Consider the following 62913-nt stretch of genomic DNA (forward strand, 5'->3'; position numbering starts at 1 on the left):
TCTAAAGATAAAATACGTTATCATATATGAAAAGGACATCCTGGCATGTGCAACACCTGCAATGTGCTCGTCTGCCTCCCTGACAAAACAGGTCCCTGCTAAGCAAATTCCCATAAAATTTTTGCTTTTCTGATGCATAACATATGAGCGAATAAGCAGCACAGGGTCAGGGGTCCAAGAACTCCAGTGACTACTGTATTTCAAAGCATACTTCTGCCTACTCAACCTGTGCCAAGAAAACACTCATGCTTTGTCAGTGTCAAATAAATACACTAGCTAGTACTTCACATCACACCAGAAATTACACATTTTGTGCAGCGTTTAAGTCCTTGTCCCTTTGTTTCACATACTTTCCACTACTGAACATTACAAGCAGGAATAAAAATGTCTGGCTACGCAGGAGCTTGGTGTAAAAAAAGAGAAAAAATTGGATTTGGCCATTAAGCAAAAAGAAATCAGTGATCAGTATTGCCCTAAAAAAAAAATCTACTACTGGTAAAATTTGTTTGTACCCCTCCAAGAAAAAAGAAGAACCAACAATGGTCTCTGAAATATTTTGAAACTGACAAAAGACATTGGTACCCATCATTGTTCATTCCATATTTAACAAAAATCAGACTGACATTTGATTAAACTGAATATTTCAAATAATAAAAAATTAAAAAGGCATGGACAGAAACAATGGCACCCTTAACCTAATATTTTGTTGCACAACGTTTAGAAGCAATCACGGCAAGGAAGTAATTCTGATCTCTCTTCTGATCAAACTGCTCCATCTGTGTCAGGTTTGAAGGGGGCCTCCTCCAGATGGAATTTCTCTATTATTTCGACAAGATTCACAACAAAGCTCATAGAAGGATACCTCAGAATAGTCCAATGTTTTGTTCTTAGCCATTCTTAGGTGCTTTCAGCTGTGTGTTTTGAGTCACTATCCTGTTGGAGGATCCATGACCCAAGACTGAGACAAAGCTTTCAGACACTGGGCAGTTCATTTTACTCAAGAATGTCTTGACACCCTGGACATTTTATTGTTCCCGGCACAGATTCAAGACACCCTATGCCAGACACAGCAAAACAGTCCCAAAACATAACCGAACCTCCTCCATGTTTCACAGTAGCTATGGTGTTCTTTTCTTTGAAACCTTGATTTTATTCATCTAATGTAGAGCCTAGGTCATTTTAAAATATCTTCGTAAAATAAGTAATACTTTATCTCTTTTCAAACTTGCTTTGCTTTACTAGAGGACATATTAAAAGGCATGTAGGTATTCATATATACTGGTACACAACGTTCCCTCTAAGCTGCGCTAGCGTGCGCTGGCGCACCAACTGTTTAACCTTGGCGCACAACTTTTAATCCTAGCGCACGTGGCGGCCGATTTGTTAATTTTCGTAAAATCACGTGCCGGCGGACTGCGGCCTGGCGGGAATCCTGTTGCCTGCGTGACTCGGGAGTCTCGGGCTACATGATTCAATCGGCATAATAACGAAGTAAACTTTGGCCTTGGGCGAAGTTGGGCCTTGGCTGGTGTAATATGGCATGTGACCGGTGACCGCGTGATTGGTGCACTTTCCCACCATTCAGCTGGTCTATATTTCAATTAAAGTCCATGATGTTGTCTACTGAAAGGTCGGAAGTTCCGGTCCGGTCCAGTTCGCATTCATAACGTTCGTTAAATTACTGTTTTCGCAAATTCGCAGTAAAAAATAAAAATTTGAACTTTACAATTTCTTTTCATTATTTATGAAAATGTCGAAGCGCAAAGCTCAAGATGAACTGCTATGTAATGCGACAAAGAGAAGCCGCAATAACTTCAAGAAGGAATGGTTAACAGATTATTCGGTTGAAACCATCCTGCCAAATGGGTCCGGACATAAGAATGTGAAACTCGGAGAAATTTTTAAATATCGTGAAACGGAAGACGTTGTTTGTACGTTTTGTCTTAAAGCAGGAGTTGACGGAGAATGGAGTTCAGGAAAGAAATGGGGTGAATGGAAAATTGATTACTTGAAGCGTCACGTAAGTCACAAAATTCATCTGGATGCTGTCACGAAACTTCGAAATCAGAATCGTGGATTCATACAAAATTTTTTAAAAGAAACGCCTGAAGATAGGATTGTTAGACAAGAATTGAATGAACGTGACAGATCGAATCCCGAAGCGGTAAAGGTGTTGATTGACAATGTTTTACTTGCAGTTAAGTTGAATGCATCCATGCTGTCTGTGCAAGAAATTCATGACCATGTGGCAAAATACACAGAAATTCCTGAATGTTGGAGAAGCAAAAATTATGCTTTTGAATTCATTGAATGCATTAACAATGTTGTAAAAACAGAAGTTTTAAATGAAATTAGAGAATCTGATTTCCACACACTTATGGTGGATGAAAGTACAGATATTTCTGTTTCAAAAATGCTGATTATGTACATCAAATTTAGAAAAACTACTGATAAAATTCATAAAACTGTTTTTGCTGGAATTACCAAATTGACTGCTTGTAACAGTACAGCAATAGTTGAGGCAATAAGGAGATTTTATAATGAGAATAACTTGGACATAAATCGCATGGTCATGTTTACATCTGATGGTGCATCTGTGATGCTTGGAAAGCATAATGGTGTTGCTGCTATATTAAGACAATCAATTCCTCACTTGCTAGAGCAGCACTGTGTAGCTCACCGAGAAGACCTAGGAATTGATGATGCTTGGAAACAGTTACCATTAATGAGGGAAATTGAAACTCTCATAAGAACAGTATATACACTGTTCAGTAGATCAAGTGTAAAAAAAAATAAATTTCAGGAAATGGCCAGTGCTGCAGACTGTGATGCTGTTTCATTTAGACCTATAAATGAAGTTAGATGGCTCTCAAGACACTTTGCTGTACTTGCCTTGAATAGGAGTTATGACATTTTGTTAGAATATTGCAAAGAACAAGTAGAAGAGGACAATGATCCAGTTCACAAATATTGTATTGATAAATTAAGCAAACCTGAATATCGTGTGGCATTACATATCCTATGTGATGTACTTGGTGAACTGGCAGAACTGTGCAAAATTTTCCAGAGAAGTGCTTTAACCACTGTAGAGGCATATCAATTTGCCAAAGCTAAAATCAGGAAACTGAGGTCTCAGTATCTGGGGGAACACGTGCATTTCAGTGACACTGTAAAAGATTTAGTTGCTTCTTCCCCCATCTCCAGTAAAAACAGATAACATTCTTAAATTTATTAAGCAAAATTTGTGATCATTTGGACAGAAGATTTCCTGCTGATGAATTAAAAGACTGGTGCATATTTGATAAAGACCATTTCTGTAATCAAAGAAATCTGGATGATTTTGCTTTTTGGTCATGAAAATCTTGCACAGCTGGCTAAGCGTTACTCTGTCTTGTTCAAGAAAGATGAGAAGATTTTTGCCAAGGATGTTTGTAAAGAATTTTCGGATTTCAAATGCATCGTTTCAGAGAAAATGAAAGCTGGATTAATGAATACATTTCAGGACATACTAGCATTCACCCAGCAGGAGCAGGAGCAATTCAAAAGACTAAATCTTTTGCTTGATGTTTGTGGAACTTTTCAAGCTTCCAGTGCTGATTGTGAAAGGGGGTTCAGCTTGATGAACGCCATTAAAGTTAAGACCAGAATCGCTTGGACAGTGATCACCTGGAAAATCTTATGCGAATTAAACTGTACACAGCAGCTGGATATGATGTAAATATCAACAGTGTTTATAAGTTTTGGAAAAAAGAAAAGGGAAGAAGAGAAAGACTGTAAGACATGTACAGAAATAGACATTCATGATACATGTACAAGACTTCAAGTTTGATTTTAAGTTACCACACTGTTTCACTTGAAACTTACTGATTTGGGATTATGACTATCTATTGGTAATTTAATAAATTGGTATTAATATTTATAATGCTTAACTTTTGAATTTTCAAGTAATTTTACTTTGTAATTCTAAATAACATACTTTGTAAATGACATACTTCATCGCCACTAAAACAAAGGCCTACAGAAGCGTTGATAAAAAGCGCAATCAACCGATGTTGGTAAAATAACAAATCGAAGCCGGTAAGGAGAAAGTGGCTCACAAGTTTTGAAATTGATAAAATTTTGGCTCACAAAAAAAAAAATTTGGCTCACAACACCCAAGTCCTTAGAGGGAACGTTGCTGGTACACAACTGCTTTTCATTTAAACACTTTACAGGAGGCATATTGCACTTTTTCCAATGACTTAAGGATACCAACAAATTTGTCCAAATGTGTCAGCAACGTCTCATGTCATTTAATCAGTAATTGTTATGCACTTCATAAGAACATGAAGGTTTGGTAAAGGTGCTGCAGCACCCCCAGCCAGATCACACAGGACTCAAAGCTTGTGATCAGTAATATTACATGGACTATCTGATTTATCTTTCCACATACAGGGTACGCATAATTTATCATTTTTCACTTCATTGTTTGTTTAGTAAAAATTGCTTAACTCTTTTAGGGCTAATTTTTTTTTTTGTTTCTTTTCTCCCAGGGCTGAATATTTTTCCAAAAACTAACTTTTTTTTAAAAGAAGAACACAAAGCAATTGAAATCAACAAAAAATATTTACTTTTAACAAATGTTACTGTCTTGCATGTTGTATGAGCCTGCATACTCTATGATTTCACATACATACTGTATCACATACATTTTACACAGCAAAGTCCTGCAAAGTCTGATCTCGCTCAAAGCAGCCAATTTCAGTCATTGCCACATTGCACTGCTTACAATATGTGTTGCTTTGGTGCCTACTTTTCAATTGTGTGTTGCTGCACTCTCTCACATATATTGTTAGTGTGTACTGTAGAGAGACAAGTCACCCTTTTGCCATCGTGCCATGCCACTGCCACCAAGTTTTCTACTGGCATGAAAACCATACTGTCACCTCTTTTCCTCTTCAGCCTGTCTGACTTCAACTGCGAAGGCATGTGTATCCTGTTCACCCTCACTGTGCCACAAGCTCCAATTCCTCTGCTCTGTAGCTCCATGAACAATTCTGGGCATGTATAAAAATTGTCCAGATGTACACAACATGACCCAAATGTTCATAGCCCTGAAGCAGCTCCAGCACAACCTGACTTGTCAAGGGACAATTCTCTCTTTGAAAGAAATACTTTCCTGTATATGTAATTACTTTCTCTCAGAAACCAGTGTTTGCTTCTGCCAGTACAAAATCCTTTATGCCATACTTTGTGGGCTTGTCTGACATATATTTGCAGAAAAAAATGTGTCCCTTTTATTTTATCATAGATTCATGCACAGACAAATCACAGCCAGGCTGATAAAATTGTTTCTATGTTGGTTCCACAATGTCAAGCAGGGGCTGAACTTTATGCACGGCGTTATAGCCTGGCTCACCCCATGGGATTTGCTTCTGTTTATTACAGAAGTGAATAAAACTTTGCAGCATCACGTACCTATCATCACGCTGCATAACCTGTCCAAAGCCACCAGGGGACAAAGCACGTTTGGACCAATGCTCCCTGAAGTTATATCACCAGTTCAGTCCCATCTCTATTTGTAATGCCACAGCGCACTTCATCTCGTCTTTTGTTGTGGGTTTCCACTTTGAAAAACGAGAATGCGATGCAAGCACAGCCCGCGATTCAAACAAATTTCTCTGCCTACCTGTTTGTCTCGTCTGACAGCAGCTGAAAAGCAGCATCAGGAGAGAGCAGCCTGAAGTAGTTCAGCAGCTGGTGATCTGTCAAGTCCAACAGCAAGCCATGCCATCTTGAGAAGTCCGGTAGCCAGTTCGGCTTCTACGGATCAATGTCTGTGTATTCCTCCCACGCGAACCTTGCCGTAGATGCGTCGGCTGCACAAATTAGCTCAGCTGGCAGCGGATCAGCTGGCGCGGCATCGGCTGCTGTCCGATCAGCTGATGCCGGCTTCTCACTGTCTTGTTCGATCTCCTGATCACTGTCAATAAAATCCGATTCTGAAAAATCACAGTCTGACTCCGCGATAATGCACAAAACATTGTCTGCCGAGTGTTTTCTTTTCTGCACTCGCTACGCTCCCTTGTGACATGTCGATGCCATCTTGCCATTGTTTACATTTCTCAACTCATGCACATGCAAGGATTAGTTGCCGAGTCAACGAGTCTAGCATTCCTCCAAGCACAGAGGGAATGCCTGCGACGTGACAGTGAGTTTTGTCGCCATTAACAGCTGATTGTCGCCCTCTATCCCTGGATGTCGACTTTTGTCGACATTCGCCCTCAACCCCACCTGTCGACAAAAGTCGACTTCCGCCCTAAAAGAGTTAAAGTGAATAAGTAGTAGAAATTCAAACATTATCCTATCAGTAGCAGGTGATTTACTGAACAACAACATCATTCATTTATGACGTGCCTTCTGTAACAATATGCCTTTCAATATTGGGCCTGTCATTTACTGATGTGAGATTAATGATTGCTCCTTTCTGAGGAGTAAAATGTAATGGGCAGGTCAAATCAACATAAATATCCCTAACTTCTAATATTTTCATTTCCCAAGCTTTTCCCTCCTTCATTATTGATATTTTAATTTGAATGATTATTCCATTATTTTAGAATTCCTGTGAAAATTCCTGGTACCGTTACAAAGTTTTGGTAGTTGTAAGTTTCGTAGTAATATAATTGGTGTGCCCACCTTCATGAGTATGCGGAGGCATGTCCGCAGGATTAACAGTGTGAAGAAACTAAATGAAAAGGCAGCAGTCACCAGCAGGAAGACGTGAAGACAGACGAACAATAACAGGCTTGACGTTGTGGAGTAAAGAAGAAGGGAGCAGTGAGCACGACGAACAAGTAAGGAACCGAGTGAGGAGGCACATGAGCGTGGGATGTCATTAATGTATATAGGCAGGGAGACAATCATGTGGTAGGTGCGCGGACAGTGGCCGTGTGGAAAAAGGAAGGGGGACCGGGGACGGCCCTTGTGCATCTCTGCTGTGAAATAAATCCTCTGTTAACAGAAATAAGGAATGAAACTGCCAAAAGGACAGGTCAGTTCCAAAAATTTCTTACGGCATAATGGTGAGAACCAGCAAAAAAGATGACATTATTTTCGAAAGTTTGTTACGGGGCACAGCGCGAAATGAAACACACTTAACGTTTATAAGTACTGTGTAAAGGATGAGTATGGGAAATTTGGGGTTCCTAAGTATGTTGGAAGCCGCAGAAATAGTGAGGAGGGGTTTCCCCTATCTATATATACAGTTTAGGGGGTACACCCATTTCCCCCCCTTGGATGTTGCAATAGGACATGAAACATACCTAAGTTTTGTAAGTTCACTGCAAGGAATAAGCACGTGAAATTTCAGCTTCCCACTTATATGGAAAGTAGGAGAATTTGTGATGAGTCAGTGAGGGCTTTGTCTTACACACACACACACACACACACACACACACACACACACACACACACACACACACAGTGGAACCTCGGTTTGCGAGCACAATTCGTTCCAGAAATGTGCTCGCAGTCCAAAGGGCTCATGTATCAAAGCGAATTTCCCCATAAGAAATAATGGAAACTCAGATGATTCGTTCCACAACCCAAAACTATTCATATAAAAATGATTAATACAAAATATAAAGTAAAAATACATAAAACATATTAACCTGCACTTCACCTTTAAAAAGAATCATGGCTGGTGTGAGTGAGTTTCTAAACTTTTGTGGGATTCCACTCAACGGGACGACACGCAGAAGAGCGTCCCAAAGCAATCGCAGTCTCCCAGCGCTGTAGCAGTTCGCCATAAAAGCAAATCCGAAAAGATCGTGGACATACTATAAGCGCCTGCCATCGATGGGTGATCCAAGGAACAAGGAACATTATAAATGCGCAGGGCACAGTATTACTTGGTCACGGCCCTGTCTGACTGCCGTGTATGTGTATAGGAGAGTGGCAGATGCCGCTACAATAAATAACCGCACTGTTGCTGTTTCAAGCTGAATAAAGCTGGTGTTGCTAAAGTACTGAGACTCAGCTTTGTGTTTTGGGGTGCAAGACGGGGACTCGAACATCACAGCGCAAACACACACACGAGAGGGTGAGAGAGCGAGACGGCGCGCAAGCGCGTCAGAGAGAGAGAGAGAGAGCGAGAGGGCGCGCGAGCGCGTCAGAGAGAGAGAGAGAGAGAGAGAGCGAGAGGGCGCGCGAGCGCGTCAGAGAGAGAGAGAGAGAGAGAGAGAGCGAGAGGGCGCGCGAGCGCGTCAGAGAGAGAGAGAGAGAGAGAGAGAGCGAGAGGGCGCGCGAGCGCGTCAGAGAGAGAGAGAGAGAGAGAGAGAGAGCGAGAGGGCGCGCGAGCGCGTCAGAGAGAGAGAGAGAGAGAGAGAGAGAGAGCGGAGGGGGGCGCGCGAGCGCGTCAGAGAGAGAGAGAGGGCGCGCGAGCGCGTCAGAGAGAGAGAGAGAGAGAGAGAGCGGAGCGAGAGGGAGAGAGAGAGAGAGCGCGAGAGGGCGCGCGAGCGCGTCAGAGAGAGAGAGAGAGAGAGAGAGCGCGAGAGGGCGCGCGAGCGCGTCAGAGAGAGAGAGAGAGAGAGAGAGCGCGAGAGAGCGCGCGCGCGCGTCAGAGAGAGAGAGCGCGCGCGAGCGTCAGAGAGAGAGAGAGCGCGCGCGAGCGTCAGAGAGAGAGAGCGCGCGCGAGCGTCAGAGAGAGAGAGCGCGCGCGAGCGTCAGAGAGAGAGAGCGCGCGCGAGCGTCAGAGAGAGAGCGCGCGCGCGAGCGTCAGAGAGAGAGAGAGCGCGCGCGAGCGTCAGAGAGAGAGAGAGCGCGCGCGGAGCGTCAGAGAGAGAGAGAGCGCGCGAGCGTCAGAGAGAGAGAGAGCGCGCGCGAGCGTCAGAGAGAGAGAGAGCGCGCGCGAGCGTCAGAGAGAGAGAGAGAGAGAGCGTGCGCGAGCGTCAGAGAGAGAGAGAGAGCGCGCGCGCGAGCGTCAGAGAGAGAGAGAGCGCGCGGCGAGCGTCAGAGAGAGAGAGAGCGCGCGCGAGCGTCAGAGAGAGAGAGAGCGCGCGCGAGCGTCAGAGAGAGAGAGAGAGAGAGAGAGAGCGCGCGCGAGCGTCAGAGAGAGAGAGAGAGAGAGAGCGCGCGCGAGCGTCAGAGAGAGAGAGAGCGCGCGCGAGCGTCAGAGAGAGAGAGAGCGCGCGCGAGCGTCAGAGAGAGAGAGAGCGCGCGCGAGCGTGAGAGAGAGAGAGAGCGCGCGCGAGCGTGAGAGAGAGAGAGAGAGCGCGCGCGAGCGTCAGAGAGAGAGAGAGCGCGCGCGAGCGTCAGAGAGAGAGAGAGCGCGCGCGAGCGACAGAGAGAGAGAGAGTGCGCGAGCGAGCGACAGAGAGAGAGAGAGTGCGCGAGCGACAGAGAGAGAGAGAGCTTTTTCCCCCGTGCTTAAAACTCATAAAAAAAAAAAATGTGTTTTTAGCGAGTGGTTCATAGCGCTATAGCGCAAACTCATGCAATGTTAGTTTTCTCTGTTATTCAAGGTTTTTACATTTAGTTTACTATTACGCTGTGCATTCTATGGTATAATTAACTGTATTTGTGCTTAAAAATCTTTAAAAAAATATATTTACATACAGTTCGTACGGTCTGGAACGGATTAATTGTATTTACATACAATCCTATAGGGGAAATTACTTCAGAGTTTTGGAATGAATTATGGTCGTGACCCGAGGTTCCACTGTATATTATATATATTATACATACATACACATATATACTAGGGGGCTTCGCTCGCCCACCCCCATGTTTGGTTTGCCAGATATACAATTTAAAGAGATTGTTATTTTCCTGGGAATTGTTACATATGCATTATTTTCACTTTTACTTTAAAAACTTTTGTAAAAACAATACTTGTGCTTTATTTCCAGCCCGTGCGTGGTTACATCTCTCTGGCATGACGTAGAACACTGCTCTAATTGTGAAGGGGGGGGGACGGCTGAACGCACACTAAGGATATGCCGTCAGATTGCCTGCTGTCTTTATGCTGCTGGCAAGCTGCCTGTTCTGCTTGTTGCATGTCATTGTTTTAAGAGCTGGGAGCATATGATGCGTGTCTGCCAAAAGCAATCCAACAACTGCTAGGTTAGATGTCTGTGGACTTGTTTGAAATGATGGCTCACTGCCTTGTCTCGCGTGCCGTTGTAAAAACAATAATTGTCCTTTACATCTGGTGGTTAAATCTCTTTCTTGCAGGACGTATAACGCTGCTCGCGTTATGAAGAGGGGGCTGCCCATCAACCATTTTAAAGCCTGTACAGCCGCTGTCCTTTTTGCCACTTCGTGTCTCTGCTGCTCACGTTGTGATAGCTTCTCCGTGATCATAAATATGCACCTGACCGAATTGTGTTTTCTTTGAAATTAAACTTGTCGTTGCTTTAACTGTTGCGGGACCACGGATTCTCATAGTGTACGGTCCATTATTGTGTAAATCTACGTTTTGTGCATTGAATGATGCGAAGGCGAAAAGACTTTGTTTTCTGCTCTTTGCCTTTTATTTCTGACCTTGCTTTGTCCTGCTATTTTTTCCAATTACACCTGATCCTGATGATTAATTTCCTTTTGTTTGTGCTAATGCAATCTTTTAGTCATCGACGTTTCATTTATAACGTATTATCCTTTATACGCTTTATATGCACTGAGACCCCTGGATCTGTGTGTGCTGCATGCCTTTACACTACTGATTTTTTTTTTGCTGGCCATGCTCTGATATTGCTTGTAAGTAGGGCGTGTCTTGCAAGAATCTCATGTTCTATATCCCCGCGAGACACTCCGTGGCCATTCTCTTTCGTCTCACGGGTCTTTTATTTGTCTTCCATCTTAACGTGATGATCTCGTATCGCCTCCAAGTCATTCCCTCCCACAGGATTTTTTTTTTTTTTTATAATAGAGAGATATTTCTATATATCTATCTATCTATCTATATATATATATATATATATATATATATATATATATATATGATAAAAAGAAAAGTCTTTGTACAACAGATCAGCAGTTCTTTCAGTTACATGTGATCCTCTTTTATTATGGTTGTGCAATGTCCTGTTACATTGTAATAATGTTATATTGGGGAAGAACTTAAGTTACCTAACATTTTAACCTCTTTTCACCCCCACCAGTACAAGGTCATTTATAGTCACAGTCTATGCCAATATATCAGGGTAAATAAAAGGAATTAACCCAAATTAGGACGTTAGTTCATTGACAGTGACAGTCCTGTACGCACTTACAATAATTAATTTAAAAACACTTTTTAGTGCAGCAATAACCAAGACATAGATAAAACATTCAAATGTCATGCAGATAGTAGCTGAGTGTGAAACTGAAGAGAAGTCTGTGTAGCAGTGAGGTAAAAGTGCTAACCACTGTAGCACCAGCATGCCCACAATGGCCTAATCACAGATTTAGCAAGCTAAAACCCACTCAGCAATTATTCTCTGCTCTATGAAAGTACCACAGCATGGATTTGTCACCCCTTCACCTCTGCTCCTTGTGTGTTCCTGGCACTTCCTGCTGATATACTCGGCCTGCCCTAAGGCCTCTGCTTTGTGCACTGCACTCCTTACATTAACTTCCAGCTCACCCAGGTGCTACATGACTTCTTCCTCAATACTTTCTTCTTGCTAACAACTCATCCAATTCTAAATAAGGGACTTTTTGTTGGATTCTGTATCTGCCAAAGTAATTTTAGCCTCAAGACGGTTCAAAATGGTTCAACATTGGCGCCTGTTTTGATTTAATTTAATCCATTTGGCGCTATGTAATGCCAAAATTAATGCTCTAGTTTTGTAGTTGCTAAATCCCAAGATGATAACTTGTAATCATACGTGCAAAAGTTTTTTCCTCTGTTTCTGCTAAACAGGGGATGGAGGAGGCCAGCTGCTGCTCGGGGTCTCATTCCTGATATTGTTTTTTATTCCTGATAATCCATACACTCTAAACACTTTTCACAAACACCACACCCATTGCAGCTCAACGGTTAAAGAAACAGGCACAGAAAAACTGTACCCATTTTTAAATTCATATAAAAGCATTAGATGTTACTGAAAATCACATTTAATAAGAGCGGAGTAAAACATTTCAGTATTAACTAGGAAAACTAAAACATTCAATGTGTCAAGCTTCCACATAAATTAGCTTCTAGCACCACATATTCTACCTGATATTTTACTGTTTTATGTTGTAATATTTCCAATACAAGACTGCACAGAGCAAGTCCCTTTGTTGGCACTGCCAAAAGAAAAGAAACCACCGGGCTCAGCTGGCTACCAGCCCACAATGACCAGTACCAGCTCAGTTTAAAGTTAGGGATTTAACTAATTTGTATAATCTTTGGGATTTGATAGGAAACCAAAACATCAGTGGAAAAAGCACAAAGACGCAGAGAGAACACTAACAAACTTCACAAAACATTTATAAACAAAAAACATTAATGTGCCTTTTGCAAACAATAAGCTAACGCAATTTAAATTGAGAAAAAAAAAAAAGCTAAATGAGTGCCCGAGGCTATTAAGTCGCCTATATCAGTATACTACAAGGCTGGCAACAAGAAAATGTCAAACACTGTTCAAGAGCACTTTACATGAAGGAGACAAAATACTACAGCACGTATTTTCAGAAAATTCCAATTACAGTGGAACCTCGAGATACGATCACCTCTGTATACGAGAAATTCAAAATACGAGGAAAGTATGAGCGAAAAATTCAGATCTAAATGCGAGCATTGGCTCGCGTAACGAGCCATGAGCCAGGCTGTGGGTATAGCTCGCGGCTTAGCGAGGGGGCGTGGTAGCAGTAGCGAGCCGAAGGGCGATCTGCGGTGTCTGCATTTCTCACCTAAGTGCACAGGTGGGAAACTGCCCACATCCATGATTGTTCCTGTGGCTGATGGGCTGCAGCTGCCATGTCCTCCCCGCATATATAGAGAAGCGCGAGCCGGTTAAGGGGGAGAAGAAGTAAAATAAAAGAAAGAGAGAGAGAGGAAAAAAAAAAAAAAAGCAGGCAGGCTGGCTCGCGTGTAACTGAACAGTGAGCTGAACAGGCGAGCCAAACAGCTGAAGCAGGGCGGTGTAGAGAAGGTCAGCTGCATTAAGAGTGTCTCGCCTGTTGCAGAGCCCGCAGGTGAGACGCTAAAAGAGAAGAAGCACCGGGGATTGTCATCTGTTTTTTAAAGACTGCATCCTTTTGACGTTTTAACCTCATGTTAAAGGATTGTTATTCTTGTGTATTTTAAACCTCCACTTCACAACTGTTTTAAGGATTATTTATTTAAAGATTTATTGAATGCTCTACTGCATTTTGGACACCTGTTTTGATTCTTTTAATAATCAGTTATATTATTTACCAGTGTTATTTATTAAAGGTAGACTACAGTATATATAATTTATCAGTGTTATTTGTTAGGAAAATTGATTTTTATGTTAATATATTTGGGGTGCGGAACGGATTAACTGGATTTCCATTATTTTCAAAGCGGGAAGTTTGTTCTAGATACGAGAAATTCGCTATACAAGCTCAGTGCTGGAACGAATTAAACTCGTATCTAGAGGTTCCACTGTATCAGTTACGACCCTGTCAAGTCGACAGTAATAACATGACAAACATTCTCACACCCACTTAATCCAAATCAGGGACACCTCCATTATAAACACCCACTCACACTATGCCAATTTGTACAAAAATTATCAGTGCTCTTCAAACTAATCAGATGTTTCACTGTGTTTCAGAAAAGTAAGTTATTTCCCGCAATACATCAAAATTTATAATGATGTAAAAACGTTGATCTGTACAACGTAAAATAGAAAGGTAAAGGGCATGCAGTATAAAAGACACACGGATTCTTTTTCTTTTGCAACCTTAATTACAACGATCTCTGGGTGTAACCAGGCACTTCTAGGCCACTGAATTGGCTGTCACAAACCGGCCAACTTAATGGAGGCCTGTAAAAGAAAGTTGCTCAATGGCATTACATGCCAGTTCTAGGTATGGAAAAAATAATTTCAGTATTGATCAGACACTATATTCAAATCATACAAAAGACTGGTATGTTGTAAAAGCTACTGCTTATAAATAAAAGACATCATATTGAAATTGTCACAGTTTGAGTGATGTTTTCAGTTTTGGCCCCTATATTACAAACAAGTTTAAAAAATGGACAAACTACATAACATTTAGGTGTCTTTGGGAGCGAGTTAACCAATTTGAAAGTCAAAGAATTGAATATTTTTCAGTAACCTCAAAGAGTCAATTATCAAAATTAAAAGCATGCTTTAACATTATTTAGTTATAAATGAAGCCCAGACAGGGTTGCGGTGGCTCAGTATCCTTCCTAGATAGCAGACTCCAATTCACATAAAATAAAAATGGTATCAATTGATGTCCTGTTGTTAGCTGCTAGTTCAGGGGCGCTCTACAACTAGTAACTGTTTAAATTTCTTAAACATAATATTTTTGAAAGATGTACCTGAAGAGTTGAAACCTGTTTAAAGTCTCAAGGTAAAATTGTTGACAGCTTTGGTCCATAATTAAGAGTAGATCTGTTGTGTCAGAGATTTACTGAATTATTATATTCTAAAGACAGTTTGTTAACTCTGTGTTTACAGAGTTCATCGTCTTTAATAAAATCCCTGTGTGCGTCCAGGTGTCCGTGTGTGTGTGTCTTCTGGTGAAGTGCACATGCGCGGGGCACGGTGTGATGCACGATATTACTGTCAGACAAAGTTACAGGCGTTTTACAGAAATACAAACTAGTATTACTGGGAGAGGAAATTAAAGGTACACAATACAGTGACGCATATTACAGCCACATACAAGCCAGTATTACTGTCAGAGGAGATTAAAGGCATATTACCGACGTGCACGCCTGTATTACCGCCAGAGAAAATTAAAGGTATATTACAGGCGTACAAGCCAGCGGACATACAAGACAGTATTACTGTCACAGAAAATTAAAGACACACAATACACGGCAGCAGCCCACGAAGAACGGTCAGCTCAGCAAGTAAACATCAACAAAAGAAAGGCTGAAAGAAAGAAAAATACGACCAACAAACAGAATGAGGTCAAAGTCCCTTGCTATTTAATATAGACTGTTCCTACTAATGTTTATGCACTACTGTTCTAGCGCCTGTTATTGTAACGGGCTAAATGACTAGTTTTTAAATAAGCGAGTAAAAGAAGAAAACATAGGAGATATTTATAACCACAAACTAAACTGTAACTGAAGTAACACAGAGTTTGCAAGTTAACCGATGCTTTTTCATTGGTAGATTTTTTAATTACAAAAGTTAGTACAGTGTACTGTATTCAAGATATTATAATGAAAACTGAAATTCTTAAAAGAAATGTTAGAAAATAAGTCTGACAAATTTCAACAAAAATCAGGATGGATGGATAGACAGACAGACAGGCAGGCACCTGCAGTAGGTGTTTGTTACATTATATGTGAACAACCCTGAAAAAACAAAGAAGCTCCAGAAGCTGTGCATGGAACCGCAAACAAGAGCCTCCCCTGACTTAAAGGTCATGTATAACTTCAACAGGTTAATAGATGTAATCCCCTCTAGTATTTAGCTGAAGAAATCTGAAAGGCACTGTCTAAAATTACCCAGCAGAATACTTTAAATAAAAGAGCTACTTGAAACCAACAGTAGAAATTAAGGGGAAGTGCAATGAAGACAGAAACCAGGACCCACAAGGTGTCACTGATATTTGTGGGGGAGGGGTTACTGCCAAATAGCAGTTTAATAAAAAAAGTATCTATAAAGTATTAGGAGGGCTCAGAAATGAGTTGGCCAAATATGACTGCCAGACTGAATCATCTGCTCTCATTTGTAAGCTTCCAAAACATGAGCATAGCATTACAGTAGAATGAAGGAAGATTAACTTCCCCCAAAATATTAAGTCCATCATTATGCAACTTTAATACATATATATTATACTATACCATGCAATATACCACTTTCCAAACTGGCATCATTATAGAATTATATGAACTAATTAACAAGAAAACATTGTTACTTATAACAATCAAACCATTCTCACAAATGGGCCATCTTCAAGCTATCCTAAAAGCTTCTTTAACATCGCTGGAAAAGTAAACACAACTTTTAAGTATCTTATCTATATGCTCAAAATTACATGTTCTATTTCATGCCTTTTTTGTAATGGCATACAGCATTTTCTAGAAAACCTGCTTAGACTTGCACAGCACTTCCATGATATTATTATGTCAGTGGTTTGAAAAACTGTTAAGCTCTTTTTCACAGCCATTGCAAATGTAACAAGAACTGGTATCTAATAAGGGAAAGGCGCTATATGAATAAAATGTACAGTTAGGTCCATAAATATTTGGACAGACACAACTTTTTTCTAATTTTGGTTCTGTACATTACCACAATTAATCTTAAATGAAACAACTCAGATGCAGTTGAAGTGCAGACTTTCAGCTTTAATTCAGTGGGGTGAACAAAACGATTGCATAAAAATGTGAGGCAACTAAAGCATTTTTTTAACACAATCCCTTCATTTCAGGGGCTCAAAAGTAATTGGACAAATTAAATAACTGGAAATAAAATGTTCATTTCTAATACTTGGTTGAAAACTCTTTGCTGGCAATGACAGCCTGAAGTCTTGAACTCCTGGACATCACCAGATGCTGGGTTTCCTCCTTTTCAATGCTCTGCCAGGTCTTTACTGCAGCGGCTTTCAGTTGCTGTTTGTTTGTGGGCCTTTCTGTCCAAAGTTTAGTCTTCAACAAGTGAAATGCATGCTCAATTGGGTTAATATCAGGTGACTGACTTGGCCATTCAAGAATTTTCCACTTCTTTGCTTTAATAAACTCCTGGGTTGCTTTGGCTGTATGTTTTGGGTCATTGTCCATCTGTATCATGAAACGCCACCCAATCAATTTGACTGCATTTAGCTGGATTTGAGCAGACCGTATGTCTCTGAACATCTCAGAATTCATTCGGTTGCTTCTGTCCTGTGTCACATCATCAATAAACACTAGTGTCCCAGTGCCACTGGCAGCCATGCACGACCAAGCCATCACACTGCCTCCACCGTGTTTTACAGATGATGTGGTATGCTTTGGATAATGAGCTGTTCCACGCCTTCTCCATACTTTTTTCTTGCCATCATTCTGGTAGAGGTTGATCTTGGTTTCATCTGTCCAAAGAATGTTTTTCCAGAACTGTGATGGCTTTTCTTAGATGTTCTTTAGCAATGTCCAATCTAGCCTTTCTATTCTTGAGGCTTATGAGTGGCTTGCACCTTGCAGTGCACCCTCTGTATTTACTTTCATGCAGTCTTCTCTTTATGGTAGACTTGGATATCGATACGCCTACCCCCTGGAGAGTGTTGTTCATTTGGTTGGCTGTTGTGAAGGGGTTTCTCTTCACCATGGAAATAATTCTGTGATCATCCACCACTGTTGTCTTCTGTGGACATCCAGGTCTTTTTGTGTTGCTGAGTTCACCAGTGCTTAATTTCCTTCTCAGGATGTACCAAACTGTAGATTTTGCCACTCGTAATATTGTAGCAATTTCTCAGATGGGTTTTTTCTGTTTTCGCAGCTTAAGGATGGCTTCTTTCACCTGCATGGAGAGCTCCTTTGACTGCATGTTGTCTATTCACAGCAAAATCTTCCACATGCAAGCACCACACCTCAAATCAACTCCAGGCCCTTTATCTGCTTAATTGATGATGACATAACGACTGACTTGCCCACACCTGCCCATGAAATAGCCTTTGAATCAATTGTCCAATTACTTTTTGAGCCCCTGAAATGAAGGGATTGTGTTAAAAAATGCTTTAGTTGCCTCACATTTTTATGCAATCGTTTTGTTCACCCCACTGAATTAAAGCTAAACGTCTGCACTTCAACTGCATCTGAGTTGTTTCATTTAAAATTCATTGTGGTAATGTACAGAAACAAAATTAGAAAAAAGTTGTCTCTGTCTAAATATTTATGGACCTAACTGTATTTAGTACTTTTTTTACAGCCATAATATGACAAGAACTGGTATTTACATTGAATGGATGACTAATCAGAATAACGATTGACCCTACAAAAAAATTCCAACCACACTGCAGCAAATATATGGGTCTACAAAGCCTATAAAAATTACTCGATTACAAGGAGATCACCACTCTTTAGTCAAGTGGTTTCAATTGGAGGCTTTTGGAGCATAAATACACCTCATCTGGAAGGTCCAGTTTGTGACAAGCGAGTATAATGAACTAACCCAGGGGTGGGCAAATTCATTCCTGGAGGGCCGCAGTGGCTGCATGTTTTTGTTCCAACCCAATTGCTTAATAAGAAGCACTTATTGCTCGAGAAACACTTCTGCTTCATTTTAGTTATCTCCCTCGTTAAGATTATGAACCCTTATTGCTTATTTAAGTCTTAAAGAGCTGCATTCTTGGTTTTTAAATTCTCCTTATTAGCAATAAGATGCAAATGACAAAAGAAACCAGCAGTTATCCATTTTGCTTGTTACCCTTTACACCTGTGTGTATTTATCGTGCACTATTTGGTTTAAATAAATACTTGGAAGGAAAGAGAAGAGAAAAAAGTGAAGGATTGAGAATTACCCATCCGTTTTACACTTCAAAGTATTTGGATGATATCCTTAGAATGGAAAAAAAAATCTAGGATATGAGAATGACTTGACATAGCAGAGTTAAAGCACTAACAAGCCATAAAATGTAATTATTGGCAAGGATTGTTTTCTAATTAAGCAACTGGGTTGGAACAAAAACCCGCAGCCACTGCGGTCCTCCAGGAATGAATTTGCCCACCCCTGAACTAACCTAAACACTAAAGACAAAAGAACAGTCCAGGTAACTCCTTGAAAAGTTGACTGAAAACAAGTCAAGGGATGGAGACAAGAAAATATCCAAGTAACCGAATGTCCGTTGAAGTCCAGTTAAGTCTATCATTAAGAAATGGAAAGAGAATTGCACAGCTGGAAATCTGCCTAAAGCAGGCCATGCACAAAAGCTGAGTGATCATGCAAGAAGTAGACAAGGGAGGCCACCAAGAGACCAAACAGAAGACTGAAGGAGTTACAAGCTCCAGTGACGGAGACTGGTGAGACTGTGCAGACAGCAAGTGTTCTCCAGGTGCCTCACCAACTGCAGCTTAACGAGAGAGCGGCAAAGAGAAAAACTGCGTGTGACACCTTGGCTAGAGTTTGATAGAAGGCACGTGGGAAACTCTGAAGGCAGCAGGAAGAAAGTGTGACAGGACCAAAACTGAGCTTTTCCACCAAGAGGATAAACACCATGAATGGCATAAGCACATTACAAAAACACACCATCAGCACCACAGAGCAATTCACTTGATTCAATTTAGAGTAACAATAAAATGTGAAAACATCTCCATGAATATATTTTATAGACCATATAATATTTAAATAAATAAATAAATACCACAATCCAGCAGTAAGCAGATAATACTAAAAACTATAACATGTAATTCCAAGTTTCAAAGGCTTGGTAATTTATTTGTTTAACTAGTTAACTGAAAATCTTGCAGTAAAGCAGCATGTCAAGAATAACCAAAAACAAATCTGAATGATAGACTAACTGCTATGATACACTGAGCATTAGTGTTGTATTTTGCATTCAACATTACAAAGAACATTGTATGTTTTGCAATGCTTAAACTAGTGCTGGGCGGTATGACCAAAATTCTATATCATGGTATTTTTCAAAATTATACCGGTTTCACAGTATTCAACTGTATTTTTTTCCCATGCATGAGTGGATGTTAACCACATTTTTCACTGCAATTACTGCAGTAGACTGGCTGAAAATAACCTATTCCACTGTCATGAGAATTGTACAAAAAAAACATTTTAATGTGCACACAAGTATTAATACAGGTTTGCATGGCCCCATAAAGTGATAGTTTTCAAGGCGGTGGAACTAATGAAGAGAAGGAATCACACTGCATGACAGTTGCAGTCAAAATGTAAAACCTTTTTATTGAACAAATTTTGCAAACAACTTAAACTAAAATTTTGACAACATATTTTCAACCATCCAAAGAGTCATTTAGACTTAGTAAACTATCCAGAGGTGCTTGTCAAAAGTTGTATTACGCTGAACATGTCTTAGAAAAGGAATAAATAGTAAATATTTTTTGTAAACCAACTACACTTTCTGTTAATGTTAACAATTTCTGTCCACTGACACATTAAAGTGACTTTTTAAACAACTTTACCATCATTAAACTGCATAATATTTAAACTAATAAATAATAATCCATATTACTAACTGAGAATGCTAAACCGGATGGACGCAGGGACATCCGGCCATGGGCCGTGGCCACAAAAGACGTACTGCGCAGGCGCCCCACAAATCCCACCCCAGCCCAAGCAACGGAAACCGGCCGGATGGAATGCAACGTAAACGCACGAAACCATTGCACACGAAACGGGACACACACAAAGAAGAGGATTGACACCCACGACACCCAAAGCCCCCCTCCAGTAACTGAAATAAGAAATGAGGCCACGCGCCCCTAGGACACCAAAAACAAAGGAGTCACACGCAGGCACACATAGCACACGAAACGGTTCGCACACAAAAAGGACGATTCAGCCCCACGACACACACAAACACCCCCTCCACTAACAGAAATAAAAACTCAGGCAACAAGCCACCAGCACACAAAAAAAAAAACAAGCCGCGAGCACCACACAAAGCCCATTGGACACGAAACGGGACAGACTACGGACATAGCACGCGAAACGTACACAAAAAGGACGATTCAGACCCACGACCACACTAACGATTGCGCCAGTTAGCTGACAGCGCGTTCAATAATAAGTCCACTTTCATGAAAATTCATTGGGATTAATGAATGTCATTTGCAATCATTGTCATTCACTTAACTTCCCTGAAGAAACAAATGGCAATACAAGTAATGAATTTACACGTTGTTGTCAAAAAAGTCAAATTACACTGCCTCCTTTACATTCATATCCTGCATATCTACAGAAGCTTCTAACTAACGAAGTACCTGAAAGTAAAAACTTTATGAACTGCATTACATCCTATAATAGTTCATTTGATTTTGCATCTACCGGAGTAAATATCAGGTCACCAAAAGGCAATGACCCATACTGCTTTCGCGTATGTGGACAAATATTACATCGCATTGGAACAGTGCGCCCTGAAACAAATCAAGAACGCAAATATGCACAAATCACGTCGGCACCTACAAAGCGCTTCTGAAACCGCGGAAGAAAAAATGTCTCGGCTCCAAAAACACATGTCACTCCTTATTCCAAATACCGGTCCCAATCACAGAAACATCGGTATCCACTATGACAATGCACAGTAACAATGCACGTGACATCCGTCTTGCCACACTATTAATTATAGATGAATGTACAATGGCATCCAGTCACTTACTCAACACCATTGATAAACTTCTACAAACGTTGATGAATAATAATATTCCCTTTGTGGGAAAGGTACTTTTATTAGGAGGAGATTTTAGACAGTGCTTAACTATTACTCCACTTACAATGCGCTCAGCTATTGTTCAGTCCACCTTAAAATACGCGGACAATTGGCATTGCGTTGATGAATAATAATATTCCCTTTGGAGGAAAGGTACTTTTATTAGGAGTACATTTTAGACAGTGCTTACCTATTGCTCCACATGCCATGTGCTCAGCTATTATTCAGTCCACCTTAAAATACGCGACGACGTCATATAAACAACACGAGACCGAACTACAATACATATACAGGCGCGAGACCTGATTGGTGATAATACGAAGAAACGAACAGTCCGCATATTAACAGTGAGTTCGATCCTACTTATTACTTATCCATATTCCTAACGATAAAGATCAAACAAGTCATCAATTCACGATCACGGATACAAAACTAGACGGCTCGAGTAACGGGACCACAAACACGAACCCGCATCAAAAAAAAAAATTCACCTCGGCAAGCTTCTAAAACCGCGGAACAAAAAATGTTATGCGAACAATTGGCATTGCTTTCTAAAGATACACTTGGTACAAAACATGCGATTTCCAGATCCCGAATATAACAATTGGTTATTACAACTAGAACATTGTACACTCACCAATACAGATGGACTTCACCCAGATATTATTACAATTCCTCAACCCTTCATCTGCGACGACTTACTTACAGAGATATTTGGAACAGCGGTCTCATTAGACCAAATGCCCCTTTTAACACAACGAAGTATATTATGTCCAAAAAATATTACTGTTGATCACATTAATAACCAGGTCATTTCATTACTTCCTGGAGAGTCACACCTCTTTCTAAGCTCTGACAAAGTTGACTCTGATGACGACAATGACCAACTTAATTTCCCCTTAGCATATTTGAACACTATTAACCCAGCCGGATTACCACAACACAGTCTTAACCTTAAAAAACGGAACAATAATCATGCTATTAAGAAACCTTAACACTAAACAGAGTTTATGCAATGGTACACGTTTAGTCGTCTACACCATAACACACAATGTTATTCAAGCAACAGTTCTTACAGGATCACATGCTAACAATACTGTTCTAATTCCTAAAATTGACCTTACAAGTTCTGACCTGGAATTACCTTTTAAACTTAAACGGAAACAATTCCCCATTAAACCTGCCTTTGCCATGACCATCAACAAATCACAAGGACAAACCATGCACAAGGTTGGCATCTACCTATCTGAGCCCGTTTTTGGACATGGACAACTTTATGTGGCCTTCTCACAACTTCGACGTTCATCTGACGTTAAAGTTAAGGTCATTGCATCCGGCGCCGCCGTGAGTGGCAGCCTTTTCAGCAGCTCCGTGTATTGTATCAGTATGCTGCTGCTGAAGAATGTGAATTTCCCATTGGGATTAATAAAGTATCTATCTATCTATCTATCTATCTATCTATCTATAAATGCTCCATGCCAAAGAAAACTCATTCAAGGACAAGACACCATCTTTACTACTAATGTTGTTTACAAAGAAATTTTCCAATAAACCTTTACACTGTGCCAAACATCACACTATGCTATATCTCATTCATACATCACGCTCTTTGTAATTTCCCAACACCAGGGGTTGGCGAGCGAAGCGAGCAGGGGGCGGAGCCCCCTAGTAAATAATAGTGCAACTTCAGTAATAATACCATTACTTCAAGACTTCAAGCCCAGGTGCATTACACAGTATTCACCAAATTAAAATAAAATAAAACAAGTGCAACTTGGTGATGACATCTTTACCAACTGAACCATCATTTAGGCAAATTGCATTAATATGGACCTTGCTTCAAGCTAAGCTATATACATAAATAATACAACTGCAACTTGCATTTATAATGCTATTTGTGGTATAGCCCCACAAAATCGTATTAGGGCCACAGTGAAGAAAAAAAATACGGACACGGAAGAAAAAAAAAAAAAAAAAAAACTATATGTCGAGAAAAAAGTTGACATGTTGACTTTATTCTCGATATTTCCACTTTAATCTTGACGCTTATGTCAAGATTAAAGTCGACATTTCCACTTTATTCTCGCCATTTATGTCGAGATTAAAGTTGACATTTCCACTTTATTCTCGCCATTTATGTCGAGATTAAAGTTGACATTTCCACTTTATTCTCGCCGTTTATGTCGAGATTAAAGTCGACATTTCCGCTTTATTCTCATAGTTTATTTTATAATTAAAGTAAAATGTCGTAAATTAAACTTCATCCTAATATCAATGTTTAATTTACTAGATTTTCTCAAACCCCATCATAAGTTAATGTAGCACATTAAATGCTTTGTGTTGTGTTCCCCAACCCAGTTGTTAATCACTGCACGCTTCTTAAACTGACTTCCTCCGCACTAACAGGAGGCGCTGGCAGCGATCACCGTACAGAATACATTCACTTCATGATATCCCTGCTCTCTGAAAATGTAGAATGCTAAAGATATATACTTGATATTTTCAGGATGAAATGTATTAAAGCAGGTATTAAACATGGACGGTGGTGTCGCGGTAGTGCTGCTCCCTTGATAAACGTCTTTGTGAAATTAAAACTAGTAATAAACTTAGACCCCGGAGTGTTCAGAACTTTAAAAAAATCTTCGGCATACATGTTTAATTATGCCATCCATTCAGGGTTGCGTCCATCCCAACAAGCATTGTGTGCGAGGCAGGAGCAAATCCTGAACGCCAGCACATCACAGGGTGAATACGAGCAAAACATACACTGGCAGGGTCAATATAGCATAACAAAACCCCACATCCTAAATGACTTTGAAAGGAAACTGAAACACGCCGAGTGAACACACCAGAAAAACATGCAAATTCAAGGCAGGGTACACCCGAGACCCCCTTGCTGCAAGGCAGCAGTGCAACCTCCACGCCACCGTGCCCCCACATGATTAATACATGCTTTAGTGCATTTCATCATGAAAATTATATCAAGTATTTATCTTAGCATTCTAAATGTTCAGGGAGCAGGAATATCATGAAGTGAATGTATTCTGTGCGACGATCGCTGCCGGCGCCTCCTCAGTACAAGAAGTCAGTTTAAGAAGCATGTACCGATTTAACATGGCTAGGGGAATACTTAACACAAAGCATTTAATGTGCTACATAACTTATGACAGGGTTTGAGAAAATCTAGTAAATAAAAGATTCATTTTACGATGAAGTTTAGCTTATGATGTTCTACTTTAATGACAAATTACGAGAATAAAGTCAACATGTCGACTTTAATCTTGACATAAATGGTGAGAATCAAGTAGAAATGTCGAGAATAAAGTCAACATGTCGTCACACTATTACACAGCACCCAGGTACATTACACCGTATTGATAAAAAAAAAAAAACAAGTACAACTTGGCTTGCAGTATTATCCAGTAGTATAGAAACAGTATTCAGATTTGAACATAATGGTCCACATCCGACCTTTTAAAACCAAAGTATCTCCAGGCAACGGACGTGACTCCTTTTTTTCGGCAAAAGATCTTCTATGTCATCATGTTCAACTTTATCATCTGCTACAGCTTCAGTTTCAGAATGTTCTCTGTCCATTTTTACCGCACATGTACTACCGCAAGTACTCCGTTGCATGCCTATTTAGCGGTGTAGCAGTGAAAAAGAGCCCCCGCGCAACACTTCCACTAACGCATATACTCCATTGTATCTGTTTAGCGATGTAGCAGTGGAAAAAGGTCCCCCCCTTAAACTGTTTCCAGCTGCGCCACGTTCCAAACGTTGTTTAGGCAATTTAAACCGGTGTTACAGAATAAGAAAAATCCATATCATAACAAAAATAAAAAACGGTTTTCGGTATGAACCAGTATACCGCCCAGTACTAGCTTAAACATAGACATCTGGTTGGTTTTTTTTAAACTCAATTTTTTTTAACACATCTGTCCCTGACCAACCATTTATTCATTACAAAGGCATACATTGAAAAAAATTGTTTTGATTATTTATGATTTTTATATATTTTCAGGGCTCGATTAAAAAATGAAGACTATTTTACTCCATCACATAACATTTCTTCACAAAACATTCTTTCAGCTGTCAATTATAAGCTTTACACCATAATTAAATATAAATATTTTATTTTAATGATATTATTATAAAATATTAAAGCCAAACCAATTAAAATCCACGCTTAATGGAAAAGTTATTTTATTCAATAATAAGGTCATAGCATGGGTGTCCCAGATAAAGTGCTGCTACCATCGCTTTATACTAAACTTGGCTTGATGAAGCAGTCTGTCAAAGCCCTATAAAAAGATTAAGCCCGTTTTATGTATATCTGCAGAATATTTCCAAGATTGTCTGAGGGTAAACTGAAAGAGGGCATTTTTGCCAAACCTGATATTAGAAAACTGCTTTTGATGCAAAATCTGATGGTGCAATGAACAACCTGGAACAAGATGTTTGGGTATCATTCATAGAAGTCATTTGTTTTAGCTAACAAGACTCAAATTATAAAGAAACTCATAAAAATGTGTTAATTATGTGAAGGAACTGGGTTGCAACACAAGTCTGAGTGAAGGGGGGAAGATACCTTCAAGACTTGGAAAGAAGGTACGAGGGACATTGGGATGTCAGTATGATAGCAGACTACTGCTGGATGAATCATAGGTATGCACCAGAAAAGGTGTACAAACAACAGGCCACCAAATGAAGATTTGGATCAAGAAAACTAAAAAGTGACAAAACACTAAAGAAGCTGTATGTAATTCAATGAATATGCATTATTGTTTTCTTTACAATTATGTTTAAAAATATTAGATTGCCTAAATATTTTCATGTTAAATACATTTAGAACAGCAATGTATGCATGAATAAATCATGTAATTTGTTATATATTTACTTTTTTCCAATTTTGTACCTAAATTTGATGTGATGAAAACATTTTAATGATATATTTTCATTGTGTTATTGAATACAATAAAAATAACTTCAAAATTAAAACAATTTTTTTGTGTTTAAAATTTCAGACCTGTGCTGTCAGAGTCACATGAGCTGAAGCCTATCCTGGCAGGACTTTGCACAAGGCAAAAACCAACCCTGGGAGCACCCATTCAGTTTTGAGCCACCAGCCAGCCTAGGATAGACCTCTGGCATGTGGGAGGAGACCACAGTACCTGGAGAAAAACTCAGACACAGAAACAACATGTGTACTTCATTAAGACCGTACATGAGTAAGGACTCCAACCCAGGGCTGCTGCTCCTGGAACCAGCCACTGTAATGCCAGGAGACAATCTAGTAAGTGTAAATATGAGCTCCAACATATTTGATGAAAATGGCAATCTCATGTTGAACATGAACATTTTTGTTAATGTTTTTTGCATCTCCAAATACTTAAATAATAATGCTGTGCTAGCTATAAATGTAAACAACTACCCAACTAGTGGCAGTCTGAGGAAGAAGGGGTGGCCAAATCAGCAGCCTGGCCACCTCGAACTACCAATTTTTAATTCTGGACAACCAAATGATCAACTCACAAATTCCAACAGGCTACCATATATTTCAAATCTCTAATCCATGAAGTATGTTCACAATCAAAAACAATGATAAAAACAAAAGACCCAGTTCTTCAAGTACAATCTTAACTGGGTAACTCTTGTAAAGGCAGCTTAGAGTGCACCAGGCACCTGTAAATTCCATCACACATGCACAAACCCACTACCAACCAATATAGCGAAATTGGGCATCATGTCTATATCTTGATCACCACTAAGTAAATAAGGCAAGAATGAACACACAATATGTTATGGATAAAAAAAAAAAAAAAAAAAGATCAAAAGGACTCAGCAAACCGTTCCACTATTGTGTCAATATCAGATACAAGTGAAAAGAACCGTATTTAAATGAAGCATTATTACAAATATAATCAGAAAATGCATCTTCAAACATGCTGGATGAACTTTTTCAGGATATAAAATACAGAGACGATGCTCTACAATGTAGCAATGACTGCAGGAATGGCACAGCATCACAACCGAGTCAGATAATGCAGTGTGTTGTATGCAAAAAGTATCTGGAAACAACATATAACCATGGTCCTTTGTTTTCAGGCAAAACTCATTTCAGGACTGAAAAGTAAAATATTGCAGTGACATCAGACTGTTTGCTACAGCAGTCAGATGCTAATGCAGTGTGGAGTCATTTAGTGAAATAAGCAACATGGAAACAAAAATGTCCACCAATGCAGCAGGTAAGTCTTTTCAACGGACAGGCGTTACTAGAGCTGAGAAAATGGCCTAAAATATTCAGTAGCTTGTTGATCACACATATCATGGTTTCAATATTGCAACAATGCTCCCGTCACAAACCTTGAAGTGTTCTGCCTTAGGAAATGGCCATTAACCTTGTGAAATCACAGAGCTATATTCCATTACAAAGAGATCTGTTCCTATGCAGTTACAGAAAGGGCAAAATGTACTCTGGGGGTTTCTAACAAAAAAAAAATAATAATAATAACACCTCCCTCTGTGGTATACTATTAGCCCATACTTCAATGCAGATATATGCATAAGTAAATTACTGGCTGTGCTAAACTAAAGGTTTATGATACGGTTAAAGGCATATTGCTCCACATAATAATACTGAAGGTCCAAGTGGTGCTGATTTTGACACAGAAATCAATTTGTGGGGTCTAATTTAGATTTGAAAACACAATTTGACAATAGAATATTAATGTAGTGGTCTGGTCATTTTTGATAAAATACTTTTTTATACATTGGAAAACAAAAGTACACAAATCAACAATTCATAATCCTTTAAAAATTATCTATTAACTAAAATATTCTCTTCCAGGATGGCGATTGTGTTCATACCGCAATAGAAGATTGAGTGCTATGCACTTGTGTGCCGCAATACTTTACAAGTAAACTACACTTGTTTGCGAAGCTAGTATCCCGGCAGACCACCATATTCATTTACAATGTGTCCATCTCCGAGTAGGTATTACTCCATTGACCAGTTCCAACAGTACGTGCTCCACACCAACAACAACAGAAAGTGATTAAAAGGCATATACTAAGACTAAGGAATGCAGAGTATTTTTCATGTATTCGCTAAAACAAGGCAGTCTGTTTACATTTTAGCTTGGTGGAAGATCTCTAAGTTCTACAGACAACTCGTTCTCCAGCTCCAGGATCTTAAGGTCCCTTGACAAAACATCCTGCTCACCCGGTAATCACTTTCACAACTGTGCAGCTAAACCTGTAGCAGGAAGTGGAACGGCGACTCTTTCATTAGCGTGCAAAAGAATAAGTGAACAAAAATTACATAAAGCCATTGCCATCAAACAGATTCAAGTGTTCCCAAGGAGAAAACGTAAAGGTAAATCGATGGAGTTATTCCCACATGTATGCATTTTATTGCAATATGGAGGATGTAACACCTTCCATTAATTAATCGCCCTGTCTGCCTCGTACAGCTTGGACTTCTCCGATTACTTACTACAAACTGACGCAGCTTTAATAGCAGCATGGTGTATGGAAAACAGGGGGGGAAGGCTCACTGAAAACAACCGATCTGTGCAGGTTAAGTAAAGCTGACTGTAAATTTAAGGTTGTCGGGAAACTGAAAAACAGCTGTTCGTCGAAAAGAAGCAATTAACTAATAACAAGCCCCGCGTGTTTTTAATCTCACCGACTAACGTTACTAATATAGTGTTAATTCTGCAGCTATGTAGTCAACTGGACGTTAAAATTGATGCCTTCACCCATCAAGGCCGTAGACGTTATGCCTTCTATCTCAAACAACATCACGATTCTCTGGGCACCACTAAGTAATAAACTAGAATCCCACAAAAAAAAAAAATCCCATGCGTAGGTGGAGAGCCCCTGGAGTCTGCGAGTGAGCATCAAGTCGCAGGCCACGGATGTTTACACATTTCCCCGCACGCAAAAAAGTGGGGGTGGGGGGCAACTTATGGATACGTTCACGTTACCTTCTCATCTTCACTGTCTTCCGAACATAGCAAGCACATGCAACTGAGGAAATGTCAAGGAGAATCCCAAATATTTAGCGCTAATAAACAACTTTTCTCCACCAAACTTCTCCGTCTCAACCCGTCTCTCCCACGCTTCCTTCCAGTCTCGCACTGGCTGTTGGTGAAAATTACAGTTGATCCCAGCTGGGCCGCGGGAGGCGTGGAAAGCAGCCCAGCTGAAATATGACTGACGTATCATACACTCAATCAGAAATCTTCCAGCCGCTGAACCCCGCCTACAGAAACATAAACGTATGTCACCATGATTGATTGTTGAAACTGGCCAATCGGACGCCAGAAACTGCATTCAAGTACTGTACTGTAGCTATAAGACTTCAACGAAATTGAGAAGGCGGGAGCAAAACAAACCGACAAGTAAATCGAAACCGTTTTGTACCAATGAAAACTAAGGAAATGAAGAACTTCATCCGGGTACTTTTCGGGCTGTAGTTGCCATAGAGACAATGGAAGCGTTGAAAAGTAGAGATCCGTGAAAAGGTTTGGGAAACACAAACTTACTACTCTGATGTTAGTATTTTTTCATATATTATGCGGACAATGGAAAAATTAACTTTAAATATATGTGTACTATGTCGTTAAATGTTTCGTTGTACGATTTTTTATATGTCGGCCATAGTAAAACAGTAAATGCACGTTTGAAATTAAGCTTAACAGTTACATTAAAGTTAGTTTAATTGTAAAACAGCATGAACTAAACATATGTGAGAAAGAGCAGCTCAATAATAAAGTGCGGCAGAATTTCATCTTCATTTAATACGTGATATGCACAAATTTGTGTAATGCCTCTTAGATGGTAAATGGATATACTGTATATATTTTTTTTAACTTCAGGTCCAGTCAATGTGCACACTGAGTTTTGAAAGACAAGAAAATAAACAGAGCATTCAAAGGTAAGTCTTTATTAATGGCATTTTTTATATGTACTTACTGTGATAAATATCACTGTAAAGTGCTCACAAAAAATTGCCTAGAATATTACAGAAGAATTACATCTAATTGTATTTAATTTATGGTGAATAAAAATTAAGCAGAGTACATTTTGGATATCCACACACAGGAGTACCACGTAAAGGTTAGACATTAGTAGAGAACCACATGCAGAAGACAACTGTTTACTCATGTTATTTTATTCAGCTTCTTGTTATTGACAGAATATACCAAACTGAACTGCAATATACTATATATTATTTTCACATTTTTAATGAAAATATTTGTAAGATATTTGAGAAGTAAAAAAATTACTTCCTGTTAATACCTGTAATGTTAGATGATATCCATCTATGGTACACCGAAAAAGTCATTGAAGTAAAAATGTACCAGTTGTTTAAACAGGTAACACAATGCAGCACTGGCCCAAACAAACATTTACACACAGCTTGATATACATAATAACATCTCATCACTACATTATCAATATATATCCATCTCCTGTTTTATTCTAATTAATCGTATAAAACTAAGCAGAGCAAAGGCATGACATTCCCAGTACTCTGCACTCTGTGTTGTACACTTGTTAGCAGTTTTATGTTATTAACTGAAATGTGTTGAGCAGATGAAATGCTCTAGTTCCTTATTTGGAGTCCAGATTGAACCATGTTTGAGTATCTTGTGGGATACGGCTAAATTGTTTTATTAAAGATAACTCATTGCAGGCCGTGAGCTGAAATCTATTTGCATATGCATACACAAAATAATCCTCATCATAATGGAGCAGTCCCAGAATTCTACAAAAATAACCAGCTTCTCTACATCCAACATCAGTCCTCGTGTGGGTGAGCAGAGAGCAGATAAATCACTTCTATCTGATGTGAATTTTGGATTTTTGCTGTGAGGCTTATTTGTTGTAGAATATTTAATTTGCATTATTGCTAGTGATGAAATTAAATAAAATCTCATTATGCTGTAGCCTTAGTCTATCTATCTATCTATCTATCTATCTTAAAGACATTACTGAGACAAATATATAACTCCATAGTCTTGACACCAGAACCTGACTAAATGTACATTTCTACAAGTCTATGAAGGCTATTTGACATATAATAAAACAAATAAAAACTATGGCTAGTTTAATTGCTGTAAAAATATGACAATCCCTGGTAGCTGATTCGGGCTAAAGAGAATAGGGCTTAAGGACTCCCCATTTGATTTTTTGTGTATTTCGTTTGTGCTCTTTGCTGTGTTAACATGCAGTGATTTTATTTTTCTTGTCTTGGTGTTGTTGTAGAATAATATAACCAGTACTTGAAGAACAAGGAACCTTGTATATGATAGAGCGAAAGGTGCCGTGAAGAAATCATTAGATGATTTGATATGAAATACAATATATTATGGACAGCTCAGGGATAAAGTGCTTTGCGTTGGTAAATACAGATCTGTCATCTGGGAGATTATGTACAACAATTTTGTGTATACAGCTTGTTAGTTTTAGCATACTTTTTGTATAGTCCTCATGTAGAGTATCTAATACATACATTTATTATGTGTTTAACATGTGTAAGATCTTTCCAATTTAAATATTCATGAATGTATTTCCTGCATTTGCTTTTCCAATTTAGTAGAAGTGTGTATTTGGGGTTAAATTTACAATCCTTCTCTAAATATTAATATTTTGTTGCAACTGCCCTCTAATCTCCCTCTCTCATGTATTATTCATTTTTGTAGGTATGCTGAATTAACAACTTAGTTCTCTATTTTAAACTAATACAATCCTGGGCATGTTGCTTTATATTGTAAAAGTAATGTTTTACACTTTTCTTTTTTTAATCAATCGCAATTATTACAGTGTTCAGACAATAATACCACTAACAACCCAAAGACCTGTGTAACTGGTTGGCTGGTAATTCCAATCTGGGCTTATGTGAATGTGTGAGTGAACCCTGTATGGCTTAGTGTCTTATGTCTAATGTTCCTGGGACAGACAACAGACCACACAGCCCTGATTTAGATTAAACAGTTTTATAAATGTTGTGTATTTTTGCTTGGGTAAATAAAACAAAAAAAATTCACAATATCAAATCCTACATATGTATAGGTTCAATATGTGTTTTGTTTTCAGCAGAAGACAACATGCAGCCTCATGAGGAAAAACTGGAACAGAAGGCCTCAGAAACTGAACCAGCAATGGCACTTCCAGTACTAATAAAAGGCAGTACAGATGGACCAGAAGACTGTGTACATTTACAAAAAGAAGAACTACCAAAGGCCTCTGTAACAAAAGGTACTCTTAGGTAGACTCAGAGAAAGCAGGTATCTGCTTATATCACTGTATGACCAAAGAATTCATTGCTAACTTATCTTGTCATGTGTTGTTTGGTTCTTAAGCAGACAACGTTTCCTATCTGATAATTTGAGAACAGGGGCTTTGGATTGGAGGAATAATATTATTGTGTTACTGGCTATTTGCTCTTGTAACGAAAAATATAGACAAGCATACAGACATAGAAATCCCGTTTAACTGAAAATAAATGCAAGTTATAAACATATTGAAAAAGGGCAAGTCTCAAAGTGACTGCTACAAGAAGGTGATACTTCCAACTAAATTGGCATGGAGAAAGTTCCAGCGATGAAGGACTTTAAACCTGTATGGCTGGAAGTCAAAAAAAACCCTGGTAATACACAGATTCGACTCCTTATGCAAAGCCAACCAACTGGAGGGGTGCATGGTCTGTAACCAAAGTGAACTCACAGCAAAGCAGGTAGTCCCTCAGTTGTCTAATAGCCTATTTGATCGTCAAGGCTTCATGTTCCACCACTGCGGACCTGGTCTCTCGGTCTAATAATTACCATACCTCTACCCACCAAGTAGCCCAGATATATGGTACATGTTCCTCCCAGGTGCTGGAATAGATAATGACGCCATCCAGGTAGGTGGCACTGTAGGAAGTGTGGGGGCATAGCACTCTATTCACGAGATACTGGAAAGTTGCTGGGTCCCTGTGCAATCCAAAGGGGAGGACACAATACTACCAGTGACCACTAGTGTTCTAAAAGCGATGTATTCCTTATCAGATTTCATTAAAGGAATTTGCCAGTACCCTTTCATCATGTCAAGTGTGGTCAAGAATTACCAAGCTGTTCAAGGAGTTTGTCCCTCCGCAGCATTGGATAAGCTTGGGAATTGGAAAACCTGGTTAAGTTCATGAAAGAACGTTAGGGCTAGACCAGGAACTAAAACTTTCCTTAATCACACTAAGGTTTAGCGTTCGTTTGATCTCAAGTTCCATTTCTGAACATTTTGGTCCCTAGAGGCGGTATGGGCATTCAAGGATAACCACCTCTGTTTCTGTAATGACATAATGAGCAATCAGAGAGTTCTGGGACTTCTGGGAGAGACAAGGTGGCTGTTCGAGCGCATTGTTTTGGTGTCAAAATGTTTCCGTAATTAAGGTCATTTTCATGGGCAAAGAAAGAACAAGCTTGTCCAGAGTAGGGATCAGTTTCCCTTTCCTTCCATGGTTTCAACAGATTGATATAATATACTCATTCAGGAAGTCGGCCATTCAGTCATCTCACCAAATAATCCACCAGTCCCTTTTCTTAATTTCATAGGGGCTCTGCCGATAGGCCAATAATTTAGAATGGGAAGTGGGAATGAGAACCATAACATGGTCTGGGGGATGGAGCTCACGGGGAGCTTTGTACCACTATCATAAAAACAGGCCTGTGCTGTTTGCATATGTTCCATTAAAATTGATCGAATTTTTACAAATCTATTGTATAATTCTTTGACATACTCAAAAATATTTATGGAAGGGAGTGCCTAATCCTCCCAACCTTCTTTTAGAATATCTAATAGTCCCTTGGGTTGTTGTCCGTATAACAACACTAAAGGGGAGAAGCCCATAAAGGCTTGTGGGACCTCCTGAAGCAAATAGAATAAGGGACAGTAACTGCAGCCAGTTCCTCCCATCATCGCTGACCCCCTTCTGCAGCATCTGTTTGAGTATTTGATGGAATCGCTCTACTAGACCATCAGTTTGAGGATGATATACTGAATTCTTCAGGTGCTTAATTTTGAGTAATTTAGCAACCTTCCTGAATGTCTCTGAGGTGGAGGGCGATCCCTGGTCTGTTAAGACTTCCTTAAGGATGCTGGCATATGCAAAGACCCCCACCATTTCTCTTGCGATATTAAAGCAATTGGCAGTTTTCAAGAGGATAGCCTCTGAGTATCGTGTAGCGTAATCCACCATTACTAATACATATTTATGGCAAGGGCGGAGGGCTCAAGAGGTTCTACTATGTTTACTCCAATATGCTCAAAGGGAATATCAATGAATGGCACAAGAATCAGAGGAGCACATTCCTTCCGGGGAATCTGCCGTAATTAACATTCAGGACATGATGCACAGAATAGGCGGACCTCCTCATTTATTCCTGGCCAAAAGAATCAGTTTAATCTGCTGTAGTGTTTTCTCAGGTCCCAAATGAGCACCTAGGAGGTGGGCATGAACTTGTTCGTAGACCTGCTGCCGGTAGATTTGAGGAACTAGCAACAATGTTCTTACCTTACCCTCATGTTCTGCTTCATGATATAACAAGTCATTATTTAATACAAAGTGCAGACCAGGTGGCATTGGTAGAGACATGCTTTGTCCATCAACCACAATAACTGCATTCTTGGCAAAATTTAAGGAATCATCGTTCCAATGCTCTCTTTTAAAGGAAGTCGGAGTTAGCTTAAATTGGAAATGTAAATTTGGTAGAGGATCAGTGGGGATCTCAATAGGCATGGTGGTAAGCTGCAGCAACTCGGCTGTCATCTCCGTTGAGGAGTCAGAACAAGCTGATGCTATGCCTCTGACGTCATACTGAGTAGCCGCATCTCCTTAGGTATCTGGTTGAGAACAAAGCATGAAGACAGGTTGAGATTGACTTTTCACTATCTGTGATAAGGCCCAGTATTTTATCTGGAGTGGTTTCTGCTTCCCTAGTTTTACTTTGTGACCAGTCTCGGACCTATACCATCGAGTTTCCCCACGAAAGGCCAGACTGGTCATAATTGTTTCCCACTGTTGTGGGACCACGACACGGCCAGTAACAATAGGAATGTTAATGTAAGAATCAATTATTGTTGTGACTTTGTGCCCATTAGCAACAACCACCCCAGTGTAGGACAAGGGATTGGCTGTGAAACAATACCTATGTCCTCACACCCAGATACAATTCAGTAGCTCGCCGAAGCAAGGGCAGGATGGTATGGCCAACCTCCTTACATTTGCAACAGCAGAGGAGGGTTGTGGGCTTCTCCTTGGCTCCACCTGATGGTCCCATCTTGCAGTGGATAGGCTTAGGTATGATGACATGTCCAATCTGGAGCTTATGGCGATCAGCAGACCATTCAGAGCACTCAACTTACGACGCTGCTCGGTGTTGCACAAAGGATGCAGGAAGTCTTTCCATGGTTGTGATTTCCAGTCATTGGACTGGCCTGGCAAGGAAACTGGGGAGGGTGTAGGGTGCTGAGGAGGAAGTTGCAAGCTATGACCTTGACAACCTTCATTGTATCGTTCACCCTCAGCTTTAGCCAACATTCAACTATGCCCAATAAATCAAATGCCTGGGAGCAGGTTGGCTGCTCTGGGTCAAATTTCCACTCCCTTGTCTGATGGGCCAAACTTTAAGTTGATCATAATCCACAGCCTGCTGAGCTGGTCTCGTCAGGAACAACGCCAGTATGTGTGCCCATTCTGCTTACTCCCAGTGATGATGGGTAGCAGTAGGCTCAAATATAAGGAAATAAGTCTCGGCATCGTCATCAGGCTCTAAAAGCAACAATGCCTGGGATGTTCCATCAGCTGTTCCTGCTGGATGGTCCCATGTGCCCAATTATGCACCTTTGCCTCTGCAAGCTGAGTTAATTGTTCTCCTACCTGGATTCTGAGTGCCTGTATCTTTTCTGTCATGGCCTGCTTAACGGTTGTGACATCTTGGGACTTGCTCATCATGCAAATCTTTCTAAATCATGTAAACTATGCCACTGTAATGAAAATCATAAAGATTTGGGGACCCTGCGGCAAACCCAGTATTATTGAAAATAAACATGAGTTATACTCCTATTGAAAAAGGGCAAAAAGACCTCCTTATAGATACAAGTCTTGCTGCTCCAGGAAGATAACACTTGCAGTTAAGTACAGCCCAGACTGAAAGAGGCAGGTCCAGGGGGGGCGGACACTGGAAGTAACGACAGAGGTGGTAGGACTGTCAGTCATGTGGTCTGTAAAGGGATGAAGAGAAGATGTGTTAGTAAACAGCACTGTCTTATGGACAATATAAATTACCACTATGAGAGTCTTTAAACTATGTTCCCAAGGCACGCGTGTGCAACACTCTATAAGCCCTTACCCACCTATGTATCCATCCACCCACCCCCTAACACATATCCAGTTGGCGTCTGTCCCAGTAGCACTGGGTACAAGGCTGGAACAAACACTGGACAGAGCATCAGTATAAACGTTTACACCAACTTAATGTGGACAAACTAAACCATATGCTGTCACACGATTACAAGGTTTGCAGTCAAGAATTATCAGGGTTATCTTATACATAAGTTAAATAATGGAATGCTACCTATTATCATGAATTGTCAAATTACTAACACTGTGTAAAAGTCTTACCTGCCCAAGAAAATAATTTTTAAAGGGTCACAGAGAGCTGGTACCTATCCCAACAGCACAGGTTGCAAGCCATCTTACAAATCATGAATAATGTTTTGAACAACACAAGAAATTCTTGTAACTGTTAATTATATCAATGGTTATTTGTATTTATTCTAAAGTTATACAGTGCTTTCATGAGCAAATGAGAATAAACTGCCCAGACAACTGGCTTTAAATATAATTTCCTTGAGTGGTCCAAGACTATAAAAAAGTACTGTAAAATTATTGACTGATTTCTATTTTAAATGAAATGGTCGACACATGTATGCATAAATACATTGGACAGTTGCATTTCTGTGTATTGGATATAATATGATATTGCCAACCCAGTCTCTGTCCCATTTGCAAGCAAGTTTTTTTGGTGCACTAGCTTCCTTCCACATCCCAAAGTCAACATGTTAGTTTATGTGGCATCTCTATATTTGCATTCCATGAATAAATGTATCTTGGTTTGGCATCCAGTCTAGGTTTGCTTTCCAATGTGCTCAGTGCTACGTTGTGGGCCCAATGGTGGCAGGATAGTATTCATTTCTTCATAACCAAAAGGAAAAAAAAGTGTGTAGAAAATGATAGTGAGAGAAAAAGCCCTTTGTAAATCATACTATAACCTTTGAAATGTTGATACAATAGACTTGTGCTGAAAGTTTCTGTTGAGGAGCACTGTAAAATAAATAGAAAAAAATATGATTGTAACCTTGGTTTCTTTTCTCTTTTCCTTGAAGGCAATGATGTGTCTTTGTCTGCTGAAGACTCAAAAGAAAATATAAATTATATTCAACAAATTAACACAACTGTGACACAGCAGAAACAGTCTAAACAAAAAGACAGTGGACCAAGGTACCAATTTAATTTTGATTGTTGATCTGACAACTGGAGTAAATCGAAACATGCCATGTCTTAGTTGTGGCATCAAAAGCCTTGTTCCTCTTTCTAAAATTAGCATAGTGCTTAGTCTTGTGTTTATGCACCAAGAACACCATCATTATCCAGTGCAGAAAAAATTTTAAAAAGGCTAGTTCTGACCATAACTACAGCTCCCAGAATGCCTGAGAATGTCAATAGTTTCCAGCATGATTCACTGGAACCAATAATTAGAGGTCAAGATGGTAAGCTCAAAATAGGCTAAAATTGCGTAAGCTGATATTTGTATACTAAGGTCAACTTAAAGATATAACAAGTCACAAGAAGAATTCCAATTTTAATACTGGTAGGTTGTTGATTTTTATATAATTTACAGTATGATGTTTTCAATTCATTCAACATAGTGACTATCCATGGAGACTGATGCAGGGTGTCCCTTGTTCATCTAATGGTTATGTGTATATACTAACTGTACTATATCTGGAACATTTTAAAAAAATAAGTTCAGATTGTTGTTTTTTTAATTTTATTTCATTTCTTTAAGAAGATTCAATATATTCTCATTATCTAGTATCCTTTTTTTGTAGAATGACCAAAAGATTCCTGAAGGATCACTGCAAACAGCAAAAGCTCTATCTGACTCCTTATCTGAATGACACACTGTATCTTCACTATAAAGGTTATTGTCAATTTATCTCTTCTATACAGAAACCATATCTGCTTATTTGTTGATATATACGTAAATACTGGGTTGCTGCTTATCTAATCATTTTCTGTAAAACAGTAAAACAGTTTAGTAAACTGTAAGTCAAAATTTATTACTAGAATCCAAAAGTGAGCTGATCTTTTTGTGTCTTCACTGCCACTGCTTCTAAAGAGATGAACCTCTTTTCTTCCACTCTTCAACAACAGGCAATGCGCACTGTAACTTAGAATAAGACAAAGCAGTTCAGAAATGTCACACGTGCGGATTGTGAAAGATCTTGTTTAAAATTCTCATTTGTGATTACTAGGCTTCATTGCTATTGAAAACCTGGAGGAATATACTGGACTGAAGTGTCTGTGGTTGGAATGCAATGGTCTTCAGAAAATTGAGAACCTTGAGAACCAGTCCAAAATGCGATGTCTGTTTCTACATCAAAATTTGATTCAGAAGCTGGAAAACCTTGAGCCGCTTAAAGATCTGGATACTCTTAATGTCTGTAATAATTACATACAGACAATTGAAAATCTATGTGAGTAGAAGCCTCCTAGCCAGCCCAGACTAATGAACCTACCTGTTGATTTGTATCTGGTAATATGTACATGTAACTTTTTCTTCTGTAATAGTAGTTTAAACTAATTTCTAAACTTATTTCCTGTATATTATGAAAGGCGTGATATTAAAATTGACTGTAGGCACTGGCACCTTGTAACTCTGAATTGCATAAGTGAGTTAAGAAATGAATGGATGAACAAATTGTGCATATGCTGAGCTCTCCTAATCCAAGATTAGTGTTTCCTGAAGTCAGAGCCTACTCAGAAAGCATTAGGTAGGAACCAACTAACAATTGAAATTAGAATCTGCATTTAACTTAACATTCAATGTCTTTACAGCAACAAGAAAATCTTACTTAAGTTAGCACTGCAGGAGATGAGTTGTATAGACTGCCTAATTTGCAAATAGTCAACTGTAGTACTAGGGTGTTGTACCGTGTTAGCCATTATGAATGTAGAGAAAAGCCAAGCAAAATGACACATTTTATTGGCTAACTAAAAAGATTACAATATGCAAGCTTTCGAGGCAACTCAGGCCCCTTCTTCAGGCATGCTTGCATATTGTAATCTTTTTAGTTAGCCAATAAAAGGTGTCATTTTGCTTGAATTCTCACTACCATTAGTCAACTGAAATTTCAGATGGCCTTTCAACATTATCCCTAAGTAGACAATCTTCTAAGCCAAAGTATTTGCCACTTTCTCACTGAGCAGATATTTAATAGAACAAAGGTTATGAAACCTGCTTAAGAGGAGTAAAATAAAAGAGAAGTAGTTTTCATTTTTTACAGATATTTGCAATAGAAAGCACTTTAGTACAGAGCTCATTTAATATTTGGCTGAAATGTTTTTAACTATTCAGAAGAACACTATTTTTCTTTTTAACAGCCTGTTTAACAATCCTAAGCAGTCTCCAAATGGCCCATAACCAATTGCAAACAATAGAGGATATTTCACATTTGAAGGAGTGCCCAAGCATCAGCATTCTTGATCTTTCATACAACAAACTGAACGATCCCAAAATATTTGAAGTCCTTGAAGCTATGCCAAATCTGGTGAGCCTGGTTTTCAAGTTAAATGCATTTAAATGTTCAGGTAATTAAAACAAAAAGGATTTGATGGCCTGTTCATGGACATATTTCTGAAGCATGGAAGGAAAAGTAGTAGATTTTAAGCAGCAGTAAATGTATTTGCAAATGTTTATACTTATGGAAGAAAAATATTATTGAAAAAAGCTTGTGTACAAAATACACCATATTTTATCTGAAACAGGCCCTTTAAAACTGTGAGTTAATATTGGCTTGTAAGTCAGGCTTTGAAAGCACTTAGGGTGGAGACGTGTTCCTCGTATCTGCCCAGTGGTTGTAAACATCAGTTCATTCAGGCAGTGCTTCACATTAAATGCCTCTCCCCATCCAAAGTCATTTTTTACAGTAGTAAATCTTTCAAAAGAGCTGATAAAATCAAGTTTCTAAAGAGATCGTTTCCATCTAACATTTTCAAAATCCTTGAGAGTTACACTTTTTCAGATGTAAATTGTTACAGTAACTCTTATTTTCATAAAAATAGACTTTGCTAGAAACTATTTTGAAAACAATCATAATCCTAATGAACATTTTTCTAAATTCTAAAAGTCTATGCGAGTTTACCATTTTTTCAGAGATGTGAAACATGAATGCGTCTATAAGTTACAGAAGTCTCCATTTATACTGCACCATAACAGCTATCTGTTAAATATTCTGTACAAATGTTTTTTTTTATTTTTCTGTTTTTTTTTCCATGCTATTTATAAATAATTTTTATGAGCCAACTGAGACAATGAGATAACTACTTGCATATTAATACCAATACCAGACAATGGAAATGTTTCAGTTGCTATTTTAAAATCCATCCATCCATTTTCCAACCCGCTGAATCCGAACACAGGGTCACGGGGGTCTGCTGGAGCCAATCCCAGCCAACACAGGGCACAAGGCAGGAAACAATCCTGGGCAGGGTGCCAACCCACCACAGGACACACACAAACACACCCACACACCAAGCACACACTAGGGCCAATTTAGAATCGCCAATCCACCTAACCTGCATGTCTTTGGAATGTGGGAGGAAACCGGAGCGCCCGGAGGAAACCCACGCCGACACGGGGAGAACATGCAAACTCCACGCAGGGAGGACCCGGGAATCGAACCCAGGTCCCCAGATCTCCCAACTGCGAGGCAGCAGCGCTACCCACTGCGCCACCGTGCCGCCCCCTATTTTAAAATATGCATTTTATTTTTATTGACTTTTTAATCGTTCAGAGAAGCAGGACAGAACTTTAGAACTCGTGAAGCCTTTTTTTTTGTCAGTTATGCATATGTAAATCTATGGGCAGATGCAAGCATAAATGTAATCACCAGTCGTAACAATGTGATTTAATCGGCTCACTCATTACATTTTATAGCAGGACACATTTCATTTGTTCCATGGGACTGTCTTGACCTATAAGGGGTATTTTCTGTTGACAGAGAGTCTTAAATTTGATGGGCAATGAAGTAACGAAAAAGATTGCAAATTACAGGAGGACTGTGACAGTACGACTGAAGCACCTCACATTTTTGGATGACAGGCCAATATTTCCTAAGGACAGGTATGTAACTCTAACAATGGTGCATAGCAAGAAAAAAAAACGTAATCAGAATCTTCACAAGTGAACCATTAAATCTGACACTGCATGTCTAAATCAAGTTATATCTCATAACGGTGAAAACCACACTACTTTGTGCAGGGCCTGTGCCGAAGCCTGGGCCTCAGGGGGATGGGAAGCCGAGAAAGAAGAGAGACAAAAATGGGAGACAAGGGAGAGGAAAAAGATTCAAGACAGCATCGATGCCCTGGCTGCTATTCGGAAGAAAGCTGAGGAGAAAAGACAGCTTGAAGGAAATCAGGAGGGTAGGTCTGACTGAAATGTCAGTGAGCTGCCGTTTTTCTGTTTTAAGACAACAAAACCCAAATAGTAAAGCACAGTTCAGATGATATAAGCAAAGCATTGACACAGACATCATGTTTCAAAAAATTTCATCAAAAAGAACCTTGTTCCTCTACCTTTTTCTGAGAGCTATAGGACAAGGCATCATAGTCTAACATAACATAATCCATTACGTATATTAAGACAACAGAAAAGGTTTAGCAGAGGCCCAGCATGCTTTTTTTCTTAACACAGTTAACTACTAGATAGACAGTAGATGATTTGGTGGGCCTTAAATTGATGAATCCAGATTTAAATCACTGTTACATTTTGCCTTCTGCTAGACTTTGCACACCTCAGAATATTTTATCAAAGACAACTGCACAAAAAGTGTACATTCTTTAACAAGCAACATCTTAAAGCTGTCCCGCACCCGCATTGGAATTATTTCATTTGTTCTCAGCAGATGATAGCTTTCTTACTTGACTATCGCCGAACTGAAACCAAAGCACTTTCCAATTTTCGGGTTCCAGCCAGAGCATCCAAAGTCCTTGGACTGGAATTGTCTTGTGTGGGCCTAATGGTTTAATATATGACAAAGCACAAGGAATTATAATAAAGTGCTAGAAGCCTCCATTTAGTGCAGCCACGTGTAATTGCAATAATGTCTACCAACTTACTTACTTAAAAGGTGAACACAACCATAGTTTCATTAGGATATGAAAGGGGGAAATGGGACTAAGACTGAGGCCTATGCCAGTCCATTAAGGGCACTTGCCTTTATTTGTGCCTTTGCCATCACTATGGTGGATATTGTAAGATAGGATGAACTGCCATATTTTATTTTATTTAGGAGAACAAAACACATATGGTAAAATCAAAGAAACACTCATGTGAGCAAAAGAGTTGTATTGCTGTGGTAGAAATCAAACATTTTAATTAAAGAAAGAAACGTATCCTCTACCAGAGCAAGGTTGCAGTAATCAAGCTGAAGAAAGCTTCTCTATCTGCGTCATTTATTTACCCTTGTAGCACCATGGTGAAGAGAGAGCATTCATCACAGCAGTATGTTACAGAATGATCACAGAATAAAAGCAGAAACTCATAATTAATATCTGAATTAACATAACAGTGCCGAATTAATGCATACACAGCACTTGACATTTACTCTGATAGGTTCGTTGGCTTACATCCATATGACTTATTGAAATAAAAATCTTCTTTATTCACTCTTGTTCTTTTCATGCCTCATAGGTTTAGCCATCACCCCTGAAATCTCTGTATATGTAACAAATGTCCAGTCTTGTTGTTTACAGGACATCTGCTGATCTCTTCATCATACATTTGGTGTATGACATTAACCTTCTCCTGGTACATTCTTGTCTTTGTTGTTCACTCGTTCACTGATATGCCTGATATTTATTAACCCTAAGATGGATGCTATATTTTAATATGGAAAGTACAGCAACTATTTTACCCCTAAATGACTATGACATCTAAGTCTAATTTTTCTTATATGCATCCATTGTGTTCCAAAAAAAAAAAAAACAGCACACACAAAAAAGTCCATAAAACTATAAAGAAAACACATAGTCACTGAGCTGCCATCTCAATGAAAGCATTCATTCAGGTAGTATGGCCTACTGGCTAGAGAGCTCAGCTGTACAGTGATTCATTTGTGTAATTTTGATTAAATCATTTAACATGCCAGTGCTTCAAGAAACGTGCAAGTAGTTATTTTACCTTTTAAAACCTACGGGGTCTTGTTAACTACTGAAAGATAATAATATATGAAAGTGTGTTGCAGTGCCATTGTCTTTGAAAGCCCCGTTTCTCTTTACAGCTTCCAGAATGGATTTACTTTCATGGGTGTTACACACTCTCAGATGATGTGCTTCATGGTTCTTTGTTTACCTTTCCTCCCCAGGCATCGTGCAGGGCATCTAGACAGCACCTTACAGTATTATTACTTTAGATTCATATATCCTTGAGTATTCAAAAAAATGTTTGGTAACAGCAATGCAGAAGATAAATGTTGTCTGACTGCTTCATATTTTGAGAAAGTTCGGCCATCATGTGGCTTAGCTGCGTTAAACCATCTGCCAAGTGTCAATAGCTCTGCTTTGTAACTTCAAAAGTACATTAAACTTACAGCTCATCATTAACCCACATAGCACCTCTCTATTTGTCTGGACATTACAAGCTGTGGCAAGTTTTACATTTTACTCTCCATGATGTCCACTCTCATTTTCCAGTTGTTGATGTACACATAGTGTTGTCTAGTGGCAAATACACTGGAATTCAAACCTTAGAACTGCCAGTTTAGTCCATGCCTCTAACTCACTGTGTGACACTGAGTCATTCACCTCACATGTCTTTCTTGTCATTCTTGCACCATTTATCATCATCATCATCTTTCCATTTCTCCTGGTGAGGGTTATGGTAGCAAAATCCTGAGCTGGGCTGTCCAGGCCTCCATATGCCTAGCAAATTTCTTTAGGCCTCTCTGGGGACCACCCAGGCACTCCAAGGACAACTGAAAGATCTAATCCCTGTAGTATGCCTCACAATCTACTCCTACTATACACCTCCCTTACTGTACTGTGCCTTTGTCCTTGTAAAGCCCCTTGAAGTGCTATCTACCATAGACAGGTGCTATACATAAAATAAATGTTGTGGCTTATTCATTTCACATGATGATGTTGCAGTTGCTTTTCATTTTAATATTCCCTGCCACAATGATAACTTTGTATTTGGGTTACAGAGATTCAGATCTCTTCATTAATAAACATATTTTATTTGTTCTTTATTGTGTTTAAAATACCCACTACAGTCATTCCTTATATCTATGAACAACTTCTGATAACAGTAAGGGATAAAAATGTTAAACAACTGTCATAGCATTAACAGCCCGTGTAATGATGTACTATACACAACACAGGCGGCATCACAGCGAGAGTTTAAGGTTCAACCCTGACATTAAAGCAGCCTCTCTGATCTCCATACCAGGGAGTGGTCTGCTTTAAGTACTGTAATGGGCTTTACACCATGTAATTATCTCTGTGCTCTTAAGCAGCACATACAGTAAAACACTACAAGTGTTTCCATATGTTACCACATGGCAGAAAGTTACTTTATGCACATGGGTGCACAAACTCTGGTTAACCAAATACTACCATTGTTGTAAACCAGTTAATATTATTTCTCTTTTGTATTCATATTCCTGGATTTTCAGTTGATTAGTAAATGGCTTGGCTTTTTCATTTTTGCTTTGTTAAGCACCTTGTGGAGGTTGAGTATTTATAAAGAAATATTTGAAGTTTTTGAATCCTTAACTATATGGCAGTGCACAAAAAATATTAAAAAAAAACAATTCATTTGCTACCCTATTATGTTAAAATACACCTGTTCTCTTACCAGGAGCAAAGGGCGTTCTAGTCACGTTAACGCACTGCTGATAACAAGGGGGGGGGGAGGGGGAATGGGTGGGTTATCTTGGAGTAAATAATAGTCATTTATCTCAAGTATTTCAGTTGTCAAACTGTAATTTGGTTTAATATGTAAGCACATTTGGCACACTCCCATTTTCTATAGTGTCTTCAACTACCAATACTGCAATTCACAATTGTTGCTTTTTAACTGAGCAGTTCTTATAAAATAAATACTAACATTTCAGCAACAAGTAGCCATGTTCAATTTTCACATTAATTTACATGATTTACAAAAATATAAGACCAGCAAATTGCCTTCATGTTATACCGTGACCTTTAAGTTGAGCACCATGCTAAATCAATTTTAATGTGCTATATAAAATAGTGTAATCTGTACAATGAAACATTTTCTAAAATTGGCAGCTAATCAGACACCTGAACCTTAGGCCCCATATTTTACACATTTTTTAACATTTCAGAAAATCTTTGTCTCACCTTATAGATGCACATCCAGTGGTCAGCAACCATTGTGATGAAGACATAAATGATGTCCCAGAGAGCCCTGCTGATGCTACGTCCCAAAACAAAATTGCACGTTTTGTGAATGAGACCATGGAGGCCCATGAGGAGTTTCTTGCACAAATAGCAGAAGAGAAAAATGTAAAAGCCCCTAATAAAGAGGAGAAAGCTTCCAAAGAGTCTGACTCTATTGTTATCTTGGATGATCTTAGAAGAGAACCAACAGGTAAGCCTATGAGGACAATACACTATCTTCATATACTTTTATGTGTCCAGATGAATGATGGGGGACTGCATCAGTAACCTCCTGAGCTTAAGACCAAACTCTGATTCAGACGAGGGTGATGGGTAACTGGGCTGGCCCCATGACTGTCCGTTCATCCCATCCTCTTCAGGACTACACTAGTATTACTGACTGCTATGTGGACTGTTGACATATTCTGTAAGTGCATAAGCAAAGCCATCTATTAAGCAAGGGCTGAGTAATCTTATACTTCACTGAAAAACTTGTAATAAGAAATTGCACATAACTTATTATTTGACTTTATATGTATTAAATGTATCTTAATAGCTTAATTTGAATGCACTGTATATGTATATACTTTATTTCCACAGGCATACAATCTGCAATTTATTTTTCTTGTCAGTATATTACTGCTAACATGAGGAAAACAAGAATTTAAAAATTATGATTTAAGCTGTATAAAATTCTGGTGCATCAACAGCCATTTTCTGTCCACTCATTTTCTGTAACCACTTGATCCAATTCAAAGCTGCAGGGGCCAAATGTTATCCCAGCAACACAGGGCACAGTTTAAGTATTGAGTGTGTGGTGTTTACTAAATGGTGTACTGCAGGTGGCACAGTGGTTAGTGCTGGAGCCTCCACAACTTCTGGGTTCAGTTCCTCTCTCTGTTTGGGGTTTGCATATTCTCCCTTTAGATTTCTCTTTTTCTTTTCCATATTCACACAAATATGCAAACTGTGTTATTTAGAATGCATAAATTATCCAAGTATGAATGAGTGTGTGTGTGCGCATTAGTGTGCCCTGTGATGGATTGATGCCCCATCCTGCACTGCACCTGATGCTTTTAAAATGGCTCCAACTCTCCCTAAATCTGCATTGGAATAAACAAATCAGAAAACAGATAGATGTCTATAGTTTAAGGGCGATAATGATGTTTAATGATATTAGGATGTCCCACTTGCTGGTTTTATACTAACGCAGGAGTAGAAAAGGCAAACCAGTAAAGAACCCTCTCAAAAAAAAAGAAAAAAAACTACCAAGCAAATCCATTTAACATTCACCGCCAACACAGGGCACCTAGGAAATGGTGACAAGCAGCATTCATAGGTGACAAATGCAAATGGAAAGTATTCGTGAAACAAAATTAAATGGTGTGAATAACAAATAGCAAGTGCATGTGCTTCATTATTGACTCCAGATTAGTTCTCAGCATAAACAGTCTAATGACTTGTTACAACACTCCCATGTCACGTCCTGTGGACCAAAGATTTATCCCATGAAATCAATTACCGGCACTTTTTGCCAAGCTGGGGACATCTGCTATGGGGGGGGGGGGGGGGGGGGGTTGGGGGGGGGAACTAACTGTATACTGTCCTGATTTATTTGTCAAAAGCTTTCACCATTTATTAGCAGACCAATCTGAGCTTTTTGAAGCTGAAAAGAAAATACTCCTGGCAGTTCACAACTGCAGATATGCACACTAAACTGCAAAATATTTTATCTTTCAATAGTTCAAAGTCATTGTTAAAAAAAATCAGTTATGTAACAAACAAAATCAATTACAGTGTAACTAATGAAATGCTTTTTTTATATCATTACAGAAAATAATTCTGTATTTGCTACTTCTGGTGCTTTGGTCACAGAACTTGACAAAACCGAAGCACTGGAGACCATCAGGCTGGATCCGCAGCCAACGATTTGCCTTGATGTAAGTACCTTAATATACGACTCACTTCCACACCTCATCCCTCGAGTGCTTTCTCATCATTGCTGCTTTGTGCCTCTGCCAGTTTCTGTAGGAGATCAAGGCACAGTACTTGTAAATCTCATTTCCCATATTTTTATGACAAAGTTACACCTTTGTCTTTGTAATGTATGTGCTGTTACAAGTAGAACAGCATTTGCCAAAATAAAAAAAAAATTTATAGATAATCCTGTTGAACAGGAAAATGCAATTACAATTATATGTGTCAGTGTTTAAAGGAGACGTTAGAAAACACCTTGAAAAATACCTATCAGTTTAAAGAATATCTTGCCCACACTGGCACTTTACATTGGGGGTGTTGGAGCATGGAGGGAAATGTTGAGTATCAATCTGTGTCTTGCAATTACACTTGCATTGTAAAATAGTTTATAGATGTGATTTTTGAATAAAAGAACGCCAATATTACAAGATTTTAGCCATTTTAAAAGAAGATCAGCATTGCACAGAGGGCACAGATCAACACTTGACTGTCATTGCATGAAAAATGGACATATTTGGTAGGTTTTAAAGCTTTTCTTTCATACCCAGTACCCTCCATTATAAAGCACCAGTATGGGCAAGCTATTTTTTAGAAAGTGCTTAACTTCAGAACACAATTTGTGGCAGATGCACACATACCATGTTTATGAACGAATAACTTTGACTTGAAAAATACCAAACTTATCCTTTAATGCCTTTTTGTATTGTAAAATATACATAATGGTGAAATTTCTTTTTCTTGGTAGGATCTGCCAGATTTGGAAGAGGTTGATGAGAATGAATTTTTTGCTGAAGAGTTCTTCTCTTCAAAGGTCTGCATATTTATAAATTGCTTATTATTAGGGGGGGGATTGGGTCCTGTCATGATCTTGATGCTGCCAGAAAAGCCTTAGCACCCTCCTCACCACAACCCTGAACTGCATGAATTGGTTTTAAGACCACTGTGTTTTAGAATTAAGAAGAAATTTTAAAATGTCACTTTTTTTTTTATTAGTGTATATTGCTTTAAAAAAGCAAGCAAAACAGCATAAGGCATATTAAGGAAAGAAACACAAAATGATCCATGGGAAACAGCAAAAGGTTAAAATGTCCTGTCGGCCATTCAGAATTCAAAATCAATAAACTGAATGCACCTGTGAGTTCAACACCAGTGAAGTGTACAGCACAGCCATAGGCCAGTTGAAGCGAGTGAGTTTGTTCAGCTTGTGGAGCTCTTAATCCTTAGTGGCTGGATGTTGAGGTATGGCAGTTCTGAGTGAAGGTCCACAAAGCACAGGGAGGGTGAGCAGCTGTCAGTGCAGCATAGGGTGACCTTCTCCCCAGAAGATATTACATATATAAAGTGTGTGCATGGACCATAAACCTTGTTGAGTCATATCAACGTACACACCCAAAACAGACGGAGAAAGCACAATAAAGGTAAACTGACAGGCACAGTAAATAACTTCAACTCAGGGATTAAACTCCATCTTGGAAGTGAATTACCACAATGTTACCCAATCACTGGGCCATGAACCACAGCATGTTGCTGTTGTGCATTGCAACACTACAATAGCTGTAATCAGTAAATAAAACATTAACTATCTGTGACTGTGATCTTCGTGAGGGTGATGTCATTACTAATGGTAAACGGACGAGCACACAGCAGGGTGGAGTTAACTTGGAAGGAAGGCAGGCCGAACGTGAACGTTAAATGCTCTGTCTTTGAAAAATCAAATGAAAACGTTTCATTCTCTCACACCTGTGGCAGGCAAGTGCAGGTTTAAGGCAGCTTTCTCTTGGTGGATATGCTATCATCAGGTTTCTGCTCTTCCTCAAATCACAAATTGTTGTCCCATGGCAGTTATTTATCTTAAGCCAATCAGGTTTAAAATAAGCCTCGAATTGCACAAAAATGCATGTAGAATTCCACATTTGAGAAAACAACAAAGGTCCTTCCTTAAGCATTCCTGAAAAATATGCAGCGTACCAGAACAGTGCTGTGGAATTGTGAAAAGGCCAGCATCAAAAGGACTCGAGCAGTGGGGCCAGCAGTGGTGACGATCTGGAAGGTTGGGAGTGTGCAGCCAGAGATCAGGAGAAGTTTTCTCGAGAGGTTTGGGTATTGTGTTGTCGAGCTCATTCAGTGCTGATGTAGGAAGATCAGTAAATGTGTAATTTATACATACTCTACATTGTATTTTAAAATCAAAAGTGAGGCCTGCATCTAAATTGTTGATGGTTGTTATAATGATAGAAATAATCTACACATATTGAGCTGTGTAATACGGGCTCCAATGGGAGGCTGACCGTTTCCTTGGAATTGAGCTGTGAGAAGTCTGACGCTCAGGAGGTCAGATGTGCTGTGGCTCTTGAGGCTTTGGGAGTTATGTGACCAAGCAGTTGGGTGCACTTAAAATGGACTGTGCAGGAAGGCAAGTGAAAAACAAATTGTAGTAATCCACTTGATAAGCGATGAAGCCATGATTGAGTTGGCAAAGAAGCAGTAGGGCCTGACTCATTGTGTCGTAGCAGCAGCAGAGGTGTACTGCCTAAGGCGGAAGGCTTTGTTGGCCTTCTATTTCACATCAAGGCAGCATGCTGCCATGAAGCACGGCCCGACCTAAAGGCTGGTCACATCTGCAGACAATGATGCGACTGAAATGTTGAGGTTTATTTTTCACTTTTAGAGACCGTACTGATTCCCACAAGTCATTGTTGAACATTTTACAGTTACCTTTTTTACATTATAAACCCAAATAAAAATAAGCTTGTATTTTATCTCATTTATAGAATAGAGAAAATGAGATCACCGCATTTAGAAATGAAGAACTTCAAAGTGCTTGGACAAAGACTGAAAAGGAGTCGGGAAAGAGGCTGATTGAAGAGATACCATCACCACAAGAGGAGCCAAATCAGGTCTTGGACTCAGAAATACCAGCCTTTAAAACAGAACTGGCTATGATGGATACCCTAGAAAAAAGTGAAATTACAAGTAACGCAGAGGCCCTCATGGCAAAACCTTCATCTCACATCCAGTTGTGCGACGTTGCCGATCTCTTGGAAACCCCAGGAGGAAGAGGAGAGCATAAGGCGCAAGGCAGATGTCTAATAGAAGAGCTGGATTAAAGGCCTTTCCTTTGTCATCCAATTTATTATAAACCAGATGTTTAAATTTGGTTTCTGACAATTTATTGGCATACTTCTTAAGAAAAATTACCATTGATGTCTATTTCCTGCCTTTGAATAAGTGCTATTAATAAAACCGAACCAAAACAGTATAGAGTGCAGTCGTTTGGCTGAAATAAAGAGGTGTAGGGGCAGCGTGGTGGTGCAGCTGGCAGTGTTGTACCCTCGCAGCCTCAGAGTCCGAGTCTGAGTCAGTGGGGTAAAGACACGCCTGTCGCTGCTCACTGGCCACTTCTAAGTGTCGGAGTGCACGGTGACTCCTACACAAAGATTCCTGCCTTGTAACCACTACTGCTGGTTAGGCTCCTGTTCCTCACAACCCATACCAAACTAGGACCTCAAGAGAATTTGGGGATAAAGGTAATGGCTGCCTTTAATAGGCTAAAAGGACGTAGTCTGTTCAGGCCATTTGTTTACATCCTCAAAGTCACTGATAAATTGAAATTCAGTTCTTTCAACTCTCACAGGCCCGGCTAGAAGGTCCGTGTATTGTGTGTGGAACGCAGTGGGTCATGGGAGTGTGGCAAACAAAACTCGGTGACAAAATAAAAAGAGAAATGCATGCGTGGAGGAAGTCCTACCTGAAAATAGAAACACGCACAGAGTGGCCTCTTCTTACTTGGAACATTTTATGTTCCAAAATGAATGGAAAGCCATGATTTGGTTAAGCATTCTTTTCAAGTGCTTTATTTCCTTAATCAATACTGAATTGTTTTGTACTCTCAACTAGCAAAATGGGAACTATTACAGAAAACACATTGGAACAATCTAGACGAGAACAGGCCATTCAGCCCAATAAAGCCTGCCAGTTCTATCCACTTAATTCTTCTAAATTAAAAACGTCAAGTTGAGTTTTGAAAGTGAGTGCTACTGTATTTCAGCCCATCTAATAGAACACTGCAAATCCCTCCAGAGATATTTGTGGAGTTCAAGTCATCTCTGCATCTGTTTTTTGGTCAACTATATCCCTGTAAGAGGATTACACCAGCATGTGGTGTTACAGGAGGCGTACTGAACAAAAAATGGAACTTGACAAAGCATTTTTTTTTTTTTTTTTTTTTTTTTTAATTTTAAAGAACGAATTGTTGAAGTTCTGCTGCCATCTAGTGAAAACAATGAACAAATCCTCCTGTACTTCTATTAGCTGAATTAAAACTGGGCATTTAAACAATCAAATTGAAAATCACCAGCCACAGGGAGTCAGCGTTATTTGAAGGCACACGGACATTACCCAAAGCTCTCAAGCTTTTCTTGCACAATACCAATGGCTACTAAACAGGGCTAACCTGATGGTACCCTGGCTGTTTTCACGTTATTGCTGCTTCATTTTACAATATCCTGACAGCAAAAGGCTCCGTCCCGGTCAGGTTATGGGCATCACACAGAGCAGACTCGCTCTCACACTCTTCGAGACCATTAACACACTGAAAAGAATATGACACAATATGTCCACCTGTTGGAAAAAATGCGTATCCTTACATGAACCTGAATTGTAAACTCAAATTAAAACGCAAGCTAAATTCTTGCAGTCTGACTAATAGACGTGGACACTAAAAGTAACCAGACTGTAATGTAGGATGTCCAATTTTAGACATTATAATGTCTCTCTTGTTCAGTTGTCAAGTATCAACACTCCCATATTCCCACCATCCACCTATACATTCATCAAACACCAGACCTGCTGATCCAGCCCAGGGTCACAGGGAGCCCGGAGCCCATCCCAGCAACAAGAGGCACAAGCAGGAACTGACACTGAATAGGCCGGCCCATGCTAAGCCAGCTTGGAGTCATTAGTGAAACTCACAGGCATATCTTTAGGAAATGGGAAGAAAATTGGAGTAATTGGGGGGGGGGGGGGGGGGGGGGGGGTAAAACAATCACACACAAAAAGGAAAGGGGAGAAAATGTAAACTCCAGACAGACTTCCACCAGTCTGGAAATGTAACTCTGAAGCTGTTAGACAGCAGTGCTAAGCACGGTGCCGTCTTGTGTCAAATTTAAATGGAAGTCATATTCCATTAGCCACAGTTAAAATATGATTTATATTACTATAAGGTTTATTTTTATTTTTTTCTTTTATTGAATTTATTAAAAGCATGTAACATTCCATACAATCAATTCAAACTTAATAAAACTAAATTCAATTCAACCCTCTAACCAATGAAAAAGAGAGGAAGGCCAACAGCCAAGAGTAAATCGTTTGAGAGGAGTACGGTTTAATAAAGAAAATTCATAGCTGATTATTTTAACTGGATATCCATAACATGTATTCAGCTGTTCATTCAAAAGGAGGTGTCCGATATGCCTATTTAAACTACATCACGCAAGTATAAATTAATAAAGATGTTTTCATTTACTCAACCTCCTTAGCATTAGTCTCGAGCGTCACTCGGGCAACTGTATAGACGTGTCTTGCGTACGACCCGAGGTTTACTCGGGCTGTAAAAGTGCCAAAAGCATTAGTGCCGAGTGTTACACGGTCAATGGTGTAGACACGTCTCCTCCTAGCCTCATAACGGCATCTCATAAGAAACGCCTCTCATCAGCAGTGATGATGAAATGAAGCTGAAAGGGATTCTGGGAATCCAAAAATGACACTCACGTCACTCACACATGTGCAGCATGCTGTTCGTATTATTGCTATTATTATTCATCATTATACTTTCTACACTTCTGACTTTGTACTTTTAGTGTTTTGCACGTTTTACAGTAGAAGGAGAAAGTTTAATAAAAATGTAATTTTTCAAGCCATTAATTGCAACATTTTTTACATGTTTTTTTGAGAAAAAATGTAACATTAAGGAGAGTCTACTATGCAATCTCATTTCAGTTCTGCAATAAACATCATTACAAATATGATTTGTATTTTTAACTTTAAACTGTATTTTTTATATCTTTATAAATAATACGTTACCGTGGCTGCCCGTTTGTCTGTACAGTATTTTAAATCACCTGTAGCTCGCAAACCGTTTGATATACTGACCTGAAATTTGGTACAGGTATACTACATGACGTCTACTTTCCGCTTTCAGGGTGATGATTGACCTCCAAGGTTATTACTCTTTTTATTTTTATTTTATTTTTATTGTAGAATCAACTCTCGGTAGCGGGCAGCAGGATGGCCATGAGGCGCGTGTGTACAGGCGCCGTTCTCATCCCTACCACCTTCGCCATCACTTCCCCTACCTCCTTTAAATCATTCTTGAGGCTGACTGAAGACTTAAGTGAAAAATTAAGGAAAACGTACTAAGTAATTGCAACACAAAAACTGACTTAATCAGTTTTAACGCAAAAAGATGCTGACGAAAGAAGAGAAGAAGCGGCCCGCTAGGGTGGAGAAAAGAAGAGCTTCTCAGGAAGCAGCAAGCGCATCAACCTCTCAGCAAACGAACAGAGAAAGAGTCTGAAAACTAGGAATGCTCAAGTCAAATGTATTCACTGCACGTTATCATGCAGTGCGCTGTTACTGGTAGAGAAATATTTTGGACCAAATTAAATAAATATGCAGTGTGGTGGACGGCCAGGTCCCATGCCCGGCCAGGACACCCCTTTGATGTATGTTCCGGGGGAGCAACCATGTGCTGCTCAATACCTCCCCCGGGACGCCTGGTGGCAGACTCCCTGGCTGACGGTGGTGCCTCAGCTTCCCAGAGGGCTCCATGGGAGATGGAGTTCTCCACAGCCCTGTTGGGATCTGGGGTGGCCGCCAGGGGGTGCTGCATGGGTCCCTGAACCCAGCTGGACTAATCTTCAGCTCCACCCAGGAGTGCAACCAGAAACAGGTGATCAAGCACCTGGAGCACTTCCGGGTGGGCCATAAAAGGAGCCAGCAACCACCACTCAGCAGCCAGAGTCAGGAGGAGGAGGACGAAGCTTGACAGGAGGAGTGGTGGTGCAAGAAGGGAGTATTGTGCTGGAATGTTGTGCTTGTTTTGGACTGTGTTGTGCCTGTGGGGATTACGGGGAAGACATGCCCCACAGGTGAAGAAAAATAAAAGCCTTTTGTGTTTTTACACGTGCCTCCGTGTAGTCTGTGCTGGGTCGGGCGCAACAGAGCACCTTTGTTACAGCAGATAAATAAATATACTGTGAAATGTGACAAAAATAAATACAAATACAACAATATGTGAGCATGAAAAGTCAAATGTATCATGAAACACACTTTTTTTGTTGCAGGCTTCTTTATGTATTTATTTCAGTGGCACCACACACAACATGAAATACACAACCGCCACTTTCACCCATCTAAGTTGACAGGCGGGCTCTGGCAAGTCCTGTGTTTTCAATGGTGAATAGTCAGTGACTCACAAGCTCTAAGTAGTGACTGTGCGAGTCTGCGACAGAGACGAAGGCAAGAAAAGCTGACCAAAATTACTGTGAGAAGTGGTGACTTTAATTCAGGAAGCTCCCAGCTCCCCATTATGAGTCTGCAGCTGAAGTGTCTGCTGTACAGTAAAAGAAGCCCTCAGCTGCTGAAGATTTATGTGCACTGTAATGAGAAGGGTCTAACTGCAGCCTGCAATACCTGTGACAAAGGGTCAGGTAATGCCAACATTGTCAGTTACGAAGCACCCATTGAGTCAGATGACCCTCCCATAACCCTAATCTTAAGCAGAGTTAACAGAGCCCCAATCTTAACCACAGTCTAATGCGATGGGTGTTTCGTGACTGACGTTGGGAGCGTTTCGTGATGATGGAGCGTTACATGACTCACCTCATAGGTACTGTGGTCTGCAATTACACTCAGATGACTGTAACGCTGATTCACCAAGCAAAACGCAGGACTCGCCAGAGGGTTTTCATTTCATTGCATACTTCATGCAGTGTTTGGTACCACTGAAACGAATAAATGAAGAAATAATTAAATACATAAAGAAATAAGCATCAAAAATATTTAATGACACATTTAATTATTTATGCTCAAGTATCTCACAATACATCAATTTATTTATTTTACTTGAAATATCCCTCCATAGTTCTAAAGTCATTTGTTTTACTTTACATTCACTCCATGGCTGGGGGGGTAAAGTGGGATTATGCTAATGTCTGGTCTTTGTTTATGCTGTTTATTTCTTTTTAGTTAGCATTAAAAAAAAGAAGAAAAACTAAAGAAAAAACGAGTCCATCATTTTTAAAGCCCTTTCTTTTTCACTGGAGCAGGCAAACATTAAACACAGCAGCCTAAAGATCTCCACAGAGCTCAGCAGAGGTTCACATCGTTCTTTTTCAGTAGCACTTCAATTCAGATTTGGAATAATCCATAAATCAAAGAGAAGTGACACATAAAAACCCTTGAAAATGAGTATGATGTTAGACCTGAATCCTAATGAAATGTACCAAGTGAGGAAGCATGCCCTGTAGGTAAAGCTCTCAGTGATTTACAAGACTGTCTGGCAGTACATTATAAAAAAAGTACATGCTACAAACGTTCACATAAATCAGTGCACTTGGGTAAATGAGTAAGAGCTCACTAATCAAATCATCACATTGAAAAAAACTGAGTGTCGCAGTCAGGGCAAAGACATCAGACCCTGAGCAAGGGTCCACAACTAGCGATATTTGGGGGACGATATGGCCTGGCTTACCACAAACAAACGGCAATAGAAAGCAGAGGCTGAACACTAAGCACAGAAGCCTTTCACAACTACCTCTTATATAGAAAACAAAATTCTCTAACCTGCTGATGCTCACTAGAGCCGTGGTCTATCCTGGCAGCCATGGCACAAGGCTCAAGGAAACAGCCGAGGGCGCAGCACCAGGTTCCACTCAGGCAAACATTAACACCAAAATGTCGCAAACAGGGCCTGTTCTACAATAAAATAACTTACCATTCTCATAACCACGAAGTCCAATTCAGGGCAGTGAGGGCCTGAACCTTTCCTGGCAGCAGTAGGCACAAGGCAGGAAACAGCCTTGGATATGTTGCCAGCCCATCAGAGGTTCCACTCCGGCACACAGCCACACTCACATGATGCCAGTTTAGAATCACAAATTTACGTAACCTGCATGTCTTTTGAGGATGCAGGAGGAAACTGGAAGAACCCGAAGAAACCCCACATGAACACGAGGTGAGCGTACGTAACTCCCACAGAATGTCCAGGTATAGGATTTGAACTCAGGATGCTACATCTGTGAAGCAGCAGCACTTACCACTGGGCCACCATTCCTCATGTTAACCATATAGTGGGCTAAAAAAGTCCAAATTCCACTTTGAATAACCTCCCTTTTTTTGCTACTTCACACTAGGATTTCTATCAATTGTTATCAGAGGGATGTTGTTGGGGACTCCACAACTACTAAGAAACTAAGACAATCCCAGTTACTTCAGATAGCGCAACCCCCCCCCGTTTCTTTTCTTTTCATTTGGGCCATCTATTGAGGAGGAAATGAGACAGCTATGGAAATATTATAAACAATTGTTAAAAATGTGGCTAGAGCTGAAGTTAAGGGCCTCCACTTTAAAATCTAAGTCATCCTTCCTTTGAGAATGAAAGAGTATAAAACTAAAACAATACAAACCAGGCTTCATGTGCTGCTTACTGCACAGTAACATAACAGGATTCTGAAAACCACAAAGCTTAGTTTAGGGTGGTATGGGCCTCAGTCTGTCTTGGCAGCATTTGGCATACGGCAGGAAATATCCCTGGACAGGGCACCAGTCCACTGCAGGACAGACTTGGGCACACAGCCGCACTTGTGCCATCCATAAGTAGCATATCAAAGGAGATGTAGTTAAAAAACCAAAGCACACTAGAAGAAGCTCCACAAAGACTAGAGAAGAATGTTTTAACTCCTCAAGTGTTAGGGTTTGTGCACAAGGACAACAATCAGCTTTGGGATTTGAACCATGATACTAGATCCAGAAAATGGCAGCTCTAAGTACTACACTGTCATGCTACCCCAAGAATACTCTTAAAAATGTCAAATCTCCACCGATATACCCTGGAAGACATTTTGAAAAGAAGTACTAGGTGCTCTACTGTGGCTCATTCTGGTTCTCCCCTCACTGGCGTATTAACGTTAGTGGCACAAATTAGCATCTCTCTAGCATGCTGGGCACATTTTTGGCAACTATCTACAATATTTATAACATTTCCTCAGCTGTCAATGGAGAGAATGTAGTTTAAGAATACGGTAAAATACAGTTGTAAGTACTGTCATTGATGTGTTTAGTTTGCACTTAGGATAACACATACGGTATTACTTTTTTCCCCCCTCAAAGCATGTGTTTAATCCCATGCTTTGTAATTCTGTAATAGGACATTTGAACTATTTCACATGAAAATATCAAGTGTATGACAGATACCACACAGCTAAAGGTCATCTCGTGGGGAGAACCCACACAAAAAGGGTTGCCAAGTGAAGTGAGCAGTCTGTGAATCGTGTAATAGCTAGCACACACACAGCAGAAAGAAACAAACCTGAGAACTCAAATTTTCAACACTTTGATGATGACTAACAACTCTAAATAACTGATTAAAATATCCAGCTGCATTCCCTGTTTCAGAGTACTTGGTCAAAGTGTCTTCCCCATCATAAATGGAGTATCTGTTTTTATCCTGACTTATCGTACAGCTCACACACACTTAGTCACATTATACGTTTTTTTTTATTGACCCCATATGAAAACTACACAAATACTTTTGTATTCGTTCAAGCCTTTGCTAGTTGCTACTTATTTTCAATTAAGCCTGCAAGACCAGGTAACAGTGCAATGTCCCACTCATCATGCAGTTACTTAATGCCCGGAAATGCAAAGGTACACTGAGGTTCGACTATAATCAAACATTAAGCAGCATTGACTTCTTTTTCCCCAAACAGTTGTTATCCATGAACTGTAGTTAAGTTCTTATGGAATATTAATATTTTATATGAAATCTAGACAATTTGTGCCCATTTCAGAAAAAAGATGGCTCATGCAGATTAAGTGTGTGCAGCTTTTAACCAGGGCATCTCCATTAAATTGATTGAAAAATGAAGGGCAATGTTAGAGAAGCGACAAAAGACATTTGCTTTGTATATTTGCACTGGAACCAGGCGTTAAAAGCTTTTGCATTATGATGAAAGTTTTTATCTTTCTATAAGCTAGGCCCCAGGACAATGAGCTTAATGCTTTTAATATTGGTTTTAAAAGTATGTAGTTTTTAGTGCCCCCCACCCATCTCTTCAAAGTAGGTAGAGCTTACATATTATAAGACCATGACTCATTAGCCGGGGTGAAACTGGAAGATCACGTTTATCCACCATGGCATTAGGATTATGTCCATATGCAACAAGGCAACATGACCTCATGGTGCAGTACAGTCTGAAAAGACAAAAGGGTCCTATCACTTGTACCACTTGGATGAGCCTCACACCACACCACCTCACACACCTTCTTAAGAAAAGAAAAAAAAATTACACGTTTTCATTAACACCAAAAAAAAAAAAAAAAAAAATCATGTCAGGCCAAGTCTAGATCCTTCATTTACATTTAAATGTATTCACTTAACAGGCACTTTTTTATGAAGGGACACCCAAAAGAATTCAAGATAATGGAGTGAACTTCAGTCTGGGGTATCCTACATTGTTTCCACTGTTTTGTTTCCCCGGCAAATTCTTGGAACCAATTGTACAATTTCTCTTTGAAATGAATTTCTAGAAAACTTGTGAATGGCACTATATAGTTTAAACACACTGAATCAAAAGCAAAGGTATGCAGATTATGATACACTGAAAAAGACTCTTTCACAAGAGGGTTGTGTTCAAACTCCATTCTCTATTCTAGGGGATGACAGGTAAACAATGCACAGTTCTAATAAAAGAAAAAGCTGGATTTTTGCATCCAGAGGCAGAATAGACTTGTAAGTGTGGAGAATGTAAACAGCACTACAAAACCCCCAAAGTGTAATACCAGATCTCACAGTCTGCAGGCTATACTATAATAAAAATGTTAGAAAGTACCGTGTGCCTGTAGACAATCTTCACAGTGTATTTATTCCATTCATCTGTCTATGTTTAAAGCTCCCATCTTCTTTTATTATTCCCACATGAAACTCTTACACTTTCAAAGGAATTTTTATGACATTTTTCAAAAAGCACAGCTCTGTAATATAACAAGTAACATGCTAGTCTAAAAAAAGAAAAAAATTAACACACAAGCACATATTAATATTCACAGTATTATGTATTTTCTTAATTTTACAAAGTTATACAGTTATTTTGAAATCTGTAGGCACATTGTGGACAGATCTAAACTACTTCATTGTTTAAAACAGTACATAAAAAATCTATTAACAACCTTCATTTTAAAAATATCATTAAAAATACATCATTGATACATACAAATAAACTTTAAAAAAATCACCTTTTCTTAAGAACACAGTGCTGCTTTCATTTTTTTATGTGTTTAGTTTTTGTAATCAATTCCAATTATTCAGGATTTGTTTATTGTTCTCTTTGTGCCTTGATCTATACAAGTATCCATGCTATGTATATGGAATGTCAAAAGAGAACAAAAACTGAGATGGATCTAATCTGTTTTACTCAAAAAAGAACAAAAATAAAAAATAAAATAAACCTCTTGTATCTGACTTTGCTATATAAAATGTGATATAAACTCACTGTTTTAATTAAAATGTTTGTCTAGACATTTATATGTATTTCCTTCTTTCTGTGAATACTCTAGAACAGGGTTTCTTAAACTTTGGGTCACGAGTTACTGTTGTATTCAACAGTAAAGGGTTGATGATGGTTTGTGACCACAGACTGACTGGCCTAGCTCCAACCATCATCCTCGATTACCAAACCCTAACCTCCAAACCCAGCACCCCCTCTACAATGATCGTCAACGATTCTCCAAAGATGAAAACTCTGATGATCTTTCACGATTTTCCAAAGTGGACTAAAAACTGACTTTCATCCAGGCGTTCAACACGGAATGATCTTGGAGACACTAAAAAGTGCGAGAATGGGTTGCAACAAAAAAAATAAAAATAAATAAAACTAAGAAACCTTCATCTAGATGCTTTTCAAAGAGTATTTCAACTTAATGGTAAAGATAATTATGTTATCCATTCTGTTCTAAATTTAAAAATATATTTTTTAGGCTCAGTTGATTGCTTTTGGCTTGAAATTGGCACACAATTTATATTCGTAAAGTCAACCATTCAATGCAAATGCCTAGAAAGTTCATCCTAATTAAACATGTGCTATGAGGATCACCCCCACATTAAATATAAATAAAAGCAAATGTTATTGAATTTGCCATTAGCCTCAACATGGTGAGACAAAACCGTAGGTCCCAAGTAGGTTTCACTGTACAGTATGCCCTCAAACACATAGCACTAGGCTTTTACATCAAATGCGTCTTACAAAGGTTTACTATTTAAATAACATATCTCTTAATTAAATGATTTCACAATTTATATACACTGTAAGATTAAAAAAATTCTAAAATACATAAAAATATAGGTATTTGTATATACATAACTCTACAAACCTGTAGCTCCCAATGCCTCTCCATTGCTTTTGTGATCTCACAATTTTACTGGTATGGCAATCAATACTTTTTCTACATATGCCAACACCCAGGTCAGCAGCAAAACTAAAGTCTGACATGCATATATACATCACAGTCTGGTGGCTGCAATCAAGACTCAGATTTATGTGTTTCTCCCGAGACCACTCTAAAAGTGCTTGTGTCTAATGGATGTCTTTTGCTAATCAGCTAAATGAGGCATGTATTGAGTCCTTTTTAAAATTGAAACACCAATATTAACAGGAGCAAAGAGGTAAAAGGTCACATTGATCTGACAGCATGAGTGCACAGGAATATGGACAGTAATAACAAAAATGGTAACTCCGTTTTTCTTAAACTTGCATAACAGCTCATCCTTATTTAGAAAATAAAACAGATATATACTAGTTTTACTGGAATACGAATCTAACTTACTTTATAAAAACTTTTCTGTGATAAAACAAGTAAACTGGTTTCTTTCAGTGTGTTATGGCTCATCTTCTGAATGGGGTCACTACTTTTAAATTCTGGACAAAGCTTTGGTTTGATTGTCAACGTTTGGTCTGTACTGTGTGAACTTATCATTTAATGAATTTTAGTTAAAAAAATATATATTAACTGCTAATTCATTTCAAACCATGATATCACACAGGTATTAAATATTTATGCCTTTTCAAAGTATTTATTATGCCTAATAACTGAATCTACAGTGCTTAGTTGGTAAGTATAATGTAAGGATACTTTTCCCATCAATCTTCAATCAAGTTTCCTGACTTCAAAGGTCTTTCAGGACATTTTAAAATGGCCTTAAGGGACTTCTTATCTTGTATATGAGAGGCATGGGTGTAATTCTATTGACAGGAGTATAATTACAATTGTCAATAGAATTGCACCATTTTACCCAGTAACTCTGAAAATACAAACGGAAAGGAATGTATGTCTACTCAAAGAAATAACTGAAAAAAATTAAATATATTTAAGTGCATGATTAAGTGATGCAAAACATCAATATGAATATCTTACTATCAAATAAG

At 39.2% G+C, this 62913-nt stretch overlaps 2 protein-coding genes across 3 annotated transcripts in view; one reads left to right on the forward strand and one right to left on the reverse strand.

Annotated features, from left to right (window-relative positions):
• mbtps1 (membrane-bound transcription factor peptidase, site 1) overlaps positions 1–29700 on the reverse strand; it is a 119036-nt gene extending 89336 nt beyond the window's left edge. Inside the window, exon 1 of one of the 2 annotated variants that reach the window (XM_051932364.1) lies at positions 29490–29700. The gene's annotated coding sequence lies outside the window, so the exon portion shown is untranslated. Of the gene's footprint in view, positions 1–29478 lie in introns of both variants that reach the window. The other variant, XM_051932365.1, reaches the window with a different exon arrangement.
• Positions 29701–32611: 2911 nt separating this feature from the next.
• LOC114657733 (dynein axonemal assembly factor 1-like) lies at positions 32612–51787 on the forward strand. Its single transcript, XM_028809615.2, has 11 exons — positions 32612–32769; positions 37933–38047; positions 38659–38750; positions 39085–39306; positions 40214–40380; positions 41833–41954; positions 42093–42256; positions 46206–46448; positions 48071–48177; positions 48960–49025; positions 50986–51787. The coding sequence occupies exons 1-11, from the start codon at positions 32619–32621 to the stop codon at positions 51319–51321; spliced, it is 1785 nt and encodes a 594-aa protein (XP_028665448.1). The 5' UTR covers positions 32612–32618; the 3' UTR covers positions 51322–51787.
• Positions 51788–62913: the final 11126 nt, after the last annotated feature.

This window comes from Erpetoichthys calabaricus, chromosome 9 (genome assembly GCF_900747795.2).
Source record: "Erpetoichthys calabaricus chromosome 9, fErpCal1.3, whole genome shotgun sequence".
Classification (NCBI taxonomy): Eukaryota; Metazoa; Chordata; class Cladistia; order Polypteriformes; family Polypteridae; genus Erpetoichthys; species Erpetoichthys calabaricus.

What these genes read in the sequence shown, in the direction of transcription:
- LOC114657733 (XM_028809615.2), top strand. Translation starts at nt 32,619, where the DNA reads ATGCAGCCTCATGAGGAAAAACTGGAACAGAAGGCCTCAGAAACTGAA. An exon ending in ACTGTATCTTCACTATAAAG is followed by an intron (nt 38,751 to 39,084) that starts GTTATTGTCAAT and finishes TGTGATTACTAG; the next exon opens with GCTTCATTGCTATTGAAAAC. An exon ending in AAGAGTTCTTCTCTTCAAAG is followed by an intron (nt 49,026 to 50,985) that starts GTCTGCATATTT and finishes TCTCATTTATAG; the next exon opens with AATAGAGAAAATGAGATCAC.